Source organism: Cyprinus carpio, unplaced genomic scaffold, assembly GCF_018340385.1.
Source record: "Cyprinus carpio isolate SPL01 unplaced genomic scaffold, ASM1834038v1 S000000168, whole genome shotgun sequence".
In the NCBI taxonomy this organism is placed as follows: domain Eukaryota; kingdom Metazoa; phylum Chordata; class Actinopteri; order Cypriniformes; family Cyprinidae; genus Cyprinus; species Cyprinus carpio.
Window position 1 is genome coordinate 1,215,818 of NW_024872919.1, and position 72,089 is coordinate 1,287,906.

Genomic DNA, 72,089 nt, shown 5'->3' on the forward strand with positions numbered 1-72,089 from the left:
TTTGCTTTCATTAGGGGAAGTCTTAGCATGGGTTTTTTAATTTTTACTTATTTACCGAAAATAAATTTTTTGGAGTTAAATTTAAAGGATAATATAAACCCCAAAAGTGCATTAGGGAGTCCCTTCAACCCCTTTATTTAAAAGGGCCCGTTATTTCTTAACCCCTTTTTACTGTTACCCCTTGGGAAAGATTTTCACCCAGGAAATTTTTTTAAATTTTTTTCCCGTATATTTTTTTTCCGCCCCTTAAAAAGGAAAAACCATACCAATTTAAAAAAACTTTTGGGAACCTAGTTTATAAAAAAAAGGGATGCGAGTAATTTTTTTTTACTGTTTAAATTTTCAAAAAAACTTTTTAAATTTTAAAAAAAAACCTTGTTTTAAAATAACCAAAACACTTTTAAGACTTGTTTTCTGTTTCTTAAACTTTCATAATCTTTGTGGGAACCAAAGGGGGTTTTTGGCTTTTTTATAAAAAACCTTTTCCCCCTTTAAAAAAAGGGCCCCCCTTTTCCCCTGCATTTGAAAAAACCCGGGAATTTTTCCTCTAAAAAAAATTATCAAAATTTTTTCCTATTTCTCCAATCAATGCAAAAATTTTAAATCCCTTTTCGTTTATGACCTCAATTTAAATTATTGTAATGCTTTATTGGGGGGGTTGTTCTCCCAACGTTAGTAGATTTTAAAACCCTGCTTTTTACTTAAAAAGGTCTGAAGGGTTTTTTAGAATCAGTTTTTTAATGAGCTCTTTTTTACATTATAGTCCCCCAAAAGCCCGCCCCCTTTTTCCCCCTCAAAACCTGGAAATTTGAAAAATTTTCTAAAATAAAAATCCCCGGGGCGGCAGTCCTTTTTTTTTTAGCGCCCAAATTTGGGAAAAAACGTCCAAAACTTTGGGTTCGGGAGGCAGACACACTCTTGCATTTTAAATCAAAGGTTTAAAGGGGACCCATCTTTTTAAAACCGGGCTTACACATAGCACCCTAAAATGCTTCTAAACCCAAAATCCTTTAAAGATTTGGGCTGCATTTTTGGGGGTAAAACCGGGAAAGGGGGAACTTTTTCCCCTAACCCAGATGTTTTGGTTTAAATCATTAAAAGAAGGGCTCTACGCAAATATTATTTCTTTTCTCTCTTATTCCAAGGTCACCAAAACCCAAACCAGTCCAGCCCGGTTTTCCCAAGTGAGGGTCACTGCATAACCCGGCCCCCAGTAGGATCTTTCCCCCAGATGGGGGATCAAAACCAAAAAAGGACCTCTCCCAGTTTCAAAAGGGCCCGCGGAGACCGGAACAACTAAAACCCCAAAACAGCCCCCTGAAAAGACCTTGCCCTCAGACGACCACTGGGACAAGACCACGGGAAAACAGTTTGATTTTTCTGCACAACTGACTTTGCGGAGCCGGGATTGAACTGTGGTTTCGTCGGTCAAGGAAAAACTGGCCCCCACTGACCCTGGTTTCCCCCCAAGGTTTTTTTTCTCCATTCTGTCACTGAGGGGATTTTTTGGTTTCCCTTTGCCGCGTAACCTCTGGGGGCCTTGGGTTTGGGGAAAACTTCTTTACAGCGATTCTTTGGGGACTTGTTAAAAAATTATTGCACAGATAGGTTTAAAACTAAAATGAGTTTCATGGTGACATCATTGAATTAAATGATGAACTCCTTTAACTGTCTTTTTGGCATTTTTGGCCCCACACTGTTTTCCAAATTTAATTTTTGTTCAGTTTTTTGACGAAATCTTTTTTTTAAAAGCGCTTATAAAAAAAGGGGATTGATTTGGGATTGACATCCCGGGGTCGGGGGGGCCCGGGCTGGTCGTTTCGGGTCGGCTCGTGAAATTTCTCCATAAAAGGGGATCCAGAAGGGCCGCTGGCGGTTTACCCATGACCTCTCCTCGGCCCATAGCCCCTCCAGTCCACCATTTTTGGGGGCTGACCCCCTCTCCTTTTGGTCCAGTATTTCTTTCCCACCTTGTAAGCGGGCCTTTCCTCAACGTCCAGCGGAGAGGGTTTCCTGATTCGGGGTTGGGGTCACACGGGGGGGCCCTTTTTTAAAGCAGAGAAAAAATGTAAGGATTAGAGATAGGGTTTTTTTAAACAGAAAAGTTTAAATTTGGTTTTTGGGGCCCTCATTTTTTCTTTTTATTTTTTTTAAAGGACCAACATCCCTTTTTGGGCTGGTTTCCCTGCTGGTACCGCAATTTGGGAGGTCCCTTGTGGAGAGCCAGCCCCGCGGGCCCCCGGGTTTTTGGTAGGGGGGGTGGGGGCCCAAGTCGCTTTTTGGGCCTGGATTCCTGTACTTATACAGCCTTTAAAGGCGTACATGTGCACTATCCCACACCCTTAAACAGTCAAAATCCAGTTTTCCACCGCGGGGGACCGTGATGGTTCGCCAGACCACGGGCAACATAGGGGACCCGATAACCCGGGCAAACGGGAAAAGGGGTTTAGACCGTTGATGAGTGAGTCAGCGAAATTTTGGGCCCTATTTTGCCCATGGGGGAATTCAGCCCTCAAAGTGTTCTCTTCTGCATAATTGTAAAAAATCTGCCTTTCTTTATTTTTAAACACCACTTTTCCCCCTTTTTTCTTGTGGGTGGTAACCCGATTGGGGACTGACATTAAATCGAGGGGCTTGCCGAATGTTTTCCAATTGGAGTGAACGGGGTCCCCTGGCCAACCCAAATTTTCCCGGGGTGCCATAGTTCCTGAAAAAGGGGGGAAAAATTGCCTGTGGGTGTTTTTATGGTGTGGGAGTCCCCTTTTTTAAGGGGTCAACCGGCATGACTTTGGGGAAAACGATCTATGAAAAAAGGATTGCAGTGAAACCAAAGGGGCAGGGGTAATCCTTGACAAAGTCTATGAAGAATGGGAAACCCAAGGACGGTTTGGGAAAGGGCAAGGGGGGGGGAGTCTGATTGGGAAATCCTTGGGGGGGGTTTTATTGGGCCAGACCTGACAGGCTTTTAAATTTAAATAGGACCCTTAAAATTTAAGGCCACCGAATGATTGCGTAGCAGGTGCAATGTGAGAGATTCCGGATACCAAGCTGGGCAGAGGGGTGGAACCCCTTGAATTTCCCTGGGACGGTAGACTTTTTGGGACGTTTAAATTTTGTGAGGTTTGGGAGTTTGGGAGGAGCTGGCTCTTGGGCTGGGTTTGTTGTTTTCTCCTCCATGGGCATCCCCGGTTTTTGGGTGATGATTACAGATGGGGGAAGAAAGCATTCTGGGTAGGCGTCGAGGGGACATCCTAGATCCTAGGCACTGGCAAAATTTTTAGCCCCCTTTCCCATTTCCATTTATGTCTAAAAATTTTTGGGAAAATTTGTGTCGGGTCAAATTGGGGGATCCTTCCTGCAAAAAAATGATCTGTAAAAGAATTTCAGTCGGTTTCATGCCCCAACCCTGCACAAAAAAACTGCCCCTTGTTTTAAAAATTTTAAATGACTTTATCCGATCAAAGGGGGCAAACTCATTTTATTTTTCTTTTTTTGTGCCCGCGTTGACACCATAGATCACGACATTTTCCCTGATAGATTTAAAAAAATATTTCAGGGATTCAAGGGGAGTTTTTTAAGATGGTTTTTTGATCCACCTTTTGATTGCTAAATTTTTATTTAAAGGGGAGGCATCTTTATTTTATCAACCCGTTTAAAAAATGGGGCCAAAAAAGTTTTCCCGGTTTCCCCTGCATTTTTAAATACAAAGGTTTTCCCATTTTTTTTTTCCCAAAAAATTTTTTTTTTAAGATTTTCTTCATGTAAAAACAAACACCCAAACCCTTTTTAAACAAAATTTTTCCATGGGGGAAAAAAAATAATGACTGCGTTTCATGAATTTAAAACCCCTTGGGAAAAGGAAAAATAAGGGAAAAAAGAACTAATACCCGTGGAACAACGCTTTCCCCTCTTCAACAAGGTCCTTTAAACAAAAATTAAAAACATGGGATCCCAAAAACTTTTCTCAAAAGACATTCTTCCACTTTATTAAAGTAAATAAAAAAAAGTTAATTGGGGAAACTACCGGTTTCCTTGTCCAAAATCCAAAAATCATTTTTGTCAAAACTAAATTCCCTTTAAAAAAGTCTTGAAAAATCCCCAAATCCCTTTAATAAATGTTTTAGATTTCCCTTTAAAGTTTTTTATTCCCCCTCTAGGGGGAGGCGGAAATCTCTGCTTTTTAAACCCCTGGGGGGGGCGCTGGGGTCTGTTTACATTCTTCCAAGACAAAAATATACATTTTTTGGGAGGGCAACAAAATTTATTTTTAAAAAACATTTATTTTTGTAAATTTGTTTTTTTGGGTTTAAAACTAATAAAAAATTTTTGGGTCCAAAAAAAAAAAAAAAAAAAAAAAAAAAAAAAAAAAAAAATATCTTAAAAAAAAAAAAAAAAAAAAAAAATATCTTTCATAAATCCCCCCCCAGAAATTTTTTTGGGCCTGCATTTCCCAAAATGCAATTTTTAGGGGTCCCACTAGAGCCACACTTTATGCATCCAAGGTAATTTTAATTTATTTAGTTGTCCCGGTTTTATTCCGCATGGGGCCATTTTTGTTTTGCCTTCTAAGACGGTATTTATAATATGGTTTGGTTTTTAACCCCCAAGCCCCTTTCCCCCTTTCCCGTTTCCAAGCGAAAGGGAAAGGGCCAATTTTTTGGCATAAATTTTTTCCCCCGAAATTTTCTGCTACCGGGGGAGATAACAATTCAAAATAAAGCCTTTTTTTCCCCTTTTTTTTTAACCCAAAAACTTTTCAACGTGTAAAGGGGGGGTTTCTGATTACTATGAAATTTTCTTTTTTACAAAACTTTTCAACTGAAGGTATTTAAAAAAATGGGTTTTTTTAAAACAAATTTAAATTTTGGGTTTTTAAATCCCTTTAAAAGGGCTAAATTTTAAACAAATTGTGGTAAAAGGGCCTTTAAATTTTTTTAAGTCCTCCGATGGGCCCTCGTTTGAAATTTGCATCTGCCCTTTCCCGGTTTCAAAAAGCTGGTTTTCCCCCAATTTGGGGTAAAATTTTGGGCAAAATGTTTGGGTTCTTTGAAAGATTTAAATTTCAACATGCCAGTTTAACATTTTTTAAGTATTGGGGTTTCTAGTGGGGGTTTTTCCCCTGGTTTTTTTTTTTCCCCGTTGGGAAAACATGAATAAAGGGAGAAATTTTAAATCATGAGACCCATTTCCCACCCAATTGGATTGTTTTTTGCTTGAAAAGTAAAAAACAAGGCCTTAACTGTGTGGCCCAATAGAAAACTGAATTAGGGAAAATTTTAAACCCTCCCCCAAACCCAAGGTAAAAGAGTAGGGAAAAAACGAATCCTAGGCCTCCCAAATTTTTCCATTAAAGGCCAAAAGTAATTTTTTTCAACCATATAAAAAATTCAGAGGGGTGGCAGTGGAAAATTTTGAAAAAAGGGAAAGGGAAAAAGGCATTCTTCATTTTTTTGAATATTGACTTTTTCCATTTTGAAATAGGGAGGTTGTCCATCTGTTTTTGAATAAATTTTTTGTTTTCATTTGATTCCCCATGTCAATCCGCCGGGATTGACGTCTTTGGGGTTTTTTCAAAAATAAGATGACATCCAAACCCCCAAAAAAAGAGATTCTTTCTCTGTGGGTTTCCCCCCCAATTCCCAAATTTGTGGTGGTGCGAAAAGGCTGTTTTTAAAGGGTTATGGGTAGCGGAAATAGCAAGGGAAGCGGAATCCCTGGGCCCAAAACCTAGAATTTCAAGGGGTGCCAAAGCTAAACCCTGCCAACCCCTGGTCTCTCTTCTTCACCCGTTTCCAGTTCACAGTGACCTTCGTCCAGGCAGCAAAAACATAAGGCAGGTCCCTTTTTCCAGGCAGCATGATCTTCCCCTGACAGCCATATTCCAGAATGCATTCCCCCCTGTCTGTAATCTCCCCCCAAATTTAAACCTGGATATCATGGAGGAGATACAACGAGAACAGCCCCAAAGAGCCAGCTCCTGCCACTGCCCACCTACACACATTACGTCCCACAAAGTCTACGTCAAAGGTAATCAGTGGGTCCACACCTCTGTCAGCTCTGGTCATCCGGGAATTTTCTCACACCTGCACCTGGCTACGCAACTCATTCTGGTGGCCTTCAATGTTCAAGGATGTCACTACTTACGTAAAGCCGGGCAGGTCTGTGCCCAATCAAAGCCCCCCAAAGGGGTTTTACCATCAGACTCCTCCAACCGCTGCCCATTCCAACGTCCTTGTCCCATCTCTCCATAGACTTTGTCAATGACTTACACTTGTCCAATGGTTCACTCCCAACCCCTCGTTATCATGATCGATTCTCCAAGTCATCCCGGGTTGATCCCCTTGAAAGGACTCCCCACAGCCATGGAAACTGCACAGGCAATGTTCCACCATGTTTTCAGAACTATGGCATCCCGAGGATATTGTTGTGACAGAGGCACTCAGTTCACACCCCAAAGTCTGAGAGCATTCTGCAAGCACCCTTTTGGGGGAATCATGGCCTAATGGTTAAGAGTCGGATTGCAATCCAAGGGTTGTGAGTTTCGGTCTGGGCCGGCAGAATTGCAGGTGGGGGAGTGAATGACCGCCCTCTCCACCCTCAATACCACGACTGAGGTGCCCTTGACCCAGGCACCGAACCCCCACTGCTCCCCGGGGCCGCAGCAAAAATGGCTCCCCACTGCTCCGGGTGTTGTTTCACGGTGTGTGTATGTGTTCACTGCTGTGTATGTGCACTTTGGAGGGTTAAAAGCAGAGCCAATTCCGAGTGTGGGTCACCATACTTGGCTGTATGTCACGTTACTTTCGTCCTTCACTTTCATATTAATGTCAGTCCTCACTCGGGTTTACCACCCACAAGCAACGGACAAGGGGAACGATTAAATCAAGAACTAGGCAGATACTTACAATCGACTGCAGCAGAGAACAGCATCCGATGGTCGAATTCCTCCATGGGCGAATACGAAAATCGCTGACTCACTCATAAACAGGTCTGACCCCTTTCCAGTGGTGTCCTTGGTTATCGCCCCCTTTGTTCCCATGGTCTGGCGAACCATCACGGTCCCCTGGGTGGGCGACTGGATTCGCGTAGTGAGAGGGTGGGGGATAGTGCACATGTACACCTTCAACGAGCTGTATGAGTACAGGAACTCCGGCCAACAAGCGACTTGGCCACACCCACCCTACCAAACCAGGACAGCGGGTCGGGCCCTCCCACAAGGGCCCCTCAAGTTGCGGCTACCAAGCAGGAAGCTCAGCCCAAGGTATGTTGGCCCCTTTCAAGATCCCTAAAAAATAAAGGAGGTCACATACCAATTAGAGCTTCCTGGTAACTACCGTATCTCTCGATCCTTCCATGTTTCTCTGCCAACCGGTCCACCTGGATGCTGCCCCCCAACCATGAGACTCAGGAATCACCCTCTTCCGCTGGTTTGTTGAGGGATTTGCCAGCTTACAAGGTAAATGAACTACTGGACTCAAAAAGGAGAGGGGGTCAGCTCCAATATTTGGGTGGAAACTGGGGGTCTATGGACCGAGGAGAGGTCATGGGTAACCGCCACGACATTCTGGATCCCTCTCTCAGGGGAGGAATTTAATCGAGCCAGACCCATCGACCAGCGCCACGACCACGGGACGTCGCGCCGATGCCAAGGCAGTCATAGGGAGGGGATTCTGTACGCCCGCCAGCAGAGGGAGCCCCGCCTGAGTATGACTGTTCAACCGCTCCCTCTGCTTCTACAATCATTTCCTGTTTGGTACTATTTTAACACGAGTCAGCGAGTTCACAGATTTCAAGTATTGCCAGTTTACCTTCCTTACCAGCGTTTATGCATATGACAGGAATTTTCAGAAAAAATAATAATAAGACATAGTCAACCAGACAATGAAACACTATTAATAGCAATTATTATATTATGCAATCACACTTGTAGCAATATTTGTTAGTTCTGTATGTTTTTTATTGTTTTGTGTAATCTGAGTTGTTGTGAGGGGTTGGCATCATCTCTTCTAAGGTGTTCTGGATCCGGACTGGAGCTTTTGTAAATCCTAGTTACCACGGGATGGAAATCCCGTGGCAAAACAGAGAAACCAATAGAGACATAATTAGCGTAGCTGCTGTTCCATCAAAGTAAAATTAATTAGTTTAACCCAAGCTAAAGAATACTAATGTGCATTTGATCAGATACAACTGCAGTCACAAATTATGAGATGCATTATTTGAATGCTTGGAGAAAGAGAGAGAGTGTGTCTGAACCCCGGACATTATCATGAAGCTATTCCAGAGTTTGGGAGCCAAATGCGAAAAAGCTCTAACCTCCTTTAGTGGACTTTGCTATCCTAGGTACTACCAAAGTCTAGCTTTTTTGTGACCTTAGGGAGCGTGATGGGTTGTAGCGTGCAAAAGGATAGTTAGGTATGCAGGAGCTAAACCATTTAGGGCCTTATAGGTAAGTAATAATAATTTGTAACTGATAAGGGAACTTAATAGATAGCCAGGGCAGAGACTGTAGAATTGGGGTAATATGATCACATTTTCTTGACCTGGTAAGGATTTAGCCGTTGCATTTTAGACTACCTGCAACTTGTTTATTGACGATGCAGGACAACCACGTAGCAGTGCATTACAATAGTCCAGTCTAGAGGTCATGAACTGCCAACTAGCTTTTCTGCATCATAAACAGGTAACATGTTTTCGTAGCTTGGCAATGTTTCTAAGCTGGAACAATGCTTTTTTTTAAATATGGGAAATATGGTTTTCAAAAGACAAGTTTGCAGTCTAATATAACAACCAGATTTTTGACTGTAGAGGAAGAAACAGTACATCCATCTAGTTACAAATTGTAATCTATGAGATTCTGTGTACTGTTTTTTTGGTCCAGTAAGTAATATCTCATCTGTAAAATGTCTTATCCAAAATTTAAATAGGAGAAAATTATTGGTCAATCCAATCATTTTTACATTTTTAACACACTCTGTTAGCTTAGATAATTTAGAAGTTTTCATCTGGTCTCGTTTGAGATATATAGTCTTGAATATCATCAGCATAACAGTGTAAACTAATCCCGTATTTTCTCTAATAATTAATAAGGGGTAACATGAAACTTCCGGTAACTTCTCTTCTGCAAACGAAAACAAAAAGTGGCACATTAATACACACGTGTGGACAGAATTATGCCTAAAGCAGCAAAACTAGCCAAGAAGCAAGCGCGAAAAATCAAAACAACCCAAGCTGACGGACTATCATCTTCGTGTTTGAAGAGCAGAAGGCTAATGCTATAGCTAACCCGAGTCCTTGCTCTAATGCTAGCTCTTTTTCTAATGGCGGCGTCCGACGGAGAAGATAAACAGAAAACCCAAAACAGCAAGTTAGACGAAATACTGTCCACTGTCAACTCCATGAAAATGGATTTTTCCTCTAGATTTAACAAAGTGGTGGATTCCATTGACGGTTTGAGGAAAGAGATAAATGACTGTATCCGGCGAGTATCACAAACGGAAACCCGCATCTCTGATGCAGAAGACGTGATAGAAATCCTACGTGCTAAAGTGAACACACTGGAATCCAATGAGAAAGTACTGGAAGACAAAGTTTTATGGACCTCGAGGCAAGATCTAGACTAAACAATCTAAGACCTGGTCAATCTGCCGGAGGGAGCTGAAGGACAGGACCCATGTGTGTTTTTTTAGAGAGGTGGTTTACCGAGAGATGCTCGGCACAGGGGCAGTTGTCATAGAACGAGCACACCGAATTGGACCTAAGAGGGACAGCATAACACACACCACCTCGCATCCCTCATAATGAGATTCCTCAACTACAAGGATAAACAAGTGATTTTTTGCAGCAGCACGAGCAAAAAAATGACATTTCGGTTCCAAAAATCAACAGGTACGGATGTATCCGGATACAGCAGCTGGACTACATCAACTACGGAAGCAGTTTTGATTCGGGTTCGAGTGGAGTTTACGCAAACTTGGACTGCGGCACGGAGTGGCTCATCCGGCCAAACTATTGGTGACTTATAAGGGTCAGACTCATTCCTTTACAACAACAGCAGCGACGGCATGAGAGTTTTGTGAAGAAAGTTCAGAAGGCAGCAGAAGAGGATGAATCACTGCCAGCCTTTGGACTAAATCACACTCTCTCTTTATTTTCTTATCAATGAGAAACTTCCAGGTACGCTGTGCGGTAAACAACTGTCTTTGTTTTAGATTTTTGATATTGAGATAATTCGAAATGTCTGAAGTTTTGAAGTGTTCAGTTTTTATTGGTGCATTTACTTTTTATTTTTTTTACGCTTTTTTTTTATTTATTTTTTAAAATTTTTTTCACAAGGGCATGGTGATTGGAATTGTGCATTATAAAAAGAGCACAAAGGGTGTAAACTTGCAGTGAAACAAGAGTGGTTAATCGATTGTTAATAATAGTGAACAGCATCGGTAGTAAGGGTTCTGGTTTGGCTAGAGAAGAGTGGTTAGGCTGCTCTCTCAATGTGTGTGGAGTGGTCACATGCGATAGCGGGAGACGTACTGTCGAGGGAGGGATAGCCATACGGGGAAGTAACGAGGGGGTAGTTAGCGTTCAGGGTGTTGGATATACGTTCTCATATCCGGGTTGGTTACGCTTCTCCATGAAAAAATTCTATCTTATGAGGTAAATACTTATTTCCTGATTTTACAGTTTTGATATATCTCAAATGTCACAAACATTGAACCTGAAGTTTGTTACGTGGAACTGCAGGGGCCTACAACGCGTTAAGAATAATATTTCTGCAAGAGACACACCTTGTGGAGGAAGATGAGAGAAGGGTTAGGAGGAGGTGGGGGGTAGTGTATTTACAGCAGCATTCACATCTAGATAAGAGGAGTTATGACTCTGATCCATGATTCCATTCCATTTCATGTAAAAAATGTTAATTAAAGATAAGAAGGGCAGATATTTAATAGTTCAGGGATCTTTATTATTAGAGAACTTAAACTTAGTATATCAAGATTTATTCCTTTTACTTTCAGCACTACCAGAGCGCTATGTGATTGCAGGGGATTTTAATTGTACCCTTCACCCAGGCATAGATAGATCCGTAGGAACAGACCAATCACATAGTAACTCTAGGATGACTTTACAAAGCTTTATAAAAGATTTTAGATTGCTGGATATCTTTAGGGAATTGCATCAACAAACCAAAGTCTATTCATGCTATTCGGCAACATTTCAGACATACTCGAGAATAGATTATTTTCTTAATTTCATCAGAACTACTATCCAAAATCCAATTTTGACGAGTGGGGCGGGGACGAGAGCCGTGGGAACGGTGCGAGGCCGGTGGAGTGATTGGGAAATGAGCGACACCTGCTCCACTAATCGGTCTTGAGTCCCACTGGGAACGGAGCGAGGCCAGTGGAGTGATTGGGAAATGAGCGACACCTGCTCCACTCACCGGTCTCGAGTCCCTTTTGTGGTTTGGTCCTTCTTCCCATAATTATGGAGTTTTTATATTGTTATAAACCCGGGAGGAAGGAGGGACGTGCTGCCAAAGATCCCTTGCCACTATGGTGAATCTGCGGTGCCATCGAACAGGGCATAGCAGTCTGGCGCCGTGGACGCTCGAGGCGGTGGGCTGCAGTGAGTTGCCGGGGACGGACGAACTCGCTGCCGACCGCCCGTGAGGGAGCGAAAGAGTCGGCGCCGTTCGCCAGGTGGCTGGAGCCTGCTGCCATCCGCCAGAATGGGGAGGAGCAGGGAACGGGGGACTCCTGCCGGCTGCCCGAAAGTGGAGGAGCCGTCGCCGTCCACCGGGCGGCGGAGGAGTGTCGTCATGCCGTCCACCGAGGGCCGTCCAGTGCCACCGCCAGGCACCGCAGAGAAGTTCACACAGCTGGTGGAGGGCCAAGCGGCGGCGTGTCTGGGAAACCGGAACAAATTTTTTTTTTCTCCACTCTCCTCCTCTCGTCTCTGTCGCGCTCCACATCCTTCCATCTCCTTTTCTCTCACCTCGTCTGTCTGTCCTTACCCCCAGGTTCCCGCAGGTCACCGTGAGCGGTAACCCCCGGAGGGAGGGGGGGGGAGTAGAGCGCAGTCTCGGGAGTACCCCCCGGCCTGCGAGGTGCGATGGGGGTATGTGACGAGTGGGGCGGGGCTGAGAGCCGTGGGAATGGAGCGAGGCCGGTGGAGTGATTGGGAAATGAGTGACACCTGCTCCACTCACCGGTCTCAAATCCCACGGAGGAGATCGGAAGGATACAAAAGAGGAGCGAGGATAGTGAAGGACGAGAGAGGACCAGGCCTGGGCTTTATTTTGTGGTTTGGTTTTTGTTTGTGCGCGGCAGTCGACCGTGAGGGGCTGTCGCGCTGTTTTATGTTTATTTTGTTATTAAAGCTTTTATTTGAGTGTTCGCCGGTTCCCGCCTCCTTCTTCCCGTGACTATGGAGTTTTTATCATTACACCAAGATTGCTTATACGACAGCATAGTAGTCTCAGATTATGCACCTTGTTGTCTTATATATAGAGACGACAAACTTACATGTGATCCACCTAGATGGCGCTTTCAGCATAAATGGCTGCAGGATGAAGAGTTTGTTAAGTATATTGGACATCAGATTGAAGAATTTTTTTCAAATAAATACAAAATCTCAGTCAGCGTGCGTGAGATGGGATGCTTTTAAAGCGTTTCTTAGGGGGCATATTATTAGCTACACGGGCAAAAAATCTAAAGCCCCTTTCACACTGCGATTCCGGCAAATACACGGGTAATGTGTCCCGGCATTTGTACCCAGGTCACTAGATTTTGCACTTTCACACTGCCAGTGATTACCCGGAATATGTGCGCGCATTCACACACAACCCGTAAAGGTCCCGTAAAGACATGATATCAGGGTGTGACGTGTAATGTACGAGTCGAAAACACTAGGCACGTTAACTTTCACTTAAGCTGGCGAACGATCTCAGCTTCAGCGCGGAAAGTAAGGAACTAACTTAACTGATCTCTGCTTCGTTACAGTTTGCACATATTTTTTTTTTCATCGCGAACATTGATCTGCCTTCAAAACATGTAAAAGAGTCACGCGATAACGCGCATCATCACTACGACACGGCATTAGTTCTGGCTTTTGTTCACACAGCGCTCGTTCCCGGGACTAAACCCGGCAATGTTACTAGGTCCCTGACCCGGGTTCAATCCCGGAATCAATCCCGGGCGTGTTTGCTGGGGGGGTTCACCACAAAAGTCGACCCGGCAATGTTCCGGCAATTTGCCGGGTCTCCGACGTGCAAGTGTGAAAGGGGCTTAAGAAAGCTAGAAGGGATGGGTTGGAATTAGAAACTAAAATCAGGACCATTCAGGAAAGGGTTTATCAAACAAATGACACAGATTTGAAAAAAAGAACTGCTGTTACTAAGAGCTGAATATGATAAACAATCTAGTCTAGTTTTAGGGCTGCATCTAGTCTTTTAAGATTAAAACAGTCATTTTATGAACAAAGAGATAAAGCAGGAAAATTATGTAGCCCTGGCAAATTAAACACTTGAATCATCTATGCGAACACCAATTACTCTATTAGAACACAGGAAAAAATCGCTCACAGATCCTAGAAATATTAATAATGCATTTAAAGACTACTATCAGAAGTTATATGATTCAAAGGAAATCACGATGGTAACGACTTTAAAAATTTTTTTGAATGCGCTAAATATTCCAGTTATTTCAGATGATTCTAGGGTTAATTTAAATATAGGAATAGATAAAGTGGAAATATCATGGGCAATTGATGGAATGAATTCTGGTAAGCAAGCAGGACCAGATGGGTATTCCTATTGATCTTTATAAAAAATGTAAAGATAAATTGCTAATACCTCTATTAGATATGTTTACAGAGGCATTCGAAAAAAGCGAATTTCCATCTTCCATGAATCATTCCCTAATTACTTTGCTGCCAAAAGCCTGGTAAAACCCCCTGATAAATGTGAAAAACTTAAGACCTCTCAGTTTACTAAATTCTGATCTCAAGATCATTTGTAAACTTTCAGCAATAAGGCTTCAAAAAATCCTGCCGGACATAATAAATAGGGATCAGATTGGGTTTATAATTGGAAGACAATGTTATCATAATGTAAGATGGGTTTTGAATGTTATTTGGTCTAAGGAAAATACCCAAGATACTGCGCTCCTATCGTTGGACGCAGAAAAGGCCTTTGATAGGGTCGAATGGCCCTATCTTCTTCATGTTCTGGAAAGGTTTGGATGCGGAACTAACTTTATTAAATGGGTCAAAATGCTCTATAATAACCCGACTGCGGAAATCATGTCAAACAAGTTATTTTCAGAGCCAATTAAAATTAAAAAGGGTTGTAGGCAGGGATGTCCGCTCTCTCCCTTGCTATTTACGCTAGCAATAGAGACTTTGGCAACAGCCATTCGCATCCATCCACAAATTTCGGGAATTACAGTGGGACCCACGGAGCACAGGATCTCTTTATTTGCAGATGATGTCATCTTATTTTTGACAAACCTCAAGACGTCAATCCCGGCGGTGGTGAAAGTAATTCAGGAGTTTGGGAAAATATCAGGTTATAAAGTAAACCATACTAAATCCTCAATTCTCTTATTAAATGTAGCTGAAAGGAACAATCCTATTTGTGAGATTACTCAATTTAAAGTAGTGGAAAATTTTACATATCTAGGTGTCCAGATTTTTTCAGTATGAATCAGGTTGTTAAAACTAACTATGAGAATCTAATGAAAACAATAAATTATTCAATTAACAGATGGACAACCATACCTATATTCATAATGGGAAGAGTCAATATTCTAAAAAAATGAAAATGTACTGCCAAAGTTTCTTTTACCTTTTTCAAAATGTTGTCCACTGCCACTCCCACCTCCTGAATTTTTTATATGGTTGAAAAAAATTACTGTGTGCTTTATATGGAATAATGGGAGGCCTAGGATTCGTCTTCCTTACTCTATTTACCATTCGATGCCCGCTGGAGGGCTAAAATGTCCTAACTTCAGATTCTACTATTGGGCCACACAGTTAAGGACTATCGTCTTTTACTTTTCAAGCAAAAACAATCCACATTGGGTCGAAATGGAGTCTCATGATTTAAAAATTATCTCTCCCAGTATTCATGTATTCTGACAGGGCAAAAAACCTACGGAAACAAACTAGAATCCGATACTTAAAAATATGATTAAAGTCTGGCATGATGTAAGTAAATCGTTCAAGAAATCAAACATTTTGTCACAATTTAGCCTAATATGGGGCAACCAGCTCTTTGTACCAGGAAGGGCAGATGCAACTTTCAACGATGGGCATCGGTAGGACTTAAACAATTAATGACCTTTTATCCATCAGAGTCTGATATATTTTATGTCCTTTGAAAAGAGTTCCAAATTTTAAACTTGATTAAAAAACATTATTTAAAATACCTTCAGTGAGAAGTTTTGTGAAAGCAAATCATAGTAATCATAAGTAAACCTCCCCTTACATCGCTTGAAAAGTTGTTGGTTAAAAATAATTGAAAAGGCATTATTTCTGTAATCTGTTGATCCCACTGTAGCAGAGAATTCGGGGCTACACTTATGGTCAGGTGTGGACCTGTCATTATCGCTATGGAGAACAGGAAGTGGGAAAAGGCTTGTTTTAAAACCCTACCATATCTATAATGCCTCTTCGAATGGCTACCCTATAATGGCTCATGCGCGTATATATTACACCTGTACAACTAAATAAATATAATAATATACCGGATGTATGCATAAAGTGTGGCTCTAGTGGGACTCTAATACATTGCATGTGGGAATGCCAGGCAAATAAAATCTTCTGGGAGGAGGTAAAAAATTTTATTGAAAAAATTACTTCCAAACAGATAGTTTGGACCCAAAATTGTTTTTTATTAGCTTTATACCCAGAAAAACATAATTATAGCAAAACTGAATGTACTTTTATAAATATAAGTTTGTTTTCTGCAAACAAATGTATAGCTTTGTCTTGGAAGAATGAATGAATAGACCCAGCGCCACCCAGTGGTTAAGAAGCAGATGATTGTCCAGCCTCCCCCTAGAGAGAATAACATACATTAAGGAAATCTAAACAACATTTATTGATAGGATTTGGGGATCTTTCATAGGGACTTTATTAAGGACTTAGATTTGACAGATGATTTTTTTTTATACTTTTGAGACCTGATAACAGTGGGTGGAAACCGGTAGACGTTCCACAATTTAAGCTTAAGTTTTAATTTCACTTTAAATAAAAGTGGAAGAAGCGTACACTTTGAGATAAGATTATATGTTATACTATGTTTTAATTTTCTAGCGATTAATGACCTATGTTGATGAGAGAAGCGTTGTTCACTGTAGTAGTTCTTTCTTGCTTATTTTCTTGCCCTTTCAATGGGTTTAAATTCATGTAATGCAGTCATTATGTTCACATGGACAAATTTGTACATAACAAGATTGTGATCTTTGTATTTACATGAGCAAAAATCTTAATAAAAAATATTTTGGGGGAAAAAAAATAATAAGGGAACTTAACATGTATATTAGAAAATAGCAGAGGACCTAGGACAGATCTTTGTGGCAGCTCCATATTTTTACTGGTGATAAATGAGATGCCTCCCATTTTAAATAAACAAAGTTGTAGCAATCAGACAGGTATAGGATCTTCTAAACCATCTTAGAACCTGCCCTTGATACTGTATAGTATTTTTAATCTATCATATGGTATGTCGTCGTACGCGATCTATGGTGTCCGAACGCAGCACTAAGATCAAGTAAAGCAGCAATGAGGATGCAGCCTTGGTCTGATGACGCAAGATTATAATTTTAACAAGTGCAGTTTCTGTGCTATGGTGGGGCATGAAACCTGACTGAAATTCTTTATACAGATCATTTTTTTGCAGGAAGGATCACAATTTGAGCAGACACAAAATAGTCTAAAATTTTAGACATAAATGGAAGATCGGAAATGGGTCTATAATTTGCCAGTGCAACTAGGATCTAGGATGTCCCCTCGACAGCCATACTCCAGAATGCATTCTTCCCCCATCTGTAATCATCAGCCCAATTACCTGGGGATGTCATGGAGGAGATACAACGAGAACAGCTCCAAGAGCCAGCTCCTGCCAAACTGCTAACCTAACACACATTACGTCCCACAAAGTCTATCAGCCTTTAATAGGTAATTCAATGGGTCTCACACCTCTTGTCAGCTCTGTCATCCAGGAATCTCTACACTCTGGGCGCACCCTGCTACGAACTCATTCTGGTGGCCTTCTAACTGTTCAAAGGATTCACTACTTACTACAGTCATCAGGGTCAGGTACGTGCCTAACTCAAAGACCCCCAAGTAGTTACGCATCAGGACTCTCCAACCGCTGCTCCATTCCCTTTAACCCGCCCTTGGTCCCATTCCATCTTCTGGCATAGATCTTTGTCAATGTACCTTACCCCCTGTCCAATGGTTTCACTGCAATCCTATTATCATAGACTGATTCGCCAAGTCCTGCCAGTTGTCCATGAAAGGACTTCCCACAGCCATGGAATGCACAGGCAATGTTCCCCAGGTCTCAGGAACTTGACATCGGAGGCGATTGTTTAGTGGAAAGAGGGCACTCAGTTCACATCACAAGTCTGGAGAGCACTTCTGCAAGCACCTCGATATTAAATGTCACAGCTCAACATCAGTTTTACTCACCCCCTTAATGCAATACGGGACAGTTGAACTATTAAATTAAGAAACTAGGCAGAATACGTACAATCCTACTTCAGCAGAGAAGGGGGCATCGCTTGTTTCCCAACCCCGGATTCATCCAGGCATAATAACTCGCCGAATTCCGCTGACTCCCTCCTCAACAGGTCCTGACCCTCCTTTTCCAGCGTAGTGAGAGGGTGTGTGCATAGTGCACATGTACGCCTTCCTCGAGCTGTATGAGTACAAAGAACTCCAGGCCAACCAGCAACGTTGGCCACACCCTCGACTACAACCATGACAGTGGGTCTGGCTCTCCACAAGGACTCCCTCAAGTTTGCGGCTACCAAGCAGTAGCTTTGTCTCCCTTTTATCAAGATATCTAAGAAGAATAAATGTAGGTTCTACATACCAATTAGACGCTTCCTGTAACGTGCCTATCTCTCCATCCTTCCATCTTTCTCTGCTCACAAACCGGTCCACCCGTATGCTGACCCCCTCAACCATTAGACTCATGAACCACTCCCACTGGCCGCTGGCTGCTGAGGGAGCGCCCACTTACAAGTTTATGAACTACTGTACTCTAGAAAGATATGTGGTCAGTCTCCAATACTTGAGTGGACTGGGATGGCTATGGACCTGAGGAGAGGTCATTGGTAGCTCCGCCTCATCGGACATTCGGAATCCCTCGCTCACGCAGGCACATAGGCATCGAGCCACGACCCAATTGACCAGCGTTCAACGGCCACGGGGACGTCGTTAGGCCTAGTGCCAGGATGCACTGCATAGGGAGGGGGATTCTGGTGATGCCACGCCAGCAAGGGACCCCCTCACCTGAGGACTGACTGTTCACACACTCTCCCTCTGCTTCTACAATCATTTCCTGTTTTGGGTACTATTTAACACTGTCATGTGTTCACAGATTGCCCGAGTAGTGGGGCAGTTTACCTGCCCTATCAAGCATTTTCCCATTGATAATTCTGCTGACTGCCTTGTTTGTTGTAAGATCTGCCTGTCTTCAACGTTTTTTTTTTATTCTTGAATTGCCCTTATGGATTTACTGCCTGATTGGGACTGATGTATGTGTTTTGACCCATGCGCCTTGCCTACTCGTCTCTGCCTGTTTTGGATTCCCCTTCTGAACCCTCTGCCTGGTTTAAAACGACATTGTCCCTCGAAAAGTCTTCGGCCTAATGAACTTCTGCAAATTGTCTCTAATATCACTGCCTCAGCCTCCTCGTCTCAAGTAACTCAGAGAGAATATAATATTTTGTTGGTTGGTGTGGTGAAATGATTTTCGACATTAACATCCCGGTATGAACGGTCACAGGCCAAAAAGTTTTTACATTATGAATGTGCATGAAAAGTGATGCACTAGGGTTAATTTGTCCAAGTGTACTTACTGAGAAATCTTACAGTAATGTCATGATAGGTCAAATAAATCTTCACCGTGGCCTGGATGTGTAACCTAAACTTAATAATACAAACATGAGCTCTCACTGTGCTATATTTATGATTTGTCCATGTATGAACATGCTGTTTATAACTTTGAGAGTCATTATATGACCATGAAATAAGATTCGTATGTGCAGTGATCACTGAGGTTTAATTGCCAAAAAAGTCTGCCAGATATATGTATATATTTATTTTTTTATTTGGAAGGACTGTCACACTCCATCTTTGGTAATTAAAGAGGAAATAATATGAAATCTAAATGTCCAAAAACAAATAGTTATTAATATGGTAGTTGCCCAAAATATTAGTTGTATATTACCTTTTATCAAAAGTAAAAACTTTTAGTCATCACATTGTGCTAGTCTTGCTTTCACCTCTAAAATTAAATAGTAGTGACAGCTGACTGCTTCTTCACATCTGAACCAAGTTCCTCCTCTTTGCCAAGATTGAAATAAGATGCAACATTGAAATAAGACCTCAGTGACATCAAATTAAACATTATAAACAAACACATACACTCAGCAAGAAAGCCTACATTAAAAAGAAGAGACACAACATAAGAACAACATGGACTGTTAAACCTTTATATCATATAAGTGTATTATCCAAAAGTCTATGATTATTATGTTATTGGTTTAAAATTAAAACATATCAACATCATGAATTTAAGTATAGAAATGCTGTTCAGTTGATCTAAACCATGAGAATAATTAAAATATCACATGTTCCAGCAAACCAACAAAACAATTGAAGGACAACATGTTGCTATTTTCCACTAGGACTGAGATGCATCATCATAAACCATATAGAATAACATGACCAAATCCAGCCGGACAGTTCAGCTGAGTCTTCAGTAAAGATACTATATAAATGACAACCTCTGATTGCAGCACAGTTGCCCATCAAAAGTCGGTGAGTCACTATCTATCTATCTATCTATCTATCTATCTATCTATCTGTCTACCTACCTACCTATCTATAATTATATATACATATATTAGTATTTAGTATATAGTCATTTATAATTTTTATTTTTCAGAATCCTGAACTTGACAGCTGCAATTTCTATCTGAGCATAATACAAGGTAAAGAACTTCCCAATTGATGGTGACAATATGATCTGTTTGGAGGTTTCACTGATTGGAATGTATTAGGAGAGTTAGAGTTGAAAGTTAGACAATGACGATCAAAAAGTGAATCTAATTAAGTATATCAGCATGGTGATGTCAGTTGTACTCCACAGTGAAGTACAATCATGGGAGATGGTGAAATGGAGTGTTTCGGCCCGGCGGCCATTTACCTCCGGAAGCCAGAAAGAGAGCGACTCGAGGCTCAGACCGCCCCCTTTGATGCCAAAACAGCATTCTTCGTGACAGATGCAGCTGAGATGTACTTGAAAAGTACTCTTATTAGTATAGAGGCTGGCAAAGCTACTGTCAAAACTCACTGTGGGAAAGTAAGTATCATAGATTTAAAAAAATAAACAAAAAAAAACTATTTCATATGTGACTGTGCTTGAGTCTTCAGAGGTTAAAGTTTTTCACTTTAATAATGTAGAAATGTGTGTACAAAAGTCTAAACAATGTTCATTACAGACTGTCACAGTAAAAGAAGATGAAATCTTCCCAATGAATCCTCCCAAGTTTGACAAATTGGAGGACATGGCCATGATGACCCACCTCAATGAGCCTTCTGTGCTGTTTAACCTCAAAGAGCGTTACGCAGCATGGATGATCTATGTAAGTAAATCATAATTTATTCCTGGAATAGGGCAGCAACATTGTAAAACTGGATTTCCATTTCAGACCTACTCTGGCTTGTTCTGCGCCACTGTCAATCCATACAAATGGCTCCCAGTGTACGACTCAGTTGTTGTGTCTGGATACAGAGGCAAAAAGAGGATTGAAGCCCCACCTCACATCTTCTCCATCTCTGACAACGCCTACCAGTTCATGCTCACTGGTAAGTGGATTCCAGCAGTCTCAACAAATAACAGTTAAAAAGACAATGAAAAAAATACACTTTATAATATCTAGTGTGAAGTATTAGTGTATAATTCATTGTCTATAAATTGTTGTTTTGACAGTTCATAGAAAAGCTAAATTAACTCCAAATGCTTCATAACAACCATTATCTTTAATTATTTTATCTTCTATATGTACTTATATGAATAAATAACTGAAATGTTAACTTTAGGATATAACCTATTATCGAATTGTTGAAATCTAATTAAAAAAAAAAAAAAAAAACCTTCACAAACACTTTATAGAGTGCTACCTATTTTATATGTCCTGTTAATATTTCACGGTTTATTTTCAGATCGTGAGAACCAGTCTGTCCTGATTACGTGAGTAAATATTATTCTTCTGACACAACCTGAAGCTTTTCAATTATAAATGTAAATCAGTAAAAGATTTATGACTAAATGATGATCTCATATAAATCTCCAGTGGAGAATCTGGTGCAGGAAAGACTGTGAACACAAAACGTGTCATTCAGTACTTTGCAACCATTGCGATGGCTGGTCCAAAGAAGGCAGAGGCTGTCCCTGGAAAAATGCAGGTTAGTGAATATCTATTATAGACAATGTTATTGAGTACAGTGTTTGTGATTCACCTCACGACTACCCACTGTGCTACAATTACATCTAGGGATCACTGGAGGACCAGATCATTGCAGCCAACCCTCTGCTGGAGGCTTATGGTAACGCCAAGACTATAAGGAACGACAACTCCTCTCGTTTTGTAAGCTGCACCTATGAATCATCATTAATAACATCATAAATTTTCAATCACAAACAGTTGAGTTTTTATCAATGATTTCAATCTAGGGTAAATTTATCAGGATTCACTTTTCGGGCACTGGTAAACTGGCCAAAGCAGATATTGAAACTTGTGAGTCAACACAGTGTTTAGCCAAACATTTTATTTGGAGTCTAAGATTGGGTTAATAAATTGAACACAATGTCTTTTTTCCTCTTTTTTTTTTCTTGGAAAGATCTGCTAGAAAAGTCAAGGGTAACATTCCAGCTGTCTGCTGAGAGGAGCTACCACATCTTCTACCAGCTCATGACTGGACACAAGCCAGAGCTGCTCGGTGAGAAATAAACAGGATTGTGTTTTTCACTTATTTCTATGTTTGAGAGCACTGGCAACATACTGCACATCAATTCTTTACAGAGGCCCTGCTCATCACCACAAACCCTTACGACTATCCAATGATCAGCCAGGGTGAAATCACTGTCAAGAGCATTGATGATGTGGAGGAGTTCATTGCCACAGATGTATGTGGACAGCTGAAATATTATTAGTAGTAGTAGTATTTTTAGATTTTATGCAAAATTTCTGAGCAAAAACAAACATCAGAAAAACACCAGCTTGAACTGAATACTGCATGACACAGTATAAAATACTCCAATAAACAATATGATTTATTTGGTCTGTGTAAAAACAGACTGCCATTGACATTCTGGGCTTCAATGCTGATGAGAAGATCAGCATCTACAAGCTGACAGGTGCTGTGATGCATCATGGGGCCATGAAGTTCAAACAGAAGCAGAGAGAGGAGCAGGCCGAACCTGATGGCAATGAGGGTAAGATCAAATTTTAGCACAAATGAACATATAAACATTCACTTAATTAGCAACAATAATGCTTAAAACTCTACTTCCTTAGCGGCTGATAAAATCTCCTACCTCATGGGCATCAACTCCGCTGACATGCTGAAAGCTCTGTGTTACCCCAGAGTGAAGGTCGGGAATGAGATGGTGACCAAAGGCCAGACAGTACCACAGGTGATGACTTCATCAACACATTTAACTTGTGGATACGTCTCAGACATGTCTCAGACATAGTCATCGTGAGAAGTAAGGGTAATAATCTACAATGACCTTTGAATTTCTCAGGTGAACAATGCAGTCTCTGCACTCTGCAAGTCTGTCTATGAGAAAATGTTCTTGTGGATGGTTGTCCGTATCAATGAGATGTTGAACACAACAAATCCTAGAGAGTACTACATCGGTGTGCTGGACATCGCTGGATTTGAGATCTTTGATGTGAGTATCAGTCATTAATGTCTCTGAAAGAATCAAGAAATAAAAGATAACAGTCAGTTGCAGTAAATGCTTCTGTTGAATTATCAGTTCAACAGCTTGGAGCAGCTTTGCATTAACTTCACAAATGAGAAACTGCAACAGTTCTTCAACCACACCATGTTTGTTCTGGAGCAAGAGGAGTAAAAGAAAGAAGGCATTGAATGGGCATTCATTGACTTTGGTATGGACTTGGCTGCCTGCATTGAGCTTATTGAGAAGGTAAGAGGATATTTGGTAAATAAAAATAACTATTCTCACTGTGCCTGTGCTTGAGTGTGAATATTTCTTCAACAGCCAATGGGTATTTTCTCCATCCTTGAAGAGGAGTGCATGTTCCCAAAGGCTACAGACACAAGCTTCAAAAACAAGCTGCATGACCAGCATCTGGGAAAATGTTCAGCTTTCCAGAAGCCCAAGCCTGGTAAAGGGAAGGCAGAGGCCCACTTCTCTCTGGTGCACTATGCCGGCACTGTGGACTACAACATTAATGGCTGGTTGGAAAAGAACAAGGATCCACTGAACGACTCTGTCGTGCAACTTTACCAAAAGTCAGCACTCAAAGTGCTGGCCTTGCTGTATGTCGCTGTGCCAGAAGGTACAAACATATCTATTTCCTCAATTCCTTTGTGTTTTAATTATGTACAAGACACCTGCTTACAAAAACAAAAAAAAGAGATAATCAGAGCGCAACAAACTATGTGATCGCAGATTTTGGAGTTTAAAAATATGAAGTATATCTATGCAAGAGAACAGTTAGATTCAACAAGATGTAAATAGAGATTTATTGAAGGGCTTAATGGAAATCAACACAAGATTAATAGAACAAAAATTCTGTCATTGATATACAGCAGAGGCAGCTGGAAAGAAAGGAGGCAAGAAGAAGGGTGGTTCCTTCCAGACGGTGTCTGCAGTTTTTAGGGTAAACAGATTCTCTCTCTTATTGAAGTTTGTGATTTTTACACTATTACAGATTAGATTAATCACAAACATTTCCACAGGAGAACTTGGGTAAGCTGATGACTAACCTGAGGAGCACTCACCCTCACTTTGTGCGCTGCTTGATTCCTAATGAATCCAAGACTCCAGGTAATCTTGATACTTGAAGACTCAAATACATCACAATTTTGAAAAAATGTCTGGAACCTTAAGAACATTTGCATTTCAGGTCTGATGGAGAACTTCCTGGTTATCCACCAGCTCAGGTGTAATGGTGTGCTGGAGGGCATCAGAATCTGCACGAAGGGTTTTCCCAGCAGAATCCACTACGGTGACTTCAAGCAGAGGTAAAGACATCTTTTTGCAACTTCTTACTTAGAGATGATGTATCACCTAATCTTCACTTCTTTACATATTTCTCAAGAATACTACTTTCACCTAAATGTCCTCTAGATACAAAGTATTAAATGCTAGCGTCATCCCTGAGGGACAGTTCATTGACAACAAAAAGGCTACAGAGAAACTCTTGGGCTCTATTGATGTTGACCACAACCAATACAAATTTGGACACACCAAGGTGAGCTGTTCAGCAAATACACCATGTAGACAAAACTATTTCAACTCTTTCCTTCTCATTTTTTACTCTGCTACAACACAATGACATTGTAGAGAATTCTGAAGCTTTTGAATAGGCGTTCAAGTCTAGGCTTTATGTCAGTCAAGTTATTCCACACCAGATTACACAAAACATTTCTATATGGACCCCACTCTGTGTACCGGACACTGTCATGCATCCTCAAACTGTTACATCAAAAAAGAAAGGACAAAATTCACTCAAATGTCATTCTATTCTATAGTATAGAACATAATTAATTTTTCCCCACTGCAATTACTGGAACAGCCAAACTCCGTTTTTATTAGGGCCATATCCCAGGCCACATCAATGCTGAAAAGGACTTATTGGCTTCTTCAACACTACACCCCTAATATATTACAAATGTTCTTGTAGGTGTTTTTTAAAGCTGGTCTGTTGGGTACTCTTGAGGAGATGAGAGATGAAAAACTAGCAAATCTGGTTACCATGACTCAGGCTTTGGCCCGAGGATATGTCATGAGGAAGGAGTTTGTCAAAATGATGGAGAGGAGGTACAACTTACAATAATGTTTGGAACACAACTGTTTAGTAGCACAGTGTGATAAAGGCTGATTTACTGATTACAATTTTCACAGGGAGGCAATTTATTCCATCCAATACAACATCCGCTCATTCATGAATGTAAAACATTGGCCATGGATGAAGGTGTACTTCAAGATCAAGCCTCTTCTGAAGACTGCAGAGAGTGAAAAAGAAATGGCATCAATGAAGGAGAACTTTGAGAAAATGAAAGAAGATTTAACAAAGGCATTAGCTAAAAAGAAGGAGCTTGAGGAGAAAATGGTGTCACTTGTTCAGGAGAAAAATGATCTTCTACTGCAAGTAACTTCTGTGAGTATTTCAGCTCTTATTTATCCTAATATGGATCCTACAGTTATGAACATAAGTAGGGATGCACCGATATGAAAATTTTGTCTGATACCGATAATTCTTTATATATGAAAGCCGATAACCGATATGTTGGCCGATAAATCTGAATCCACGTCACAGAATTTATGACAGCCTGATTACCAAAAAAGTCTCACCATTAAAAGGTATTAATCACGTCAACATAAATGAAACACAAAGCAGCCTTAAAAATAAATTAAATATTGCTTAAGTAATGGAAACAAGTGACTGGACAACATTACTTACGTGTAATATATATATATATATATATATATATATATATATATATATATATATATATATATATCTTATGTAGACGATGGAGTGTGTTGAAAGACGATAATCATGTAGGGACTATAGCCAGAGATATTGTCAAAATCATTAAATATTATCATTATTAAGAGTACTTGGCATTTCCAATGAATGTAGGCCTGTTATTTTTGTCTATTATTATTGGGTTTCTTTTATTATTAAATGAATATTAGAATTAATTTGCTTCGCAACAATTTCCTAGTTTATCACCACATAACTGACACGCAGTGACTCACAGACTGTGAGGAAAATAAAAAAATTGGCTATTAGCTTAGACTACTCCTCACTGAAAATTTTTTTAAAATGTCTTTTAAAACGGGTCTATTACAGCCTACAACGAGTCATAGCCCTACAGCCTAAATAAAATTGTTACACTTCAGTAACATTTTATCAATGAAGCAAAAGAGAAACATTAAAGGAATAAATTAAAACAGTTATATATATCACATATTAGGAGATTCGTCTCTCGTCATCTCTGAGAGAATACGCGCTGTTAATGTCTCGTCAGATGCCGAAAGTGCCGTCAGTTTATACTTCCACTATCACGGTGAAAGACGTTCACCGGCATAAGTTTGACTTGCACAAAGTTTGCACGTTGCTTGTATGATATCCACTGGCTCGCCTTCACGGTTTAAAATAGAAGTAGCCTATTTCCAATACTGCAATGCACCGGTGCTACAACCCGAATAGTCAGATCATGGACCATGTCGTGGACATGCTCTTGGCTCTTCCTGTAAAACCGTGCTGAAACACGGCAAATAAACACAAATAATTCACAGCTTTTTTATAACGGTAATATTCTCTTTATAATATTACGTTTATGACATTCCCAATTATAGTTATTAATGTTGTGCATTGCTGTTCAACCTGCGTGTGTGAAGCTGAAGAGCTGAATGAACACTGGTAAACTGAAGTGCTGCCAGCTTATTTAACTTAGGGAAACGCATCATACATTTAGATATTTATACAACATTAATATAATATTACAACTTATATATTTACAAAAAGATGTAAATGCACACGTGAACTTGAACTAAGTTATATGCTAATCAGAATGTGTAACTTCTATTGTGGATGTGCTCTTGGCTCTTCCTGCAACAACACGCTGAAACACGGAAACCAAACCGAAAGAATTCATAACGTTTTATTATAATAGTGTTCTCATTATAATGTTTTTTATATCTATCTATATCTATATATTTTTTTATATATATATATATATATACACATATACATATATATATATATATATATATATATATACAGTAGGTAGACATCCAAAATGGGTAATACCGCTGCGCGTACCGCCGCGGCAATTCAGTCGCGTGTTAAAATCATTCGCGAAACTACCGCCAGGTGGCGCAAAGGGACTGATTGCGAACTGAATGTAATTGTAAAATGAAAGGAAGACGTTAAACAACAATAACATTATAATATACATTATAACATCCTTAAAAGCCATTAAAAAAAATAGGATAGTCTAAGGCTACAGTCTACTCATCAAAAAATTAAAGAAAGACCTTTACACAAAGGCTCTTATGCATGCTATTGTTATTAAACAGTCATTACATACATACATACATACATACATACATATACATATATACACACACACACACACATATATATATATATATATATATATATATATATATATATATATATATATATACGGATTAAAAGCTAAATGTTTTCATTTCAGTACATTCTTGGTTTTAAAAAAAAAAAAGAATTATAATAATCTTCAGGTTCCATTTGCAGAGCGAAATGAGAACGGTGCAGCATTTACAAATAATTCTTATTCACTCTGTTATTATTCTTGACTTTTCAAATTGCTAACACTTTGCATTTTTGAATTATGCCTTTACTGTGTGACCAAAAATTGTGAATTGTGACTTTGATCGCGCTGGTGCCTCACGCGCACATATTTAAAATTATAAATTTGTTGAATTTAAAGGATTTGTTGTAAAGTGAAGGGAACTAAAAATATCCTGTTATTAGCCTATAGCATTATAAGGCCTGCCGTTATTATTTATGAATGTCATAAAATGCAACTCTCACAAACTTAATTTATTTTTAGCGTGTTTTCATGTATGTTTTTATCCAGCTTTATTTTTCCATTGCATCTGAAAATGACTTTGTGCATCACATTCACTCGCGCGCTCAATCTGCCTCTCGCGATGCTTAGCTGTGGATGATTTCAAAATGTTTGATATAAAGGTTGCTGTCACATTTTATGCAGGAACTGTTCATTTTAAAAAAAAAAAAAAAAAAAAAAAATATATATATATATATATATATATATATATATATATATACACATATATATATATATATATTGTTAGTTTTATGCTAACATGCAATCAAGTTCCTCAGATACGATATAAGACTCAAGTTCATTTAGACTATTTAACATGCACTGTGACATTTTACCGTTTCAACTTATAAACTCCTTGAGATTTAAAAGTCAGTTTAACAGTATTGAAATTCAAGTTGAATCTAGTATAAAAAAGGTTTTAATTACTTAAATTATTTCTATGAATTAATAAGTTAGCATGACTTTTTCATCATAGCATTTTTTACGAGCTGTATTCGTTTTCTGAAACCAAGCACCCACTTTTTTTAAATCTATTAATCGCTCCCATATCTCCTACAACCTCAAATAAGGGCTAATAGAGGTTCTTTCTTTTATTATTTATTTATAATGTTTATTCTTGAAGAATAAAGTATTTATTCTTTAGTAAAATAAGGGACAGAATTAGGGACGATCCAAATATTTGTAATGTACAATAATATAGGCCTATATCTGCCTGCAGTTAAAAAGTTATATTTGTTCTGATTCACCCATTTATGTAGGATACAATTATTCTAAAAATAAAAATAAATAATGTCATAAAAAATGCCATCGGCTTGAATAAATTTTACCATTATAGAATTGGGGTAGTAATTTAGGAGGTGAAAATACAGTGAAATTACAAATGGCATGGGATTTTAAAGTATGACAACTGAAGGTCTATTAAACGTTTCTATGATGCAGTTTTTTAAACAATGGCACTTAAAGTTTTCAACTAAAATATTATTTCAACCATATAGCCTGTGAATAAATAAAATGCATACTTTTCAGTGAAAGAACACTGAGAGTGTAGGTTGCTTCTGGTGTTTGGATTTGTACTTCAATATAATGAGATCCAAGTTTAAGGTTTTTTTTATTTTTTTTCTCTCTATTTAACAGCATTAGCTCAATGAAATACGTCTTCCTTCAGGTAGACTGAATGTTTTCCTGCCTTGCTAAATGTTGGGCTCATGATCAATGAGTTGTATTCGCCTCAAACTGATTTAGTAAAATCAAACCGCTGACGGTGAAGCTGGGTCAGTTAGAGCTCGCGCTCGCTGTGAAGCGGGAGCAGCTTACGGAGGATTCCGCTTGGTCTTAAAGCCTTCCTCAAACGCCTACGTTCACAAATAACATGATTTTGGCAAAAATAATGATTAATTATCAATTGATAATTTGTTATTATTTTGGTCTAGTGATAATAATAATATGGGCTGCAAGAAAATAATGAATAAAAAGAGTAAGGCTGAGCTGACGTCTATTTGCGAAAATGTGCTTTGATGCGCTTGTTTGAAAACTTGTGATTAAAGCGCCACTCAGCGGTCAAAAGCTGAAAATGCACTTTGCAGACGCCGCGGCGGCGGTACGAGCGGCGGTAGAACCAACGTTTTGGATGGCCACCTACTGTATAGGCTATATATATGACAATCTCATTCATAGTTATTAATGTTGTAAGCTGCTGTTTGAGCTGCGTGCGCTGAGCTAAAGATGATCACCAGCAAACTGAAGTGCTCTATTAACCCTCTATATAGCTTAACCAAACGCATTCTATTTGAGAAAAATCTGATTCATATGCATAAAATAAACACAATACTACAACGTACAATTGCACAAAACACTGTAAATGCACAAGCGAACTTAACTGTGCTATTCATGTGTGGATCCGTTGTGAATGCACTCTTCCCTTAACAACGCGCTAAAACATGGGCGAACAAAGATTCCTTTACATTATTTTACAGTAGCTAATGATCTCATTATAATATGACAGACTTGCCCTGCACATGTTGCAGTTCACTGTATTTTCCTTTTCGAAGTGATTCGAATAATATTTCAAGCAATTAAAAACATCATGGTGAACAGTGCGCATCTGAAGCGTCTCTGCAGGAAATAATGCATTATTTTTCAGCTCTAAGATATCAGTCAAATTCTCTTAGCGGTTCGATAACAATAACAGAAAAATTACAATTTATCAGCCAATACTGATATGGTGGCCGTTATATTGTGCATCTCTAAACATAATTCATTAACTATATCCATGTCAATGAACAGGAATCTGAAAACCTCTCTGATGCTGAGGAGAGATGTGAAGGGCTCATCAAAAGCAAGATCCAGCTTTAGGGCAAACTCAAAGAGACAACCGAGAGACTGGAGGATGAGGAGGAAATCAATGCTGAACTGACTGCCAAGAAGAGGAAACTGGAGGACGAATGCTCTGAGCTGAAAAAAGACATTGATGACCTGGAGCTCACCTTGGCAAAAGTGGAGAAGGAGAAACATGCAACAGAGAATAAAGTCAGTATATATATTGTATATATTAGGTCATGTTGTCTCCCTTTTTTCCAAACTGTGACAAACGCCAGTCTCCCTTTTCAGCAGAATGCGATAAATCCACTCAACCAATCACAGCACACCATTCCACACACCCCAGACAGTAATGGTGGCGCTTTGAATACACTCAGCATCCTAGTTTTCCTCATCTACTTTGTACTTTGTGATCAACAAACAAGGACTGCACCATGAATCACATTTGATTGTCATGCGCATCTCGTCAGTAAAGCCGATTCGGTGATTAATAGTACCGGTAAATCTCTATCACGTGCTTCTGCTTTCAGATGGAGCAGCATTTAATACACAGAGCCGTAGATCACAGACAAGCTACAAAATATTGAGTTCATTAGATGAATCTCATTCGATTATGAACGCAATATTGCGTAGCTTGTCAGTGTAAGTGTTTTTATTAATGCCATTTATGTTTTTGTTAATACAGCGTATAGCACTAGTCAACTAAATGAATGTAACCAAAGACAAATGCACTTTCGGAAGCTGAATGTAAGGGAAATGTTATTTTGGAATTTTTTTTGTGGTCTAATGTGATATTGCTGTTCATATTCTTGTTCATGAAGAAATTTTCTTTTATTGTTATAATTAATTTATAGCAAACAAGATGACCCGTTGAATTCATTTTGGGAGCGATGACCGATGAATGTATTTTTAGTCCAGTGCCTGTATATAAGATTAGTACTGACCAAAATTCAGAGGCTGTCATATATGGATCAACTTACTATGTTGTGTAAATAACTTTCAAATTAATTCAATGGATTTATTGCATTTTGAAAAAAAAAAAAACAAACATGGAATTATTGCATTTTGGGGGGAAAAAAATAACATTTTATAATAAATATTTGAAAATCAAAATCTGGATTAGAATTTTTAATGTTATTATAACCTAATGATGCTATGTGAAAGTTTGAAACAGAAAAATATAGGTTTTCATCTTGCCACTTTCTTGGTAAAGAAAACACATTTTTACTCAAATTAATCAAAATGGATTTATAGCATTTTGGAACCAAATTCTTCATATACACTGCAGATTGTGATTCAGGCTCTTGATAATGAAACCAGAAATTAATGTTTCCATTTAGGTGAAAAAACCTGACAGAGGAGATGGCCTCTCAAGACGAGAGCATTGCCAAGCTGACCAAAGAGAAGAAAGCCCTCCAAGAGGCACACCAGCAGACTCTTGATGACCTTCAGGCAGAGGAGGACAAAGTCAACACTCTGACTAAAGCTAAGACAAAGCTTGAGCAGCAAGTGGACGATGTAAGATGTTTGGCATTAGAATAAGACCATGAATCAATAAGAAATCAAATGTATTGCTCTATACCAGATTTTAATGCTCCAGTTTGTGTAACAATAGCTTGAGGGCTCATTGGAGCAAGAGAAGAAACTTCGTATGGACCTTGAGAGAGTCAAGAGGAAGCTTGAGGGTGATCTGAAACTGGCCCAGGAGTCCATAATGGACCTGGAGAATGAAAAACAGCAATCAGATGAGAAGATCAAAAAGTGAGTGGCCATCAGATTTTGAACTTTACATAATTACACAAAATAAGTATTTGGCACATTTAACAAAACAATACTTTAAAAACAGGAAGGATTTTGAGATAAGTCAATTTCTCAGCAAGATTGAGGATGAACAGTCTTTGGGAGCACAGCTTCAGAAGAAGATCAAAGAACTTCAGGTAACACTAGCTTTAATCTTTCTGATGTGAAATGGTGAAGTTAGATGCACAGCTGGAAAAATCCATATTACAAATATCCTTATAAAGAAGCCTTTTTTTTATTTAGGCCCGTATCGAGGAGCTGGAAGAGGAAATTGAGGCAGAGCGATCTGCTCGTGCCAAAGTGGAGAAGCAGAGAGCTGATCTTTCCAGGGAACTTGAAGAGATCAGCGAGAGGCTTGAGGAAGCTGGTGGTGCCACTGCTGCGCAGATTGAGATGAACAAGAAGCGTGAAGCCGAATTCCAGAAGATGCGTCGTGATCTGGAAGAGTCTACCTTGCAGCATGAAGCAACAGCTGCAGCTCTCCGAAAGAAGCAGGCAGACAGTGTGGCTGAACTCGGAGAACAGATCGACAACCTCCAGCGGATCAAGCAGAAGCTGGAGAAGGAGAAGAGTGAATACAAGATGGAGATTGATGATTTGTCAAGCAACATGGAGGCTGTGGCTAAAGCAAAGGTAATGTCACTAGATGATCATTAATAAGTACAAAATCATCTTTACAAACATATTCATATAATCTATAATTTCTTTAGGGTAATTTAGAGAAGATGTGCCGCACTCTTGAAGACCAGTTGAGTGAAATCAAGGCCAAAAGTGATGAAAATAGTCGCCAGTTGAACGACATGAATGCACAACGAGCAAGACTTCAGACTGAAAATGGTAAGAGAGTAAGCTACACATGTAAAAAATCTTTAAAACAAAATTGAATAAAAAGATTCTGTTATTATATTTCATGCCAATATCTGTAACCTGTTTCTGGTGAATTTAGCCGTCAGCTGGAAGAGAAAGAAGCACTTGTTTCACAGTTAACTAGAGGAAAACAGGCTTTTACTCAGCAAATTGAAGATCTCAAAAGACATGTTGAGGAAGAAGTCAAGGTAGAGTTGCAAATATTACTTAGTTTTGATAATCAAATTATTTTTAATGTTTTTTTTTTTTTTTGAAAATCCAAGCCGTCGTGTAGATAGTAGACTGTTTAAAATCCCAAAATGTGCCACCCTATAGGCCAAGAATGCTCTGGCCCATGCAGTTCAGTCTGCCCGCCATGACTGTGACTTGCTCAGAGAGCAGTATGAGGAGGAGCAGGAGGCCAAAGCTGAACTCCAGCGTGGAATGTCTAAGGCCAACAGTGAGGTGGCCCAGTGGAGAGCCAAATATGAGACCGATGCCATCCAACGCACTGAAGAGCTTGAGGAATCCAAGTAAATACAGCAAAGGAAAAAGTCTTGAGTACCCTACATTTAATTTCACAAATATTAGTTAGATTTCATCATTTAATACAACTTTCTTCAGGAAAAAGCTGGCACAGCGTCTGCAGGATGCTGAAGAATCCATTGAGGCAGTGAACTCCAAGTGTGCCTCTCTGGAAAAGACCAAACAGAGGCTGCAGAGTGAAGTAGAGGACCTCATGATTGATGGGGAGAGGGCAAATGCATTGGCTGCCAACATTTATTAGGATTATAGAAACTTTGATAAGGTAAGAAAGATGTGGATAATCTTCAAATCTAAAACCTTGAACCATGGACTTGGCTAATTAACAATGATTACCTTTTTCTCCAGGTCCTAGCAGACTGGAAACAGAAGTATGAGGAAAGCCAGGCTGAACTAGAAGCTGCTCAGAAAGAAGCTCGTTCTCTCAGCACTGAGCTTTTCAAAATGAAGAACTCCTATGAAGAAGCTCTTGACCACCTCGAGACCCTAAAGAGAGAGAACAAGAATCTGCAACGTAAATGGCACTTTTATTTTTACAGCAAGGAATTTAAAAATCAGAGATGCCTTAAAAACAGGAAATGATGTACAATTGATTTTTAAATACTTTTAGAGGAGATTTCTGACCTCTCTGAGCAGCTTGGAGAGACTGGAAAGAGCATTCATGAGATAGAGAAAGCCAAGAAGACAGTGGAGTCCGAGAAAGCAGAGATCCAGACTGCACTAGAAGAAGCTGAGGTGCCATTCCTTTTGCTACAATACTAACATCACACTAGTGCTTTGAATAATATTAAAACATTGTATATGTAGTGGTTCAAAACCTTAAATGAATGTAATTATTTCCTTCTTAAACAATCACCAAATATACCTGCCATAACTCTGGAGCCATATAGTACAATTTTTACAAGTTTAAAAAGTAAGTAAATTATTTCCTTTTTTCCTTGCAGGGCACCCTGGAGCATGAAGAGTCCAAGATTCTTCGTGTGCAGCTGGAGCTGAACCAGGTGAAGAGTGAGATTGACAGGAAGCTGGCTGAGAAGGATGAGGAGATGGAACAGATCAAGAGGAACAGTCAAAGAGTGTTGGATTCCATGCAGAGCACTCTGGATTCTGAGGTCAGGAGCAGAAATGATGCCCTGAGAGTCAAAAAGAAGATGGAGGGAGATCTGAATGAGATGGAGGTCCAGTTGAGTCATGCCAACCGCCAGGCTGCTGAGGCCCAGAAACAGCTCAGGAACGTCCAAGGACAACTCAAGGTATCTCTCTGTAGAATGAGGAGTTTAAGTGTTTGATCATATGAATATGACACATGAATTAACTGAAGCATGGCATGCAACTAACAAAGAAAGAACATTGCCACAGGATGCCCAACTGCACCTTGATGAAGCTGTCAGAGGACAGGAGGACATGAAGGAGCAGGTGGCCATGGTGGAGCGCAGGAATAGCCTAATGCAAGCAGAGATTGAGGAGCTGAGAGCTGGCCTGGAGCAAACAGAGAGAGGACGCAAAGTGGCGGAGCAGGAGCTGGTGGATGCCAGCGAGCGTGTGGGACTGTTACACTCACAAGTACAAAAAGATTATTAAATACTAAGAGCAAATTCAGATTAAATGATAAATTATTAGTTAAATATACACTAAACTACCTGCTTAAATCCTGCAGAATACGAGTCTTATTAACAGCAAGAAGAAGCTTGAGACTGATCTGCTCCAGGTTCAAGGTGAGGTGGATGATGCAGTCCAGGAGGCCAGAAATGCAGAGGAGAAGGCCAAGAAGGCCATCACTGATGTGAGTGTTTGCAATATGTTACTCTATGCTAATTTAAACAGTTATTTGACTTCGTTTAGCTGCATGTGGTAGCAGAGAGAACATTCATGGAAGCTAATTCTATCTATATTGCTTAGCTCGTTTTCATTGGCCTACATTTCAGGCTGCCATGATGGCTGAGGAGCTGAAGAAGGAGCAGGACACCAGTGCTCACCTGGAGAGGATGAAGAAGAACATGGAGGTGACTGTCAAAGACCTGCAGCACCGTCTGGATGAGGCTGAGAGTCTGGCCATGAAGGGTGGAAAGAAACAGCTCCAGAAACTGGAGTCCAGGGTAAATTACAGACTTACTTAGGGTGTACTCATACTAGGAACGGTTGCCTTCTAACGAGCCATAGTGCGATTATACAATGATTATGGAGTCAGATGACACTGATGGAGGAATTTGCAGCTATACTCACAAAGTATAAATGATGTTCATCAATTTAAATAAGGCCTGTTGAAAATCTGTATTGTTAAAATTATTTATTAATTTATATAATAAAATTGATTATTTTCAAGTAGTACTAAATGTTTTTTGTATAAAATATGATAGTAGTGCACACAGTTAGTAGCTGTCCCGTGCTCTGGTGCAGTTAGCGACCACACTACATGTGTATCACGCCAGAGCCCAACTGAACCATGCTCTGGCTCACCTCTTCAAGCGGGCTCAGATATGGTACAGAGTGATCACACTAGTCAAAAGAAATGAACTTTGGGGGTGCTCGGGAATGGTTCAGATCGCCTAGTGTGAGTAACCCTTAGATGAATTGGCCATGGCAGAGATTTTACAGTTATAACAATAACTCTCTACTGAGTGCATGAGTTGGAAGCTGAAGTTGAAGCTGAACAGAGACGTGGTGCAGACGCTGTGAAAGGAGTGCGGAAATATGAAAGGAGAGTGAAGGAGCTCACCTACCAGGTAAAACTACACATGAATTAGATATTTAACACCTTTCATGATGATTTACTTAGTTTAACCAAGACCATAAACAATTTTACACCCAAAGACTGAGGAAGACAAGAAGAACGTGACTCGCCTGCAGGATCTGGTAGACAAGCTGCAGCTGAAAGTGAAGGCCTACAAACGCCAAGCTGAAGAAGCTGTAAGTCTAATGTCAAATGTCTTGAGTGTGAAGCTTTGACATTTTCTATTCAATTCACTCAGTGCCATGAGTGCAATGCTCTGAAAGGGGTTTGGATATCTTGTGTCATCCTAACAGGAGGAGCAGGCCAACACTCACCTGTCCAGGTACAGGAAGGTCCAGCATGAGCTGGAGGAGTCTCATGAGCGCGCTGACATCGCCGAGTCCCAGGTCAACAAGCTGAGAGCCAAGAGCCGTGAAGCTGGGAAGGTAACAACAGATGATGATTATGTAGAGAAAAGTGACTTTTTTACATAAAATCTATGAAACATTTTAAACAATGTTTTTCAATTCTTTTATTTATTCATTTTTTGCTTTTTTTTAAGACTAAAGTTGAAGAATGAAGACAAGAAACTACACATACAAGCAAGCATATGACTGACTTGTGCTGAGTTCTTCTTTGTCCATTAACATGGCAGAGTTTGACTTTGTTCTTCATTCTTTTTTCCACTTTCAAACTTCATCTCATACTCAATCACTGTTTTAAAAGACAACTCATGAGGCATGATATGGCAAAGAACACAAATGCAGAGTACTGAAATTGTGATAGTGACATAAAGAACCCAATAATGAAAAGCAAGGGGAAAAAAAAAACCTAAACCGGAAACAGCCTGACCTTCATAACAAAAATGTGAACTTGTGTTTGTATGTCACTTTGGATGAAAGTGTCTGCTAAGTGCATAAATGTAAATGTGTTGGAATAAACCAAAAGTCACTGGCAAATAAGAACACAAAATACTCAAGGAGACAAAAGAAAATGGGTATATTAATGCACTGTAAAAAAGGCATTACATGAAACCATGACAACAAAGGAAATACCAAAATACAAAGGGAAGGGGAAACATGAACACAGAAAAGTCAAGAAGAGGTGTTAGTGAGGCCAGCAGGGGGCGCTTACCCTGTGGTCTGTGTGGGTCCTAACACCCCAGTAGTGTATAGTGATGGGGACACTATACTGTAAAAAGCACCTTTCTTTGGATGAGATGTTAAACCGAGGTCCTGACTCTGTGGTCATTAAAAATCCCATGGCACTTTTCGTAAAGAGTAGGGGTGTAACCCCGGTGTCCAGGCCAAATTCTTTCCACTGGCCCTTGTCAGTCATGGTCTCCTAATAATCCCATCCACAGATTTGGCTCTATCTCTCTCTCCTCTCCACCTGTAGCTGGTGTGTGGTGAGTGCACTGGCACCGATGTACTGTGGCTGCCGTCGCATCATCCAGGTGGATGCTGCACACTGGTGGTGTTTAAGGAGAGAGACCCCCTCATATGATTGTAAAGCACTTTGGGTGCACAGCGATACACAGTAAAATGCTATATAAATGCCTCATTCATTCACAACAAAACTTCAAAATAAGTTTGCTTTCAAAATGCTGCATTCCAAAGCATACCAAAATGTATGAACGTTACATGCAGAGGCATTGAAAAAGTTGCAACATGCTTTGATCTTCCTGCCGGATAAGTGGTTCATGGAGCTCTCAATAGTTCCAAACAACTCTGTGCTGTCTATATGTTTGAATGGGTTTAGTCGGGACAGACAGCAGTTTTACTATATTTGCAGCAATTTCTAGTACTTATGTGCATTGATAACTACACTGACTTCATTTTACAATAATATTTTATTCTTTGGAGTGATAAAAATACAGCATTGCTAGGTTCTCATAGCCCTTTGCAGTTATATGTGACCAAACACCTTACATGTAACTTTTAATCAAATTAAATAATTTTACTATATTTTCATTCAGTTCTATTTAGTTATTATTTTGATGAGATTTTTGGCGCTTAATGATATGTTCACCCATGAATGACCAAATAAAATATAACATTCTCTAAATGGTTTATCATTATATATTATGTAGCATTAGGGTTAAAATGGATGCCCACAGTACCAGCGGGAAAACTTTACGTTTTTAAGTTCCAATGCAAAGAGAAAAATAATATTCATAAGTAATGCCATGGTTTAACCACTAGATGCCCATATGGCCATTTAATAAATATAGTATACATGTATTTACCGCTAGTCTAGTTGCTCAAAAGAGTTTTGCCGGTCATAATTGCTTTTTTTTTTTTTGGGTTTTTGCATAGACAAACATTAAACACTTCATTTCAGTTTAAATTTGTTTTTAAATACAGTGTCTCACCGGCATTAAAATTTCACAAGGTTAATTACTCACTTCCCAGTGTTATTTCAATGAATATTCACATACTATACAAACATATTACTAAAAAAGGCAAGCATATTCAGAATTGATAATTAACCAAATAAAAAATGTCTAAAACTTAAAACTAGGAAACTAGCATCTTATATGTGTTTCTCATATTATCTACCTGCAATCATAATAAAACTGTCTATTATCTAATGATAAATGTTAAGTATAACGTGCACCATAAAATGCCGCTACTGGCCAGAGATTTCCAAACTGACAGAGTGTGTCTGCCTCCCAAACAATGTTAGGTAGTTTATTCCAGAGTTTGGGCGCTAAATAGTAAAAGGATCTGCCACTCGCAGTTGATTTTGATAATCTAGGTAATCTAGGAGTTTTGAGAACGCAGCAGATGTGGAGGACTATAATGTTATAAGAGCTTGTTCAAATACTGAGGTGCTAAACCATTCAGGGCTTTATAAGTAATAAGTAGGGATGGGCGGATCGATCCCTAAGTATCGATACTTTTGATACTGATGTTGTATTGAAAGGATCGATCCTCACATAAAAATATTGAATCTAAAGTGTATTTTTTTAACCTTTAATTTTATTTACTTATCAAGAAATTTGGTGCATAAAATAAGCTTCTGGGTGGAAAAATAGACTAAATTAGCGAATACTTTTGTTGGATAGAACCATTTCTCCTGCTCATCAGAACACACTTAAATGCTGAAAGACAGAACCAAGCAATCACAGACAGCGTTCGCTGCTGACGCATGGCTCTCAGTGTTTGTTCAAATAGGGCTGCATTTCCCAAAAGCATCAGAAGCATAAGTAGATCTTAAGAAACCATCACCACATTATCACATTATATTACATAACATTGTTACTATATATAAAATTAATTCTGAGAAATGCATCACGGTTTCCACACAAATATTAAGCAGCAACAATAATAAATGTTTTTTGAGCAGCAAATATTAGAACTATTTCTGAAGGATCATGTGACACTGAAGATTGGAGTAATGATGCTGAAAGTTCAGCATTGATCACAGATACATTTTAAATTAGATTTTAAAATATATTAAAATAGAAAATAGTTATTCTTAATTGTTATATTTCTTAATATTGCTGCTTTTACTGTTTGTTTGTTCAAATAAGTGCAGCCATGGTGAGCATGAGACTAAAAAAAATTACAAAATCTTACTGACACCAAACTTTTGTGTACATGTAATATTTATCTTAAATTGGCTAATTTGTGCAAGTAAATTTATTTAAACTGGTTGTTAAAAGTTCAAATGGATTGCGTTATGTTCTGTAATTGCTGTTAAAAAAATCTGTCAGAAAAAAAAGCTAATATTTCACCTTTAGGGGTACAACAGCCTGGAAGCCTTTTACAAAAATTAACCATGGATTTATTATTGTAACCACAGTTTACCACAGTAGTTGAAGTCAAGTCAAGTTAGCTTTATTGTCAATTCTTCCACATGTACAGTACTTACATACAGAGAATTGAAATTGTGTTACTCTCAGACCCTTGGTGCATAGAGATAACACTAACAGTAGAACATTAAATACAGATCAAATATAAAGTGCAACTATGAAAATAGGATATATAAAAAGAAAGATAAGTAAAGCAGCAGTAACGATAAGTAAAGTAATGCAGTAACCACAAATTTACCATGGTAATAATAATAATAATAATAATAATAATACATTTTAGTACTTTTGTAACACCATGTTTATTTTTCATGAGTTAACCTCAAAGGTGCACCTTTGTAACTTTTTTACTTGCACAAATGACTACAGCCCCATTGACTCCCTCTGCCAATGCATTGATGAAATGAACAGTTGGATGTGCCAGAACTTTCTTCAGTTAAACAAGAAAAAAAAATGAAGTCATTGCATTTGGAAACAAAGATGAAGTTCTAAAGGTGAATGAATACCTTGACTCTAGGGGTCTAACAACTAAAAATCAAGTCAGGAATCTTGGTGTGATTCTGGAGACAGACCTTAGTTTCAGTATTAATGTCTTAGCAGTAACTAAATCAGCATACTATCATCTCAAAAACATTGCAAGAATTAGCTGTTTTGTTTCCAGTCAAGACTTGGAGAAACTTGTTCATGCCTTTATCACCAGCAGGGTGGACTATTGTAATGGTTTCCTCACCGGCCTTCCCAAGAAGACCATTAGACAGCTGCAGCTCATCCAGAACACTGCTGCCAGAATTCTGACTAGAACCAGAAATTTTTTAATTTATATTTTAAAATTCCTTTAATAAAACAACATGCATTTTTGTCATGCACTAGTTTGTTATTAGTTACCTGTCCTTTATTTTGACAGATAACTTTTTGGGAAAAAGATATTTGTCTGTACACTGATTAAGAAATTGTTGCGTGTTTTATAAATTATTTCCTTTATTTTAATAAAACGTGAGGCACGGTATAATTTCGAAAAATATGATCTGTATGAAGAATTTCAGTCAGGTTTCAGGCCCCACCATAGCACAGAAACTGCACTTGTTAAAATTACAAATGACTTGCTGCTTGTGTCAGATCAAGGCTGCATCTCATTGCTAGTTTTACCTGTTCTTAGTGCTGCGTTCGACACCATAGATCACGACATGCTCATAGATAGATTACAAAACTATACAGGTATCCAAGGGCAGGCTCTAAGGTGGTTTAGATCTTACCTGTCCGATCGCTACCATTTTGTTTATTTAAATGGTATTTAAATGGGGAGTCATCTCATTTATCACCAGTAAAGTATGGAGTGCCACAACGATCCATCCTAGGTCCTCTTATATTTTCAATATACATGTTGCCCCTTGCTAATATTATTAGAAAATACGAAATTAGTTTCCACTGTTATGCTGATGATACTCAACTATATATCTCAACGAGACCAGGTGAAACTTCTAAATTATCTAAGCTAACAGAGTGTGTTAAAAATGTAAAAGATTGGATGACCAATAATTTTCTCCTATTAAATTCGGATAAGACAGCGATATTAATTATTGGACCAAAAAACAGTACACAGAATCTAGTAGACTACAGTTTGCAACTAGACAGATGTACTGTTACATCTTCTACAGTCAAAAATCTAAATGTCTATTAGACAGCAACTTGTCTTTTGAAAACCGTATTTCCCAAGTTACAAAAACTGCATTCTTCCATCTTAGAAACATTGCCAAGCTACGAAACATGTTTCTGATGCAGAAAAGCTAGTTCATGCATTCATGACCTCTAGACTGGACTATTGTAATGCACTTCTAGGTGGTTGTCCTGCATCTTCAATAAACAAGCTACAGGTAGTCCAAAATGCAGCGGCTAGAGTCCTTACCAGGTCAAGAAAATATGATCATATTACCCCAATTTTACAGTCTCTGCACTGGCTACCTATTAAGTTCCATGTCAGTTACAAATTATTATTACTTACCTAATAGGCCCTAAATGGTTTAGCTCCTGCGTACCTAACTAGTCTTCTACCACGCTACAATCCATCACGCTCCCTAAGGTCACAAAACGCTGGACTTTTGGTAGTTCCTAGAATAGCACAGTCCACTAAAGGAGGTAGAGCTTTTTCGCATTTGACTCCTAAACTCTGGAATAGCCTTCCTGATAATCTTCGGGGTTCAGACACACTCTCTCTGTTTAAATCTAGATTAAAAACACATCTCTTTCGCCAAGCATTCGGATAATGCATCTCATAATTTGTGACTGCAGTTGTATCTGATCAAATGCACATTATTATTCTTTAGCTTGGGTCAAACTAATTAATTTTACTTTGTTGGAACAGCAGCAACGCTAATTATGTCTCTATTTGTTTTTCTGTTTTGCCACGGGATTTACATCCCGTGGTAACTAGGATTTACACAAGCTCCAGTCTGGATCCAGAACACCTGAGAAGAGATGATGTCACCCCCTCAGAGGACCTCAGATGATGCTAACCCTGAAATAACATACTAACAAACTAACAAATATTGCTACAAGTGTGATTGCATCATATAATAATTGCTGTTAATAGTGTTCATCATCTGGTTGACTACTTCTTGTATTAATTTTTCTGAAAATTCCTGTCATATGCACATAAAGTGTCAGTCACCACTTATAAGCTACTACTAAATATTGTAGAAACTTAATTTTCTATAAAGTTGCTTTGCAATGATTTGTATAGTAAAAAGCGCTATACAAATAAACTTGAAAAAGCACGTGCATTAAGTTTGCCACAAAGCACAGGCAGAAGTAGCCTAATAATTGTGAAAATTGAGACATTTTAATTATTTATTAATAAACAAATGTTTTCTTGCCGGCTGCAAGATGAAATTCACAGAGCTGACTCTCTCCACATGGACGCACCTTTAGAGAGAAATGTAACCTTCACAGATTACGTAATGCTTTCATTTTGAATTGATTAGTTTAAAAGTAGACATTACAAGCTTTCTGTAGATATATTTCTCATGTATGTGAGACACCACAATTTTCAGATATTTCATTATCAGGAAAAAATTAAAGTGATCGAAAGGGCGCCACACAAACACTTGAATTTGAATAATAATTCACATTTTGCATATGCATTACAAAGTAAATCATTTTTACATGCAATTATCCCAAATAAAACCAAACAAGATTTGTAATGAAGATAAAATATGTAGACAAATAAGAATAAATGCTGCGCGTCGCACTCAGCTTCATGCGCGCCATGCAAATCTTGCACTCTGATATTTTACACACCTGCATTTAAATGCATCTGCAATTTTTTTTAAATTAAATTATATGAAAGCAAGTAAAGAAGGCTCACTTTAAAATCCCTGAAGTTGTGAATCACTGAAGCTCTTTTTTTACATTGTGTGCATTTTGTTGAGTATAATGAGAGAACTTGAGTTTAAACATGAGGACGATTTATTAATCAGTCCATTCTTTAGAGTTTCAATGATTTAGCTAAATCGTGCAGGTTTAATTTATTCATTTCTTCTTTTAATTAGGCTTAAATAATGGGAGCGAAATTATACAGTGCCTCACTTTTTACTAAAACAAAGGAAATAATTTATAAAACACACAACAATTTCTTAATCAGTGTACAGACAAATATCTTTTTCCCAAGAAGTTATCTGTCAAAATAAAGAACAGGTAACGAATAACAAAGTAGTGCGTGACAAAAATGCATGTTGTTTTATTAAAGGAATTTTTAAATATAAATTAAAATATAGGCCTAATATTTGAGAATATTGACATTTTGCATATAAATCCATGTAGCCTAGCTCACTAAAATAGGCTACCACTTTTAATGCTCCGATGCAAAGTAAACCACAATTTCTTTAGAATAATATAACACGTAATTCATATTATATAAATTCAATTCAAGTTTATTTGTATAGCACTTTTTACGATACAAATCATTGCAAAGCAACTTTACAGAAAATTAAACTTTTACAATATTTAGTAGTAGCTTATCAGTGATGACTGTCAGTTTATGTGCATACGGCAGAAATGTTCGGAAAAATAAATAAAAGACGTAAACAAACAGGCGATTAACACTATTAACAGCAATCCCAGTCAGCAAACAAATTTGGCCCAGATTTGGCATGTGTCTGGCGCAGCTGGCATTCATCCGGCACTGGCATACAGAATGTGGGCCAAACATGGCCCGGGTTTGGCAGAGATGGCACTGGATTTAAGACGGCACCCAAGACATGGGCCAGATGTCAAATGGAGTATTTGGCCCAGATGTCAAATATAGATATGTGGGCCATATATGTATGGCTGATCCTGAGCCACATTTAAAATCCTTTTCAAATATATTTTTGAGTAAAATCCCAATGTTTTCCCATACAGAAAGGTAATATATTCACATATATGTGAAACACTGTAAAATATATTGAAATACATTTTGAAAATATATTTTTAAAATGCATAACATAAGCTCATGTTGCATATTTAATTATGTGTGTTTATATGTAAAATTATATTGATGCCTCATGACAGGCGATTATATGATGTATGATATTATATCTTATATTGTAGAATAGTATATCCTGATATTATATATGACTGACTTCAAACAATGTTTTGCATTCACTGCTTTCATATTCTCATTCAGTTTACAGTTTGATGTAGCCCTATCCACTTAAACAATACATGATTAGGTTTCAGGACATTTTATTTGACTTTATTTATGTACTACTCAGTAAACAAATTTGGCCCAGATTTGGCATGCGTCTGGCACAGCTGGCATTCATCCGGAACTGGCATACAGCATGTGGGCCAAACATGGCCCGGGTTTGGTAGAGATGGCACTGGGTTAAAAACGGCACCCAAGACATGGGCCAGATGTCAAATATAGATATGTGGGCCACATAAGTATAGCCGATCTTGACCCACATTTAAAATCCATTTCAAATATTTTTGATTAAAATTGTATATTTTTGATAAAACTGTAATTGTTTGATTTCAGTTCCTGCACATTGCTAAATAACTACTTAGACCACATTTTTTTATGCCATGTCCTGTACACCAGTGGACTTTTCATAATTTAACATTTTTCCACTGTCATTTCTATGAGATATATGATTAAATCCTGCATTCAATATTAAATTATATTATAATATTCAAAGTTACTCTATGATAATTTCTGTTACCAGTTGGTTAATTAAGATGATCACAAATTGAACATATATGTGATTGAAAGAGATTAAATATATTTGAGAAATGATAGAAACGTGTTGCCATTTATGACAGATATTTCTAGAAACACAGCTTCCGCATGAATCAGTGGACTAGTGTCAGTTAGCCCAACTTGCGCCAATCAGGATTTCAAAACCCCGGAAATGCGAAGCTGACCTATCAGAGCAAAATTGGCCGAAAGGTGCAATTATCAAATGCAGTGCTTCATGGGATTGTAGTTTTATTTACCCAGTTGGCTTTAACACACATAGTCTCGTACTTTTGTATTTTTTAAAAATTTTCAAATATTTTTATTTTGGATTGAATATTGTACACGTTGTGATTCAAGTTTTAGCTGGTTGTTATGATTCATGGCTTATAACGCTTTAAAGCAACAAATCTCCAAAGAGGAAAAGTGAATGAAAATACTCCCGGAACCAGTACGTCGAAAAAGTGGGCGGGCGCTGCAGTCTTGCACAGACTTCAGAAACGGTCAAGCACTGAACCGGGATTCCGGGAAAAAAAAAACGGGAACCGCTGTGTCCATTTCTTTTACTGTGGAAAAAGCCAGCAGAGTTGGTAAGTGAAAACTTGTATCATTAAAGTTTAATTAAGTCCGTAAAAGGACTTAAGTAAAGTTTTAATTAATTGATGTGTGAACATGCTATCGAAATTATAGTAAACTGTTCTAATTAAAATTTGCACGCCAATTGTTTAAGCACAGTTTTAAATACAATAAACTAACATGTCCAAAAAGTCAGTCATTGTCTTATGTCACTTAAATGTAATCATCTTTGGCAGATGATGCAAGTTAGGGTTGCATGTTATGGTATTTGTGGTTGGAACAAATTTCTGTAAAACTATACAGTACGGGCCAAAAGTTTGGAAACATTGCTATTTTTAATGTTTTTGAAAGAAGTTTTTTCTGCTCATCAATCCTGCATTTATTTGATAAAAAATACAGAACATTTTTTGTAATATTTAATATTTTAATATATTATTACAATTTAAACTTATTGGTTTTCAATTTATTATACTTTAAATTATCATTTATTTCTGTGATGCAAAGCTGAATTTTCAGGATCATTACTCAAGTCTATCACATGATCTTTTAAAAATCATTCTAATATTCTGATTTATTATGAGTGTTGGGAACAGTTCTGCTGCCTAATATATTTGATGAATAAAAGGTTAAAAATAACTGCATTTATTAAAAAAAATAAAATCTTCTTTACGATCACGTTTTATCAATTTAACACATCCTTGCTGAATAAAAGTATTTATTTATTTCAAAAATAGAAAGAAAAAAATTACTGACCCCAAATTACTGACCAGTAGTGTATATTGTTGTTACAAAAGATTTCTATTTTTAAAACATTTGCTTCTTTTTTTATTTTTATTTTTATGTTATTTTACTTTTTATTCATCAAAGTATCCTAAAAAAGTATCACATGTTCTGAAAAAATATTAAGCAGCAGAACTGTTCCCAACTTTGATAATGAATCATCATATTAGAATGATTTCTAAAGGATCATGTGATAGACTGGAGTAATGATCCTGAAAATACAGCTTTGCATCAGAGAAATAAATGATAATTTAAAGTATAATAAATTGAAAACCAATTATTTTAAATTGTAATAATATATCACAATATTACTGTTTTTTTCTGTATTTTTGATCAAATAAATGCAAGCTTGATGAGCAGAAGAAACTTCTTTCAAAAACATTAAAAATAGTAATGTGTCCAAACTTTTGGCCCGTACTGTATATTAAATGTTCAAATAAAAATAAAATTGTTCAACCAATATTTTGGAATTTGTCATGTTGAAATTGAGTAAATGCTTGAAAAAGGGGTATTGTTCTTTTATTCTACTTCACTTTGAATATAATAAGTAATAATAAGTTTTTTAAATGAACTAAACAATTTGTAATTAGGCATCGAAAATATACAGTATACTGCATCCTCAATACAATCTATGTATTGAGTTTTAATGATGATTAATTGTTTTTAATTAGTGGTTTTAGTTAATCATCAAACTGCTAATCATTTCATTGTTAAAGCTAGTTCCTTTGCGATTACAACTGTATTGTTACAGACTTTTTTTCAGAATGCAAGCAGAGGCTGAAAAAAACTTCTCTTTTTCTGGTATTTCATTATAGTCTATTAAAAACAAAATAATATGTATTTTTTATTTTTAGGAGGAAGAACAAAAGGATTCTGTAAAGTCATGGTATGGATAAGGTATGGAAGTACAATGATAGGAGCAATTCCAGAAGAAGGGCACTAAAACTAGTCAGTGAATTGATTGACGATGTGGAACATAGGGAGGGGGGGGAGGTGGAGGACGATTCGGAGTTAAGTGTTTGTGTTGATGCTTCGGTGGAATCAGACATGGAAATTAGTGATGAAGAAAGTGACTACCAGAATATTTAAGAAGATGTTGAGGATAAGGAAGTACATGAAGAGGCTGCAGCTTCTGTTGAGGACCAGTCTGATCTTCGAGATCCTTGTAGTCAGAGAGATTTGCAGTGTTCACTAGTAGATTGGGCAATTGAATTTGGAATTTCATTAATTGCTTTGTCAGCACTTCTTACCATTCTCAAAGTCCATCATTCCTCTCTGCCTAAGGATGGAAGAACGTTGCTGAAAACAAAAACAAGATACAACATTAGCAGTATAGCTGGTGGTGTGTTCCATTATTGTGGAATTCTGAATTCTTTTAGGAAAATCCTTGATAACGTTTGGCATACTGTGGCAGACAAACATGTCTTCAAACTACAGTTGAATTTTGATGGACTACCACTCTTCAAGAGTACTAGTACACAGTTTTGGCCAATTCTTGGTTTGCTGCAAGGTCACACTAAGGCACCAGTGTTGATTGGACTCTTTTGTGGTACTTCAAAGCCAAATTCTTTGGCTGATTATCTTCATGATCTGGTTCACGAGCTAAAAATGTTGAGGGATGGGTTTCTGTTCAAGCAGAAAACATTCTTTTTGAATGTTGTTTCTGTTATGTGCGATACCCCTGCCCGAGCCTTCATCAGAGGTGTGAAGTCACACACTGCATATCATGGATGTGACAAGTGTCATCAAACAGGTGTCTGGAAATCTAATCGAATGACATTTCCTGAGGTGAATGCAAAGCGCAGAACTGATGAGAGTTTTAGGCAAGCAACTGATGAAGAACACCACATTCAGCACTCACCTCTTACAGACATTGGCATTGACATGGTCATTTGTTTCCCTCACGGTTACATGCACTTGGTTTGTCTGGGTGTAATGCGGCGTCTTTTAGACTTGTGGATCAGCACCATCGGTCCCTTGCACTGTCGCATATCATCCATTCAAGCTTCCATGGTGTCAGATAGACTTCTTGCACTGAGAAGTTACATTCCAAGTGAGTTTGCTCGAAGGCCTCGGGCACTGGCAGATCGATGTAGGTGGAAAGCAACAGAGCTACGCCAATTTTTGTTATACACTGGTCCAGTTGTGCTGAATGGTGTTTTACAGCCTCAAATCTATGACAACTTCATGCTTTTGTCTGTAGCTGTGTACATTTTGGCAAGTCCAGAATTTTGTATGGAGATGAATGACTTTGCAAATACTCTGTTGCGTTCATTTGTTGAACACTTTGGCCAGCTTTATGGTGAAGAGTTTTTGGTTTATAATATTCATGGCCTGGTGCACCTCAGTGAAGATGTCAAAATCCATGGCAATCTAGATCTAATATCAGGATTTCCCTTTGAAAATTTCTTAGGAAAACTCAAAAAACTGGTACGAGGGCCATGCAATCCTTTGACTCAGGTGATGCGTGGATTGTCAGAGATAGAAAATAGCAACTACAGTTGTGATGTAGAAGAGGCAATTCAAAAATTGGATAAAGAACATACAGATGGGCCAGTACCAGAGTGCTTCTCACAACAAGCTCATCAATTTAAAGTTCTTGCGATTGATGATGTAGTTGTGAAGCTCAATGAGAGAGATTCTTGTGTCAGAATTGACAATAAGTTGGTTTTAGTCCAAAACATTGTTGAGGATAAAGGTGCAGTATACCTTGTGGGCAATGAATATAAACAGGTGGAACACTTCTTTAAATATCTTATTGATTCAAAAGAGTTGGGAATTTATGTGGCTTCCAACCTCTCCACAAATGTCAAGTGTTTCATGACAGGAAAGAAGCTGCAGAAGTATGTGAGATTGCCATTCCGAAACAAATTTGTTGTTGTTCCACTCCTGCATCAAGAGAAATAACTCTGAAGATGCTTGTGTATAATAGTTGGCTAAGGAATATCATTCTTGTCTCTTTAGATGTTTCACATTGTTGTCTTTGACAAGACAAATGAGGTTGAAGTTGTGCCTTCAGTCTGGATTAAAAATGGAGAGTGCATGTGGCCTCCAAATAAGATAGATATAACAAAAGCTGTGAAATCACAGGAGAGTCCTGGAGATGACTGGAAGCCCCATAAGGCCAGAATTATTTTCACGTCACATGAGTTGTTTTGCCACCACTTTCTTCATTGAATAGTTATAAAAAGTTAAAAGTAATAAGTAATAGTTAAAATTACAGGTTTACATTGAAAATTTATTTTTGTGATGCTGTTTTTCCAGATGACTACAAGGAAGCTAGACGTAAACTACCTCTTGCTGTTGATCACACAGACATTGATCAGACCGATGGAGGAGACTCACCAATTACATTTCAAAGAAAAAGAATGTAGGTTTGGTTTTGGTTCGTTTGTTTAATGTTTTGCACCACATTTACAAATAAAAGCCTATCTTGAAATTGATAAATGTGATGTTAGACCCAAGTACATTCTTTTCCCTGGAGAAGACGACGACGATGATAATGCGATGGAAGAGCACCTGAAAGAACCAAAATCAAGAAAAGGGTAGGAAGCTTCTGCTTTTTATAATGATAATGTATTTTATCACAGCAGATAAATGACTAAGACATTTTGTACTTTTAAGAGAAGGTATTCTATACCCGATGCTCCGAAAATTGCTAGACATGCCAACAAATTAGACCCAGGAAAGCCAAACTGCCCTAAGATCTTCCACAGTACTCTTGACCTCCGCAATGATGAGATGGAAGGCATTAAAGGAACAAAGTCCAAAAAAAAGTAAGAAACATCAGCTTTTTTAAATTACAGTGCATTTTATCACAGCTGTTAAAGGACTAAGATGTTTTGTACTTTGCAGGAGGTATGCCTTACCTAATGCTCCAGTGATCTCTAGGGAACAGATTTCTCCTGCAGTAGACAACCTCCACCTTAGTGGCCAAGGCAGAACTGACCTTCGTTCACGCGATCATAGCAGTCCTGATGTTAGCCCACATGGCCAAAGCAGTCCTCACCTTCGTCCACATGGCCAAAAGAGTCCCAATCTTCTCCCAAGTTGCTACAGTCCTGACTTGTATGCAGATTGCCACAGCACTCCTGAGATCCACTCAAGTCAGCAGACCAGCATTGGTATGTTATCCTCAGGCTGGAATGTTCTCTCCGAGAGTTGTACATCAAGTAAATCAAGCACTGAGACCCTTTTAAGCCAAGCCAACGTTGAGGTCAGAAGACTAGCCCATAAAAGTAAAGAGATCCATAAAAAAGGCACTCCGAACCTTCAAGGCTCCCTCAGCCACACCAGACCACGGACATCGAGCAAACATCCAGTCACCAAATTTGTGAGTATATTAGTGTTTAGCCCTTTTCACACAGAGAATGCACTGATAGTGTGTCATGGGATTAGCCTCAGGATTGTCTGATTTTGCTTAATTCACATTGCCAGTGATTTTCCGCAATCTGTGCTAGAGATGTGCAACAGTGATCGAGTACTCGAGTACTCGGCCGTGACAGCGATGATCAATCATGAAAACGATGATCGTGGGAAAAAAATTCTGATTAGTTACAGCAACACTTTGGGTGGCACCATGAGCTCTTATTGTTTAGCTTGCAACAGCATGAGGTTCAAATGCATGGCTTCGAAGTCACATAGTGATGTCTGGGTTGGCTACATCTAATTAATCTAATATAGGATGCATTGGGATATTAACATTTATTAACATGCTGAATGCACTGAACATTACATGTTTAGTTTCATGCTCAAGTGTAATGCCCGACAATGATTGAGTTATTTGAGACGGTCATATTGCTCTCTCCTCTCTCTCTCTCTCTCTCTCTCTCTTGCATCTCTCACTCTCTCTCGCTAGTGCATAACTTAGTTCACTGGCATATGCATCCTTTTGTACAGATACAAGTTGTAATGTTAACGTCAATGTTATGTATCCAAGTTATCTGATTATTATCATAGGAAGTGTCATAGAACGGGTTTCAGTTTATTGGCATAAAGTCAGCTTTACCTCAGGCAGCTATTCTTTTTTAGATGCTTCTTTTTTAATAACATTTCTGCATCATAATCATAATCTAACTGTTATAATCATGTGTTCATGTTTGATAGACATGTTTGCATGTCATATTTTTATATTTAACATTCATTTTCATAACAGATTTTTATTATCTCCATTACGGCATTGCCCCTCCCCTGCACAAGCCCCTCCTCCTGAGTACTCGATTAATCGATTTTGAAACCTGTCGATGATTGAAATTGCCAAAAAAGCCCATCCCTAATCTGCTCACAGTCATCTGCACAAAACACTTCCTCTATAAAATTGATAGCTATTTAGTGCTCCCTTGCTTGCTGTGTCCCATGTGAATGCATGTGTAATGTTGTTTTTATATGGAGGTAAATCAGTAGCTAAACTCGAGAGGTTGAAAATCTGAATGTGAGAACTTGTCATATTAACATTCGTATTTGTAAGCTGAAATTTACACTCACAGCTCTGATGTGAAAAGCTGAATCTTTCCATTTGCACACACAGACAATGATCAAAACACCTGTGTTTTGAATTGGAAGTTGTAGATTAATAGTCACAAATGTGTAAAATGACATTCACACAAAGAAAATGACATACACAAATGTTTACGACATATTTATTTTTGCACTTTACTTCAGTTTCGCTGCACAACGTCAAGTCAGCACTTACAACCTCTCAGATTTGGCAGTACAAGTTCAAATCCTAGCGCTCTGACTTCTGCTACTCCTTTTGCGGTATTCCTGTTGCAAAACTCACTTGTGCACTTGTATATGCAGATGTGAGAGAGCAGAGCCGGGGGCGGGGCTTCAGTGCGAATGAAGACATTTTATTGGTCGATGCCTGACCAATGAACAACGCCAGCCACCGCGACTTGCCAAGAAAGAAATTTGTGTCTTATGCGCATGTATCAGTTATTTGGAAAACACTGCAAACTATTTTCACTGAATATCCTTTTTTAATAAGCTTTTACAGGATTTTAAGACACTGCATTCATTTTGTCATTCAGGTATTATGTGGTAGACAAATAATGCAACATATTTCATATGTATATCCCACTGCATCTCGCTGTACCAGAGTTGCAACATAACTCTGTTGTTTTTATTATTTTTATGTTTTGTAAAAATAATTTAAACTTCTTCATTGGGTTAAATTCCTAATTTGCTTGTCAGTAATTAACCTTTTTAAATCAAACATAAAAAAGCGAGTGTTTGATAATGTCTAAATGTACATTAAAAAGCAAAACCTAAAAAATAAGCAGTTATGACCAGTAATACTGTTTTGAGCAACTAGAGTAGCGCTAAATACATGTATTTATTCAACATCAATAAGGCCATCTAGTGGTTAAACAATGGCATTACATATGAATATTATCTTTCTGGACACCAAATGCCTCTAATTTGCCTCTTTGCACTGGAATTTAAAAACATAATAATATAAATAATAAGCATATTAGAAAATGTTATTTTTAAATGGTCATTCATGGATCATAATTATTGCGCATATTATTTAGTACCATAATCTCTTCAAATTAACTAAACAGGACTGAGCTAAAATGTAGTACAGTTATTTTATTGGTTATAAGTTACACTTAAGGTGTTTGATCACATTTGACTGCCAAGGAGTATGAGAACATAATGCTGTTTCATTCCCCAGAATAAAATGCTATTGTAAAGCATAGTCAGCGTAGTTATCCACGCACATTCAATGCACATTATGTGTTAATAATTACTAGAAATCGCTGCAGATATAGTGAAACTGCTGTCTGTCTCGATTAATCCCATTCAAACATATTGACAGCGCGAGATGTTTAGTACTATTGATAGCTCCATGAACCACGTGACCGCGTGGCAGCGAGATCAAAGCATGTTACAACTGTTTCTCAGCTGCTCTGGTACAGCGAGTTTACTCTGCAATATGCAGTGGGATATACATATGAAAGATGTTGCATTATTTGTCTACCAGATAATACCTGAACGACAAAATGAATGCAAAATGAATGTCTTAAAATCCTGTAAAAGCTTATTAAAAAAGGATATTCAGTGAAAATAGTTTGCAGTGTTTTACAAATAACTGATACACGCGCATAAAACACAAATTTCTTTCTTGGCAAGTCGCGGTGGCTGGCATTGTTCATTGGTCAGGCATCGACCAATAAAATGTCTTCATTCACACTGAAGCCCCGCCCCCGGCTCTGCTCTCTCACATCTGCATATACAAGTGCACAAGTGAGTTTTGCAACAGGAATACCGCAAAAGGAGTAGCAGAAGTCAGAGCGCTAGGATTTGAACTCGTACTGCCAGATCTGAGAGGTTGTAAGTGCTGACTTGACGTTGTGCAGCGAAACTGAAGTAAAGTGCAAAAATAAATATGTCGTAAACATTTGTGTATGTCATTTTCTTTGTGTGAATGTCATTTTACACATTTGTGACTATTAATCTACAACTTCCAATTCAAAACACTGGTGTTTTGATCATTGTCAGTGTGTGCAAATGGAAAGATTCAGCTTTTCACATCAGAGCTGTGAGTGTAAATTTCAGCTTACAAATACGAATGTTAATATGACAAGTTCTCACATTCAGATTTTCAATCCTCTCGAGTTTAGCTACTGATTTACCTCCATATTTTTATACTTATTAAATAATGTCAACACCTATAGTGTTTTGGTATATAATTGCAATTTATAGGTTTCTGAATTTAAATTTTGTTTAAATGTAGACATTTTATGTTTTCTATAGGTGTGTGGCAAGTAAAATTTGGACAACAAAAAAATGAATCTGTCTGTCTTTCTCTTTTTTTCCTCTTAGTTCTTCTTCGTAATATATTAACAAAACAGGAGATGCTTATGGACCAAATGCAAATTATCATGAAGACCCTCCAGTGTATGCAATCAAGTCAGGAGACAGAGATAGGCCTAGATCGAAATTTGTTGCCTCTCAAAGATCTCACTTCTCTACAGAGCATGGAGGGCAATCTGCGGAGTACTCCTGACCTCCATAAGCAATTGGTATGTGAGCATTTCTTTTTATAACATTAAATCCAAGTTGGCTGGCTTTTATTTTCTAAATAAGTTTCTTTTTCTCTCATTAGCTTTAAGGGATAGGTCACCCAAAAATCAAAATTAATGGTGTATTCATTTTTTTCACCAGATGAACAGAATTGGTTAGATGGGTTAGTTGAAGCCCCAAAAAAGTGAGTCCTCCATCCATCATTACAGCAACCCACATGGCTCTGGGGTGTTAATAAAGGCTTTCTAAAGTAAAACAACATTATTATTATATTTTTTTTTTTTTACAACTTTATAAACTAAAACAAACTTTATTTTTTGGTGGCCTAACTGTTTAAGCAAAGCCATGAAAGCCCACACAATAATGAACACTGGATGTTTTGATCACACTGTTGTAATCATATTGTTTGTAAAAACTATGACTAGATGTTGTATGGGGCACACAGCGGCTCCGTTTGCATTGTTTTGCATGTTTATAAAAATGTATAGGGTTAATGGTTCATAAAAATGTATAGGGTTAATGGTTCATAAAAAAAAAAAAAGAAAAGAAAAAATTGGTACAGTGAAAAGTGCAGATTTGGATTTTGTTGGATATGTAGCCTGAACCTAGCTGCATGTTGTTTATCATTGGCTGACTCATGAGCTTCCCCTTTACATAACATTAGTCATCTACGGCGATGCTCATCTTTTGTTCAGCCCAATGGTCAGACTGTCACATCTGCTAGATAAATATGCTTTTGAGGGCTTTAGACTTGTACTTCTGATGAAATTTAACACTGACACAATTTTTCATTTTTAATACTGTAAAACTGCTTTCCATTATGTAAGACTATATATATATATATATATATATATATATATATATATATATATATATATATATAAAACGCTTACACAGTTTTTAATTTTTAATACTGTAAAACTGCTGGCCTTTAAACTTTATATTTTTTTTGTTTATGAACTAGTGTGTTTGTGATAGATAATGACATCTGAACTGATTATAACCGTTCAAAGTTTTCAGCACAAGGTGAAAAATAAGGTGGATACTGCTGATCATTTCAAACTTTTCAAACTTCTTTTTGACACTGAACGAACAAAAAACTTATCCATGCGTACAGGGCCTTAATGAATGCCATCTTCCTTAATTAATTTGCATCTCTGCTCTCCTTTTTCCCACAGTAAAATGGCAGTGACGCACAAAGGAAATGGTTTACAGTAGATTAGCCAGAAATTGTAATGTGTGAGCACCTAAACAGTTTCTCTGGAGCACACAATAGTTTTTTTTTTTTTAAGAGAGATAATTTTTGGACCAATTTCAACTATAATAATCTTTGTATTTAGTGATTGAAGTTCTAAAATATCAAACCACCGCTTTAAAACTAATTACATAAATCATTTCAGGTAAACACACTGGCTCTTAAAGGTGGGGCGGACGTGCAGGAGTCTGTTTGGAGAATCATGCATGGTCTGTTTACCAACTCCTTGGCGAGGAAAGTTAACATGAGAGGATTGAATGGAAAGATTAGCTTCCTACGCCTACAGATACGAGATGTTGTGATTGGTAAGTTGCCATTTATTCCCAATATGTAAGGAGTGAAACTATTTCCTTATGAAATCAATTCCTTGTGAATCCAAAACTCAGGAACTCTCGCAACACGCATGACATCCAACAAAGCAATAAACTTTCTAATCTGACAGGAAGATTTGTGAGAAAGACCATTTGCTCATCTGTCCCTTCATCCATCCTTAAAGGAACACTCTACTTTTTTTGAAAATAGGCTAATTTTCCAACTTCCCTAGAGTTAAAAAGTTGAGTTTTACCGTTTTCAAATGCATTCAGCCGATCTCCGGGTCTGGTGGTAGCACTTTATAATAGTTCATTTAAATGGAACCATAATCGGAATCGGAAAATTTCAAACAATACCCAACCCTACTTATGAAGATCCGTATACTGTAATATGTTGAATTTTGACATTGCCAACCTTTAAATTAAGTTGACAATAAGTAATAAACAGTATTGAGCATTGAGTAGTTGAGTATTTAAAAGTATTATAATCACCATGTATTCTCTGAGTAAGTTACATAACTGGCGAGTTTGTGTCTGTGCGTTCACTGTTCACAGAGTGAATTTCTGAGCAATGTTAGGTCCTTAATGAACGAATAATGAATATGAATATGAAAGTATCGGATTTGCAGAACAATCAAATATCTAAATTAACATACAATTGATTTTTGTGATCAGTTTTTAATTATTAATTTTTGCCTAAATTAAATGATCACTTGAAATTAGAGTCAGATTGAACATGGAGTTAGACTAATAATGAAATTAAATCCTGAAAAATTTAGAAAGTGAAGGAGGGAGAGAACATTTTATGTATATGGCTCAAGGTTGCATAACAAAAACATACACGGAATTAAAAAAAGTAAAAATAAACATGATCTTGAATGATCTTTCACCTGTAGTAGACAGTCAGAATTTGAATTTAAATCTGGGTTCAGGTTTTGTTGTAATATTGCATTTGATTCAATATCCACATTACCTGATGATGCATAAGTTAATTATACATCATGTGTGCTTGTGTTTTTCAGCGGCTGTGTGAGACGTAACCGTCTAACATCCGATGCCACAGAGAAAGACATTGATTCCACCGTTAAAAGATGGCTGTATCTGGCCCCAGACAGAGATGGTGGACGGAAAGAAAGGATGAAGAGCAAAGTGCATAAGGACAATATGACTGGTTAACAGGCTTTAGGCTTGGATGTTCAAAAGCTCTGTCCAGAGTTCAACTTGTTCAGTGACAGAATCATGACTGTTTCAGAGTCATTTGAAGAGTACTACTTGTTCCTAGCCATAAATGTGGACGTTCAAGTGTTTTGTGAAGTGAAACTTGTTGATGAAACATGTTCTAGTGTTATATGTTTAGTGAATCTTGTTCGTGACCAGAAACATGGACGTTCAAGCATTAGGCAAAGCAATGAAACTTGATGATCAAGTAACATTTAAAGTGAAACATCATAAACCAAAAAAACGGCACTTGTTTTATTTTTGTTTTTATTTATTTTTAGCTGAACTGACAGAGGAGTGTCATTTTAGAGAGGAGGAGTTTGTACAACGGAAAAATGTCATGATGAAAAAACAGATGCCAATGCTTTGATGTTTAACACAATTAAATATTTGTTCAGAATACTGTCTTGGTGTGACTATTTATCTGGGAGGGGTGTGTAAGTGGCTTAGTTATGGTGGTGTTGAGGCTGACGTGGAACTCATCTGGTCCAGCGTATTGGAGTTATGGGTAATTAACTTGGCCGAGACTTTTTTACACACTCTGTTAGCTTAGATAATTTAGAAGTTTCATCTGGTCTCGTTGAGATATTTTGTTGAGTATCATCAGTATAACAGAGGAAACTAATCCTTTATTTTCTAATGATATTACCAAGGGGCAACATGTATATTGAAAATAGCAGAGGACCTAGGACAGATCCTTGTGGCACTCCATATTTTACTGGTGATAAATGAGATGACTCCCCATTTAAATAAACAAAGTGGTAGCGATCGGACAGGTAGGATCTAAACCATCTTAAAGCCTGCCCTTGGATACCTGTATAGTTTTGTAATCTATCTATGAGTATGTCGTGATCTATGGTGTCGAACGCAGCGCTAAGATCAAGTAAAACTAGCAATGAGATGCAGCCTTGGTCTGACGCAAGAAGCAAGTCATTTGTAATTTTAACAAGTGCAGTTTCTGTGCTATGATGGGGCCTGAAACCCGACTGAAATTCTTCATAGAGATCATTTTTTTGCAGGAAGGAGCACAGTTGAGCAGACACAACTTTTTCTAAAATATTAGACATAAATGGAAATAGGTCTGTAATTTGCCAGTTCACTAGGATCTAGTTGTGGTTTATTAATAAGAGGTTAATAACCGCCAGCTTGAATGGTTTTGGGATGTGACCTAACGATAACGACGAGTTAATAATATTGAGAAGCCGTTCTTCTGCTACAGGTAACAACTCTTTCAGTAATTTAGTGGGTACAGGATCTAATTAACATGTTGTTGGTTTAGATGCAGTGATAAGTTTATTTAGCTCTTCCTGTCCTATAGTTGTAAAGCACTGCAGTTTATCTTTGGGTGCGATGGATAAAACTAAAGTATTAGACGCTGCAGAATCGACATTTGTTATTGTATTTCTGATGTTATCTACTTTATCAGTGAAGAAATTCATAAAGTCATTACTATTTAACTGTGAGGGAATATTTAGATCGGATGGCGTCTGGTTATTTGTTAATCTAGCCACTGTGCTAAATAAAAACCTTGGATTGTTTTGGTTATTTTCTACGAGTTTGTGGATATGCTCGGCCCTGGCAGTTTTTAGAGCCTGTCTATAGCTAGACATACTGTTTTTCCACGCAATTCTAAAAACTTCCAAGTTAGTGTTTCTCCATTTGCGCTCAAGACTACAAGCTTCTTTCTTGAGAGAGTGGGTATTACTGTTGTACCATGGCACATGTTTTTCTCTAACCTTTTTCAATTTGATGGGGGCAACAGCTTCTAATGTATAAGAGAAGATAGTGCCCATGTTGCCAGTCATTTTTTCTAGTTCATGTGTATTTATGGGTACACAGAGCAGTTGAGATAAATCTGGCAGGTTATTTGTGAATCTGTCTTTGGTGGCTGGAACAATAGTTCTGCCTGGACAATAATGCGAAGCCATATAGTTATTATCATCAATACGCAGAATGCACGATACAAGGAAATGGTCAGTAACATCATCACTTTGAGGTACGAAATCTAGATCAGTAAGATCGATTCCATGCGATATAATTAAATATAGCGTATGATTAAAACGATTAGTGGGCCCGGTGACATTTTGCTTTACTCCAAAACAGTTTATTAAGTCAGTAAACGCAAGTACTAATGCATCATTTGTTTTATCAACGTGAATGTTAAAATCTCCAAAAATTAGCGCTTTATCACCGGTAACCAACAGGTCTGAGAGGTAATCTCCAAATTCTTTTAGGAATTCTGTATATGGCCCTGGTGGTCTATACACAGTAGCCAGAGAAAGAGATACGATAGATTTCTTTTGCATATCTGACAGTGTAACATTAAGCAGAAGTATTTCGAACGAGTTAAACCTGTATCCTGTTTTCTGGGTAAAATTGAGAATATCACTATATATTGTTGCAACTCCTCCCCCACGACCAGTCTGACGGGGCTCATGTTTATAACAGTAGTTTGGTTGAGTAGACTTATTTAGACCAATATAATCATTTGGTTTTAGCCAGGTTTCAGTCAAGCAGAGTACATTAAAACTATTATCTGTGATCATTTCATTTACAATAACTGCTTTGGGTGTGAGTGATCTAATGTTTTTAGAAATTGTTTTTGTTCATTTATTTTACATTTTTCTGGTTTAATCATGACAAGATTTTTTTCTAGATCCTATGTTAAATTTATATTTTGACCTCACTATTCGGGGAACAGACACAGTCTTAATAGATTGGACAGCGCAAGTACTTCTAACATTTAAGCGGGTAGAACAAAATCCATCATAGCAGTTATTTGAGAAATGGCTTACTAGTCTTATAGATTTGTGTGTGTTTTGTGTGAGTGGAGTTTTGGTAGTACTCTGCTGGGGTGCAGGCCATCAGCGCGAAAAAGCCTAGGACGCTCCCAGAAAAGATTCCAATTATTAACAAAGAGCAGTTTCTGTTCTTTACATCATCACAATAACCATTCATTTAGAGCAAAAAGTCTACTGAACCTTTCGTGTCCTCGTCGATATGTGGGCAGTGGTCCTGACACGATGATCGTCGCCGCGGGCGTTGTGCCGCGCACCGTCTCAATCAGGCTCCTGAAGTCCCTCTTCAGCTTCTCCATCTGCCTCTGCGTGGTGTCGTTAACCCCAGGATGAAGCACGACCGCTCTGGGGCTCTCGTCGGCCTTCAGAATTGCAGGTATCTGCACAGAAACATCGAGAACACGAGCACCAGGGAAACAGTGACTTTCGGCTAACGTAGGAGGACGATGGAGTCTCCAATGATCACAGTGTCGCATTCCGTCTCATGGAGGGGAGCGAACCAGTTCCGTGTGGAGATCTCAAGGCCCGAAGGGGGAGAGGTCGTCGCCCGGGGCCTGACTCGTGTCCTCCACTGTGGATGCACCCAGGGTCCGTGGTGTCCTGGCGAGTGAAGGACATCTGGGCAGATTGCGTCCTGGGTGCACCGGGCCTGTGCAGAGAAACACACGGTGTAGAGGTGGTGGGACTGTTAGCAGCGCGCTGTATACTTACCACGGACTTGTGAGCGTCAGTCCGGGAGGTTTCCAGTGCGGCTCTCCGCTCTCTCAGCTGGGCCTGCCTCTGCTCCAGGACCCAAATCTGCTTCTCCGCGGCCTCCAGCTCGAGCTGCACCAAATGGGTTAGACAGACATGAGAGAGATATCTATAGAAAGCCTGACATGTCTACTTTTAAACTAAACAAGTGCTGCCGAAAACAAATATTCTGTGATAAAGTAATCCATATGAAAACAACGCGATGTCCGTTTTTCACGTCTCCCTTCATTATCTTCTAATGCGACCACGCCCCCGCGCTGAACGCGCTTTTGAGATTCTAATGTTTCACTGAAGTGCGTGGCTTGAATACGCCCACACAACAGAAGACAACGCAGCGAGATTGTTCTTCAAGTTTTTTTTATTTTACTGTTTGCTTCGCGATGAGAGGAATAAGACATAATTCACCCCAAAAAGGTTTATTTATTTATTTATTTAGTTTATAAAGTTTATAAAGTTTATTTATTTATATACTTGTACTAGTTTTCACATATTTTCAAATATTTTCAGCTCTTTTCAACATTAATAATAATAATAATAATAATAATGATAATAATAACAATAAATGTTTTTTTGTAGAAAATAAGATTGTTAAAAGGATTTCTGAAGGATTGTGTGACTGGAGTAATGATGCAAAAAAATTCAGTTTGAAAGTCATTTTTGATTGTTCCTAATAAACTGTTTTAACTGCACTCACAAGTGAATATTAAATTATGTTGTGGGATAATTAAATATATTCTAAATAAACTACAAACATAAAATTATATACATTTATTTTGTCCTCACATTCTTTCTTGTAACTCATCCCTCTCAGTGAGACAGCTGACTGAATGGCTCATTATGCAGCTCATTATGCAGGCCTTTGTCTTCTCAGGTGTGAATTCATGATAGTTGACGCCTACTCGCATATGACTTTTACGAACAAAAAGTGTCTTAGAAAATTTAAATCAATATATTGTTTTCTGTAAGTGAGTAAACAAGATGATTTTCACATCATTTAGAAGAAAAAATTCTCAAAAGTCCCGGGAACCAATTTTCTGTATGTGTTTTATTGCCTTATTCAAGTGATTTAACATTTGTAGTTTTTCACTAACCACGCATAACATTTTTTTTCTCAAAAACACAATCATGTACATACATGCTGCTCACATATTATTATAGCCCAGTTTGTGCTGATTACAGTGAGATTAGACTTTAGCCATTTAGATATTTATAAGAAACTGAAAAAAGCACAAATGTCAGGGCCTGACAAAACTTCTCCAGGCCCCAAAAATACCCTTAGACTCCAGAGGGTTAATGGATATGGCCTTTACCGGGTATTCCATTATATCCCCTTGCACACACCTCACCTTAACCATGGGGCCCATATCCAATGCCCCTGATTGTATCAGGCTTTGATGGATGGAGGTCTGGTTACAACCTGAATGGCTTGATTAGGGGTGGCCTGCGGGTCGTCCGGGATCTGGACCAACGTCCCCACCTCCATTACCGAGCATCGATCCATGAAATGGCCCCGATCCCCACAACGCCAACAGGCCGGCCCAGGCCTCCCCGCCGGCCTAGTGGCAGGAAGTGGGTCAAGGAATGGGCTTAGGGAGACGGTAGGAGCCTCGTCGAGCCCCTCTGGGTGGGGCGCCCCCACTTCCCGGGTGGGGCCTCGAGCCCCGGCTGGAGCCTCGGTTCCCATCCTCCAGCGGGGGCCGGCCCTCAGTGGCCCAGCAAAGCGGGTCCTGGGAGCCGGAACAGGTCTAGGCAAGAGGAAGAGAGAGGGACAGGGGACGAGAGAGAGAGAGAGAGAGAGATGGAAGGGGTTCGCCGACCCTGGAGCACACCGCCAGCTGGTCCTCCGCCAGTGACACTGGACCCACTGGGCTGTCCTCCTCGGCAGATGGGAGACAAACTGCTCCAGTACCACCTTGTCGAGGATGGACTCGGCGTCGCTTCCTCCGGCCAACAGCCATTTGCGGCATGAGTCCCGGAGCTGCTGTGCTAAGACAAAGGGTCAGCCTGCTTCCATCACTTCCAATGATCGGAAGCATTGCCGGTGCTGTTCGGGACTGAGGCCGACCCTCTGGAGAATTGCTTGTCTTAAGTCCGCGTACACCAAGAGGTTCTGGATGGGCAGTTGTTGGGCAGCCTTCTGGGCTTCCCCCGACAGCAGCGGAATCAACCGCACCGGCCAGCTGGTCGACGGCCACTCACATGCCTCGGCCGTCTTCTCAGAAAGATCCAGGAATGCCTCTGGGTCATCCACGGGCCCCATATTGGTAAGGGGCATGTAAGCAGTGGGGATGGAACTGGGGGAAGCCGACCTCGTCCGAACCTCCCAGTCCAGCAAGCTCCAGAACAGCTTGCGGTCCTCCTGCTGGGCTTGCATCCAGAAATATCAGTTTTGGGGGGGGTCCAAGGTCATAATCGTTAATGAAAACGAACGAAAAAACGAAAACTAGGTGGGAAAAAACATTGTCGTTAACTGAAATAAAAATAAAAACGAGGCATACATTACAAAAAAAACGATAAATAACTAAAACTGTAATGTGTGTTTGGCAAAACTAATGAAAATAAAATAAAATTATAGAGTAAATGTCCTTAGTTTTCGTCTGTCAAGGACAGGTCTTTCATTTTTTAACGCTATTTAAAACACGCAGCGTATTCGTTCAGCTGCATTTCCTTTCCCTGCTCTCCCTCCGTCTCTCTGTCACTCATGCATCTCTCACATGCGCGCGCACGCGCACACACACACACAAACCCCTCCCCTTCGTGCACACCGCGTCTCCATGAGAACGAGTGTTCGTTCGACGTTGAAAGCAAGTTTGCGAAAGGTTGGTATCTCTATATCGTGAACACCTTTACACAATTACACATTAAAAAGTGGTATAAAAATATTTTAAATTCTGAATATAATTTTGTCAGTGTGTTAATGTCGACCCGAGAAGCGATTGAGCCTTCTTTAGAAAGTTAACTAGTTGCAAGGTTGAGGTAAAATGCACTTTTTGGTTGTGGTTGTCGATGTCAAAACACTATATAAGCTGTGATTCAAATATTAAATAATGTTATGTCATTTTTTTTTGCTTTTACACTGAATGTTTGCTGCTTCAATCCAGATCGAGTAGGCTATTGACTGTATAGGGTAAATTTAGTATAGGGTGTGAAAATTGTACAGCTGTGGTATTTGTATAGGGTGTGAATTCTGTATAGAAGATGTGACTAAAACTAACACTGAAACTAATAAAAACTAAACTAAAACTAAGCATTTTCAAAAAACCCAATTAAAACTAAACTGAATTTGAAAACAAACATAACATCAGTGAAACCTGTGGAAACAAAAAGAGCCAAGTAGGATAGTATGATTAGTAGTTGATGTTATTTTTTTTTTTTGTTAATTGGTTAGTATTGTTTTTACATTCTATTATTTCATATTTTTATATGGCTTCTTGTAAAGGTATTACTTTTACTAGTAATTAGAATGGTATTTCTGTGCTCTTAACTTCTAACTTTTGAGTTGATCAAAACAGTTCTCTTTTGGATATATAATAAAAATGAGATATTCTGTAGCCTACTGATTATCAGTTTGTCGCATGTTTAGACCTTGTATGTGTGTTGCACAACACATGCTGCACTTGGCGATCACGGTGGGGATTGATATAGTAGTGGACCATGATGGTCATAGAAGAAGTGAAGGAGCAGTACCCCCCAATTATGGTGGGGTAATTCGCACTCTGCTTGCATCATGGCTTGAAACCGCTGGGCTTGGTCTGCCCGCAAGTCCAGCAGGGCTTGGTGGTTCTCTTGATGCAGACCCGCAAGCGATGTAATGATTTCCGCAAATGGCGAACCCGATGGTCCTGACGGAGTTTGCATTGTGGCTCCGTCGTTCTCCTTCCAATCCCGGGTTTCGGCACCAGTAGCCAGGAAGGAGACCGGGATCAGCTGTCTGAGGCTCGTGAGTATTTTTAATTTTCAAAAATAAAACAAAACAATCGCGCCACATGCGCACACACTCAATCACTATCTCACAACGCTGCTTTGGCTTCCGGTTTCCGCACCTAACGAGTCCTCAGCTCCAGGGGCGCAGATAGGATTTTTTAACTGGGGGGGACCAAGCTGTCCAGCAGTCAAATTTTTTCAGTCCAGAAAAATCAACAGATCAGTCATAGATGATAGTACAGGTGCATCTCAAAAAATTTGAATATCATAGAAAAGGTCTTTATTTTTTGTAATTTAATTCAAAAAAGCAAACTTTCTTATATTCTACATTCATTGCACACAAACTGAAATATTTCAAGAGTTTTTTTTGTTTTAATTCTGATGGTTACAACTTACAGCTCAAGGAAAATTAAAAATTCAGTATCTCAAAAAATCTGAATATTTCATTTTGAGCTTGATTAGTTTGATTAATTTTGAGTATAAATACTGGGTACCTCTTGGGCTAGTTTAGAACATGCAACAGTTATCCAAAAGACGATCATCGACACCCTCCACAAGGAGGGTAAGCCACAGAAGGTCATTGCTGAAAGGGCTGGCTGTTCACAGAGTGCTATATCAAAATATATTCATAGAAAGTTGACTGGAAGTGAAAAGTGTGGTAGGAAAAGGTGCACAAAGCAGCAGGGATGACCACAGCCTTGGGAAGATTGTCAGGAAAAGCTGATTCAAGAACTTGGGAGAGCTTAACAGGGAGTGGACTGAAGCCGGAGTGGGATGATCGAGGGTTTGGAAGCTCAGACGTCTCCAGGAAAAGAGCTACAGCTGTCACATTCCTAGAACCAAGCCACTCCTGAACCAGAAAAAACATCAGAAGCATCTCACCTGGGGTAAGGAGAAAAAGAACTGGACTGTTGCTCAGTGGTACAAAGTCCTCTTTTTTCAGATTAAAGTAAATTTTGCATTTCATTTGGAAATCAAGGTCTGGAGTCTGGAGGAAGACTGGAGAGGCACAGAATCCAAAGTTCAATGTGAAGTTTCTGAAGTCAGTGATGATTTGGGTGCCGTGACGTCTGCTGGTGTTGGTTCATTGTGTTTAATCAAGTCCAAAGTCAATGCAGCCTTCTACCAGGAGATTTTGGAGCACTTTATGCTTCCATTTGCTGACAAGCTTTATGGAGATGCTGATTTCTTTTTGCAGCAGGACTTTAGCACCTGCTCACAGTGCCAAAACCAATTCCAAGTGGTTTGCTGACCATGATATTAGTGTGCTTGATTGGCCAGACAGTATGCCTGACCTGAACCTCACAGAGAATCTATGGGGTATTGTATTGTGAAGAGGAAGATAAGTAACATCTGTCAAACAATACAGAGGAGCGGAAGGCGGCTATCAAAGCAACCTGGGCTTCAATAACACCTCAGCAGAGCCACAGGCTGATCACCTTCATGCCACGCCGCATTGAAGCAGTAATTCCTGCAAAAGGAGCCCCAATCAAGTATTGAGTGCATAATTAAACCTGCTTTGGAGATCTTTGAACATTTCTGTTTTGTAAATCTTTTTTTGATTGATCTTTGAAAATATTCTAATTTTAGATACTGAATTTTTAATTTTTCTAAACTGCAAGTGGTAACCATCAGAATTAAAACAAAAAACTCTTGAAATATTTCAGTTTGTGTGCAATGAATCTAGAATATAAGAAAGTTTGCTTTTTTAATTAAATTACAAAATTACTTTTCCATGATTTTAAATTTTTTGAGATGCACCTGTATATGATCACTATGGTTACCGCTACAGGCACAATTGAGGCAGCTACCAGCTCCTCATAGGACCCCGGGGTCAGGAGTCATAGCACACACACACACAGAAACGTAAACGTCAGTGGCAGCACCATCGTCATGTGGTGTTTATTGACAACAGAACAGTGTGTAGTGAGAAGGTGGGTACAAAGTAATGGTTAGATTATTATTGTGCTTCAGCTTGCGTCTGTCCTGACCCGATTCTTTAGCACCAAAACAAACACATCCATACCCCAACAGGACCTGTTACGGTGGCCGAGAGAGCTAAACGTGCTGCAAATGACAAAAACACCTGCAAATTATGAAAACATCTTCATAAGTTTGACAACACACGCTGCAAATACTCACAACACAAACAAATAAAGAAATGTGCTGCAAAAACACAGACCACATCGGAAATATTAAAGGGAACCGTAAAGTGACAAATATGGCCGGGACATAATTTATCAGTGTTTGCTCTGAAAAGATATTTGTTTATTTTAACATCCTGATCATATGATTCCTTAGCTTTTTTTTGTTTTTGTTGTTGTTGCTTTTTTTGTGTGGATATTATTAGCCTAAATAAGATGACTAAATACACAATTACTGTAACTGTGAACGGTTATGTAAGCTGGCTAACTTACTTTTACAACTTACCTTACAAAAACTAACCATAGCCTGTGGTTTTACTATTGAAATTAATTAATTAATAAATGCATTTGTTATATAAAAAAAGCAAACAAAAAATGGTTACTGTTATCATGCACAAATTAACCATGGATTTACTACTCTAACCATAGTTTGACCATGGTATTTGTACAACTGTGGTTATACAAATGGTAATCAATACGCCAAAAAAAAGGTTAATTTTCGTTTTGTTGAGTATTTGCAGCTCGTTTCTGTATTTGTTTGTGTTGTGAGCATTTGAAGCTTGTTTTTGTATTTCGTTGTGTTGCGAGTATTTGCATCAAGTGTGCTGTCAAAATGATGAAGAACTTTTCCAGAGCCCGTCTACGGAGAGCCTTCCCACTCCCTATTAAGTCCTATTGTACCGAATTTTGGTTGCAGTTCCACCAGAGTTCCACTGGGGGCGATCGCCATGAGTGCAAAATGAATGGGAGTCTATGGGGCTAGACGGCTAAATTTTGTCCCTTTCACCCGATTGCTGTTGAGAAATCTCAGATCTGATTGTAGGTTTTGCAAGTTCAACATGGGCTATAGGTCGAAAGTTGAATTACTTTGTCCTTTTGATTTCTTACAGGTTGAGTTGTTGTTGCCCATAACATGCTAGCATTCTGCTAATGAACGCATAACGTATGACGTCATTGACATTTTAAAATACTTTTTTAAAGCAAATAAGTGACTCTAAAAAATCTAACAGCCAGCAATGTGTAATTTCTTTGCATCTCCTTTCTAATACAACATTCAGATTACTAGACAAAAAAATTATATCCTGAGAAAAGTGGATTTTGAGGGGTATACCGCCATTGACCTCCATTCATTCTGCACTCGTCCTGTGAGCGCCCTCATATGGAATCAGAGTGGAACTGCAACCAGTTCAGAAGCCGGAAAAGTGTAGTGAGAGTGAAACTTCTCGCCATATTAGACATTCTCTGACGTTTCTTAATTTGCTGGTGCTTTTTCTATTTGAATGTGTTTTGTGAAGTTGCAGCGCGTTGAGCTCTCTCGGCCACCGTGCCTCGCCCCTATTTTGAAATCTTCACCCCACGCGTACCGACACGTACATACGCAACCATGGGAACGGCGATCACGGAAACAAGTGAAGATGACACACAAGCATATTCAAACAAAAGCCAACATGTTACAAAAGAAACAAAGCATCAAAAAGAAACAAAGCAACCTTGGTGTCCGATTCGAGCCCTTCCCACTCCTTGAGTTTCTCTCCACCGCTGGAAAGCTGCTCCGATATTTAAGCGGGTCCTGCCTCTTGCCTGATTGTTAATGTTTTGTTTCTCTGATATTTTCCTCTTTTTTTTTATTGGTCATCTCTCTCTATCTACAATCGATCTGCTAATATGCTGAAATAAAAGCGTCTGCTAAATGACTAAATGTAAATGTAATGTAATGTAATATGCAACCTGGGCACTCAAATTGAGCGCTCTCTTCTCGCCATCAGGACAAGACACGCCCCCTTGTCGCTGATTGGCTACAAGTGTGTTTTGGGGACTCGGTCAGACACTGCGGTCAAAAGCATGTTTCAAAAATCGCTTAGTACACGTTAAGGAACAGCGGGCAGGTTCGCCACTACTTAGACTAATGTACATAGCGGAAACCCTGATTAATCCTCTGTTTAACAATAGAGCCTTTCATTGAGACAGTGAGGGGGACAGATCGGGTTACTATGAATCTGGGGGGGTCATGTCCCTCCCGTCCCTAGTGCCATCTACGCGCCTGCTCAGCTCTCTCTCTCTCTCTCCTTGCCGGCATTTGACTGGCTTATATACCGTCTCCCCATGCCAATTACTGCAACGAGACCCAGGTGGTAGTATTTTGGCACTTGACCCCACTTACCGCAGCTCGTCTCCTCGCTCTCTCTCCCGTTGCAGACCTCACTGAACCACGCTTCCCCCGCCACAGTGTCAAATCGAAAATATGGTGTAATACTGTGTAGCTTAGAGAAAATATAAGCACAGGCTCATAGACTTGACATTTATACTGCTTGAAGTCGTTCTAAGAAACACACATAACTTCATAAGTACTAAACTTTCATCTGTGAATATTAAATATTTTAACTTTAGTGTTTTTCTTTAATTTTCCCCGACTGCAACCGTCAAATGTAACACATCGGTGAGACAAAGCTGATGGCTATTTGCGAAAATGTGCTTTGATGCGCTTGTTTGATAACTTGTGGTTAAATTACCACTCAGAGGTCAAAAGCGGCAGCGGCACCCTTGGCGGCAGAACGATCATTTTGGTTGGCCACCTACTGTATATCACGTCACTAAAAAAATAAAATCATTAAAGTGGCTGCCAGTATGACTTAGAATTATTTATAAGATCCTTGTACTAGATCCTTGAGATCAGAAAATCAACATCTGCTTTGCACTACTGCCTTTGCCCTACCAGGACAAATATTAAACATCTTTTAAATTCAAATGGAGAGCTTCTTTAAATGGGTTAATGTTTATGTTTGTTTATGTGAGGTGGATATGTCTATCTCTTTTTCTTTTGTTTAGCTTGTGAACGTGAAGCACTTTGGGCAACGTGGGTTGTATTAAACTGTGCTATATAAATACATAAACAAACAAACAAATACATGACACACCTGTTGTGTATTGATGTGACGTCATCAACGTGCTTACGAAAACACACAAGGGAAGTAAAGATTAAGATGGAGAACGTTGAATCTGGTCTGTGTGTGGTTTGATCCGAAATAACCAGTAAGGTTACAACATTGGCGACGAGGATGTTGCAACAAGGACTCACTTGGTAGTTAAATCTGAAAGTGAGTTAGACGCGTACCAAGCCGAGTATTTTAGTGCAGTTACCTGCAAAGTTTAGTGGCGATAAGTGGCGCGCGCTGAAAATGGACGGCGCTGTTCCAAAGTTCGACTGCTACAGTGATCCAGCCACGTTGGGTCCGTGGTGGACAAGATGGTTAAATGCATTTGAACTTTTTGCTGATGGAAAGGGTTTAATCCTGACTGACGATGCATCAGACGCTACAAAGCAAAGACGAAGAGCCTTATTATTGCATCACGCTGGGACGGATGTGCAGGACATTTTCTCCACACTCGCTGACACAGGAGGGCCAACAGATTACGTGCAGGCAGTAAGAGCACTGAACGCATACTTTGTGCCCCAGGTAAACACGGCATTTGCAAGACAGACATTTTATCAGCTAAAGCAGAAAACGGGACAGACTGTGCAACAGTTTACCACATGTTTAAGGCAAGCGGCAAAAGACTGTGATTTTGGAGCTGATAAAGACAATCAAATAAGAGATGCTGTTCTGAGTCGGTGCAGCTCTGAGTATGTGTGTAGAAAATTACTGGAGGAAGGACCGGTTCTGGGACACTTGCTCGCACGCTAGAAATCGCAGCGCAGTGCGAACGTGTTGAACTGCAGATAGCGTCATTGCACATCTCTCCAGAGACGGAAGTGAAAGAGACGGTGAGTCTGATATCCAGAAAAGGAGAGAGAGATCAGAAAAAAAGAATGCAAGGGGGTAGAAGTAATCCTGATTCTAACAAAACCTGCTACAGATGCAGACAGACAGGTCACTTCGCAAAAGATTATAAATGTCCCGCACGTGGAAAATTATGTAGAAAGTGCAATGGACGAGACCATTTTGCAAAAATGTGTAAAACAAAGGAAGGTGCGAGACAAACAGTGAAAAGAGTTGAATCAGAGGTGAAAAATCAAGACTTTGCATTTGTTGTAAGAGAAGAGGGCAACACAGACAGAATAACATTCTCAGTTGGAGGGGTCAGATTATCCATGTTAGTTGACTCAGGAGCAACAAGCAACATAGTGGATGAAGGAACGTGGGAAATGCTTAAAGAAAACAAAATCAAATGCAGTTCTGCCAAATCAGACAAAAAACTGTATGCATACTCATCAAGTGAACCCCTGCCAGTGAAAGGAATTTTCTGGTGTGAGGTCGGAATTGGAAGACGCAGCACAACAGCTGAGTTTACAGTTATTCACGGGAGAGGAGAGCCACTGCTCGGAAAAGACACAGCCGTTAAATTAGGAGTGCTGAGGATTGGAGCTAACGTTGCAGTGGTGAATGATGTGAAGTCCATGATACAACAGAAATACCCCAAATTGTTCTGTGGAGTGGGCAAACTAAACACAAAACAAATTAGCCTACACATAGACAGCACAGTGACACCAGTTGCACAGCCCCTAAGGGCGTTCCATTTCACCTTAGAGAGGCTGTTGAGGAAAAAATAAATGAGATGCTCCGCATGGACATTATTGAGAAAGTCAATGGAGCGACTCCATGGGTAAACCCAGTTGTCATTGTACCCAAAGCGAAAGGGGAAATAAGGATGTGTCTGGACATGAGACAAGCAAATACCGCAATTATTCGTGGGCGGTTCCCGATCCCCACAGTGGATGAGCTGTTGCATGGAATGAATGGGTCAGTCGTCTTCAGTAAATTAGATCTGAAATGGGGGTACCATCAGCTGGAATTAACCCCGGAATCAAGAGATATTACCACATTCGCTGTTCATAACGGTATATATAGGTTCAAAAGACTGGTATTTGGAGTGTCGTCAGCAAGTGAGCAGCATGAAATAGCCACTGTTCTAGCGTGTATCGAAGGAGTAGAGAACA

At 38.9% G+C, this 72,089-nt stretch overlaps 1 pseudogene; it reads left to right on the forward strand.

Annotated features, from left to right (window-relative positions):
- The first annotated feature begins 19,941 nt into the window (after window positions 1-19,941).
- On the forward strand, window positions 19,942-37,309 carry LOC109048417 (annotated as a pseudogene).
- The last annotated feature ends 34,780 nt before the right edge of the window (window positions 37,310-72,089 follow it).